Genomic DNA, 71,692 nt, shown 5'->3' on the forward strand with positions numbered 1-71,692 from the left:
CTGCATTTGCTTGTTATTGTGGGATTGGAGTTGAAGATGTCATCATACACTTACTCCAACATATCCACAGTCATCTGGACAAAGCAGGATGTAAGGATCATGTTCTTCGATTTTCCAGTGCATTTAAACCCATCCAGCCAGCATTACTACACAAAACACTCCAGAAGACACAGGTGGATGCCTCAACAATTACCTGGATTACTGACTACCTGATAAACAGAGCACAGTTTCTGAGACTGAATGGTCGAGCATCTGACCAGGTGGTCAGTAGCACAGGAGCGCCAAAGGGGACTGTCATTCCTCTTCACGCTGTACACCTCAGACTTCCAGTTTTGTGGCATGGTGTGGGAACAATCATCTAATGTTGAATGAGGACAAATGAGATGAGAGCCAGTGACTTTAGAAACTGAAAGAGTTGATAAAGAAAGCTGGCTCTGTTCTGGGGACCAATTGTGTGAAGGAGGATACTTCATAAAATGAAGAAGACCATCAACAACCCTAAGCTCTTAACAACACAGTGATTCAAAACAGAGTCTTCAGTCAGGGGGTTCTTCAGATCCGCTGCAACACAGACCGCTACAGGGGATCCTTCCTGCCCACAGCGATGACTCCCTATAACTCTTTTAGGGAGTCATTACTAAATCGCTACTGCTGCAACAATTAATTACCCTTTGGGGATCAATGAGGTACTTTGAATTTAATTTAATTATATAACTCATACTTCACAGAAAATGCTCACAATTTTGCCTCTTAAAAATATATCACACATCCACAAACTAACTGTGGCCAGATTCAACTTTTGTAGTATTTTAAACATTTTTAAACAGATGCATTTGTTAAAATAATCTAGAAGAACAAATCATCGCATTCATTCAATCATGATTATACATGCTTGCTTTAACCACCAGCTATAGAGATAGATTTGAACTAGTATTACTTTATAAAGTTTACACATTCATGATCAGGGATCCACTGACTTTTCCTCAAGTACAAACCATGAGAAACACATTTCAGTCGGACAACTCACGCAGTAAGTTTGAAACACTTTAATTGTCTTTGGCCTTTAGGCTCCATTCAAGCATAGTTTATCAGGCTTACAGACAAATACAGGGGTGTCGGACTAACTCGCCCCCCTTTTGAATCAGAGCAAACAGGAGGAAGCCGGGAGGAGGTGGGATTGACAGGGAACTTAGTAGGTGAGACACCCGAAGGCATCTAAGAAACATACTTCTTGCTCCTTAGATAGGTCAAAGAACAAATTGAGAATTGGAACGAACCATTCAGACGGGTGAATAAGCAACACACTGCAGATTGCCTGCCTGAAATAACTCCCAGCGGTTGTATTATTTGTAGGTGAGGATGGAAAAATAGGCAACCCTTTTAATGAATTGTCATAAAATTTGGTACAAAGATTTGTGTTTCCTTCATGATTCATTTTAAAGTAAACAATCACTCAACCTCTAATATGACCATAAGATTACATTTTTTGGTTTATGACTAAACAGCTGTAAAGTTAAAAAACTTCCCTACTTCCTTAGATGTGGGAAAGTGTGTAATGTTTGCTCATTTGCATCCTGAGTGAATACATCTGCAGTATTAAATTTTAACAATGTTGACCTTCTGCTCTTTAACTTTTATCTTAAAGCAACATTTCCATCGCCTCACCAATAATACATGCCCGGAGATCCTTATTTAACTGAGAAAAAGCTTCTTGATTTTATCATATTTCTTGAGAGTAAAATCTTAAAAGAAATGTGTCAGAGCCACACGTTTAATGTTAGTAATTGTTAATTTTTTTACGACCTTGTTTCTTTGTTTGTGTCTTTGCAAAACAATCACGTTACTTAATAACACATCTTCCAAAGATGAGTAAAGAGCAACTGCAATGAATAAAAAAAAAAGAAAAGTGATACGCTCCTCTTAAGCACTGGATCCACCTGGTGGTTCTGAGCTTGCAAACCTTCATACTTCATAACCAAAACCTGCTTGAATTTAGGGTTTGAGATTAACTCTATGTCCTTTGCATTTACTAAAAAGAAAACCCCCCAAAATACTTGTAGGAAACTTAATAACCTAAACATCACACATCTTTTAAAGAATGAGTTAATTTCTTCCATAATAAATTTCTACTTAACTGCAGTTAGAAAGAGAACAACCCTTTCATATAAAATAGTTACAGATTACACCCACTCCTGTGCTGATAAAATGGATCAATGGAAAGGTGTGATAAGATTTACAGGGGTCAGGAAGTGTTGTTTGTTACTGCTGATAATCAGCAAGAGAACATGTGTTTGAGTACTGATATTTATGGAAGCAAATTTCCATTAGTTACTTCTAATACTGTAATGCTGAGTTCACACTTTCTGGTGTTAGCAGGGGGCTGAAGGTTGATCTGGAGTAAAATGCAAATATGTCATTCCAGGAGAAGAGTCTTGTGATGAATAAAGTAAGAGGATTTGATGCTTGCAGCCTTTCAGCTGCAGCCCTGGTTTTGCTTGATATACAGCAAACACAAATCTAAAAACTAGCTGACTGCACCGTTTCTATCAAAATGATGCCTCAGCTGCATGAGCTTCCTATTTGTATTTTGATTCATGCATTGCACTTAATGGAAATACTGTCCTGCAAAAAGATTTGCTACATTTAAAGCAAAAGTAACGAGCGAACTGCTACAGCTGTCTCAGTTTTGGAGCGTTTCTTCTCCAGACTGCACATTTCAGCTTTTCTTTTCACAGCTGTTCGATAGGATTCAGATCAGGAGTCATAGAAGCTAACCTCAGAATAGTCTAATGTTTAGTTCTTAACTCTTCTTGGATGTTTTTCAGCTGTGTGTTTTTGGTCATTATTTGAGTGGAGGACTGAGGACTGACCTGACACTGGGCATCACATTCGCTCCAAAATGTCTTGATTGCACCCTGCAGAGATTCAATACACCCTGCTCCAGATGCAGCAGATAAGCCGCAAAACATAATCAAAATGCCTCCATTTCTCACAAAAGGTACCATGATTTTCATTTGTCCGTTTTCTGTAATTTTTTTATTTTTAGCTAATTGGACTTCCTTTCTCTCGTTTTGTTTCAAGAAGTCCAGTTGACTTGTTCCAAGCCTTTGAGCGTTACCATGACCTGGATAACCGAGAATCTGCACCAGTATATTGACCATTGTGGGTTTTTTTTTCTATCTTTCATGGAGGGGTACCAACATATTTGTCCATTTGTGTGCAAAAACTGAATTAAAATAAAGAAATAATTTAATTTAGCATGTTTGATGCAGCTCTAACATATTTAAAGGAATACATTTGTTTTAGCCTGATGTGTTGATTTGTATTTCATTAAAGTGTTCACAACTGCAAAGCTGCAAAGCTATAACGCTGCAAAGCTCTGCAGACTGTTTGTGACTCAATCAAGGACATCTCACCTCACTGCACCAGCAGCCAAGTGCTGAAAATAGTCAAATGTTTCTCTTTGTGGACACTGCCACCTCTGGAGAATAAGGATCTAAAAACAGATGCCAATTATTGATTTATGTGTATAAGACACCCATATGATCGTGACCTAGAAAATGACATCATATTATTTACAGTAACTGAGAAAGGAAAAAAACAACAGTAAGTTGGGTGGGAATTATGATCTTTTTTCAAATACACACTGAACATCTGGCAACTTAATTAGGTTTTTTTTATTCCAACAACTAATTAGCATGAATAACAAAAATACTAGGAGGGGCAACTTAAAAGGTAAAACTGTATAATAAGCAAAGAACAACTAAAAGGTGTGCGTCACTGCCATATTTTTATTTTTACTACTGTCTTGGCTCCTTCTTTTTTTCTCCCTTTCTTCTTTTTGGCATTTGAATGTTATCATGCATCCCGAGGCAGCAGCCTGGACATCGGTACTCATCGGTGACTCAGTGTTTGCAGGATGTCAAAGCTAATCTAGAGCCAACTGAGAGTGTGCTAATTGTGTCTATTTGGACGCCAGTGGAGGACGCTGGGAAATGAAACAACACACACCACTTACTGTTACTGGAGAGCTAGAGTATTCTCTAGCTGGCTACACAGGACAGGGTGTCCCAGACCTCCCACTGAGCTACGGATATATACATACTTAAAAAGTTAACGTGTCCCGTGTATTCATTGCTATTACTGTATATTAACCAAACTCAAATCTTTCCTGTGAATGACATTTGTTACAGTTTGCCTGAGATTGTGAATCTCAGGATGAACGTTCAAAAACAAGTAGGAAAATGTTTTATGATAAATTTCCTGGTGACACTCATCCCCTCCAACCCTGTTGACTCAAATAAATCAAGAAAATAATAGCAAACCTAAAAAAACCTGAAACATTGTTCCTCTCTATGCAGCTTAATTTTCAATTACATTTTATAATCCTTTAATCGTTATTGTCTTTGGTTTGCTTTTGAAAATAAGGTGAAAGTTGGAGTCCCCCTGCTGCTTTGTTTGAAACTCAAAAGAGCAATAAAATCATTTTTTTGGCCATCCAGCTCTGTAGGAAATAATGCAAAAGGATTTGGCAGTAGCGGTTATCCTTGCGGTTTGTGTTGCAAGCCCCCATCCTCCTCCTGTCAGAAAGTGTGTGAGTGTGCTCCCTAGTATTGTACATGTAATCATTGTCTTAAGTGCAATAAAATATAGACAAATACATCCAAATCTGTCTTTCATCTTTGACACCAAGCCAAAGGAATTCGACTGGACAACTGATTAACTCTAATTAGCGTGCATCGTCAGCATTAAAATGAAGGCAATCATATCAATATGATGATGACACAGGTGCGCATATTTAGATGGATAACCAGCTAAATGTGTTTTCCGTGAATCATGTTAGTGTTGATGTGCAGGATCACAAAGATGTTCTGCAGGTCACTATTACTTGTTAAATGTGAGAGCTCCCCCTACTGATGAGATCTGAGATCACGGTGGAAGAGCACATCAGATCAGCAGCAGTAATTGAGCATGAATCAACCCACCTGCACTCAGTTAAACAGGGAGAAAGGAATCAGAGACCAATCTCCTACCCAACATGTTTGTAAAACACAATGAACACTACTCTAAATGGCTTGTGATGCGTGTGGTGAGTAAACCAGTGTGCCCTGAGGTTGATGCTGGGGGTGGAAGGGGCAGACAGGGATGATAAAGTCGGGGTTGCCATGGAAACCATTGTATTTCCCTCCCTTGTGATTGGTGCTGCTGGCATGAGCAAGTATCTGCTATTTCTGTCATGATTCAACACCTCAGACACGAGCGTGGTCACAGGACTCACAGACATGAACAAACACAAAGATTCCTCTATGCTCACTTTCCATCTTCAAAAACTGCTTCAGTAGTATTTCTATCATCTAATCATGGGATATTATGTGTTAAAACTATAACTTGTAACACTTGTTTTCCATCTAAAAATCCCATGATTAAGCTGAGCTCTCAGCAGCAGCCTCAGCACCATATCGTAAATGCCAACAAAAGGTACCCTCAGTGTCTAAGACAACGAGAGGCCGTCTCAATAAACTTTTGTAGTATAATCAGGAATGCTGTGATGGGGTCAATATATTATTATGGAGACAAATGAGCAATTGATTTTTCAATAAAAAGAAGCAATAACTCCTGAAGTAATCAGGGTTTACGGAATTCGAGCCTGCTGATGAATGAACCTGCCATCGGCACAATGCATGGAAAAAAAACAACAAATTGCTAAAAGGAAGTCAAGGTTTCTTCATGCGTAAGAAGGACTTTGTTATAAACCATCTCATTCTGCACAATTCTGGGAAAAAAGGGGGAAAAGAAATAGGATCTTTCCAAAGGCCAGATCATAGTTTAGAGGCACGAGCTGGAAAACAGACATGTAAGAAACAGACATTAATCTGTGCTGAATATGGATTTTCATTCTAATCTCCACATCTCTTGTTTATTTAAAGAGTCTGGTTCAGATTTAGCCAGTAGTTACTCAACCTTAGATATTGTTTTAGTCAGTTTACATAACTTTGGATGATAAAAATGGCAGTGTACTGTAAGAAAGGTCAGCGTTAGAGGAATCTGCCTCCACTTTCTCGGTCAGTAAACCTTTTAAGTCATATGTGCAAATGTGTTCCGTAATTAAAACTACATTTAAAGCTATCCCACCGTGCATGAAATAAAGTGCATCAGAAGTGAGACAAGCCTTCGGAAGATGGTTGAAAAATTCCAATCTGCATATATTTCTATTACATTGCAAAAATGTTTAAACAATTTTTAAATTTAGTACATTATTTTTGTTTGCTCTTTTGTTTTCTCCAAACATACCCAGTGTAAAATTATACTAACCTGCTGTCCTTGTAATCGCCACTGTTGTATTACTTTCACTTTTTTGTCAATTCAGCCTGCATTTGTTATTTGTGATGTAAATCCTCTGTGAATCAACAACAGCTTTGTGAAAAGACTTGGATTGAGAATCGGGAAAAGATCTAAACCAACCAAGCAAAAGGCGATAGAGGATTAGAAAAATGTTTATCCTGAGGGCAAAACTCCTGTGCCTATCAGTGAGACCTAATGTGACCAGTAGTAAGACCACTTGAAGGAAGAAGCAGAGCCATTCTTCCATGTGGAGAAAGCGAGGCACTAAGACCCAGTGGAGAGACGGGGAGGTTCGGTACTGCCTGCCCACTCGTTGCCTGCCTGCTTGCTCTGCACAGCTCTGCAGTTGCTCTGGGCGAGTGCAGGAGTCTGTAGGTGAAAGTGTGCGAGATGGGGGAGTGTGTCCAGTCATTTGTGCATCACAAGCTGGAAGACAGGGCCCCCTTCCTCCTTTAATTTTCTGCTCCATCTCTTCCTCCCCTACCTGGATCCAAGATCCAGCGAGGAGAGAGCAGAGAGGACAGAGATGTGTGCTCTGTGTTTGAAGGGAAGGGGGAAGGCGGGCGGTCAGCGTGATGACGAGATGAAAGGGGCCAGGTGAGGAGGAGACACGGGACTCTCCTTCTCCCCCCCCTCTTCCTCCCTGTCTCCCTCCCTCCCTCCCTGTCTGTGACGTGGTTTGTATGAGTGTTTGCTGTGCGTGTGGGTGAGAAAGCGCGACACAGGTCGGCAGAGCCTCAGCAGACTGTCAACCTGCACTGGAGGAAGGAGAGCTCTCCAGATTAAGGTATGTCACACACTTATCATCACACACACACATCCTTCCAGCCCTACCTGCCCCACTAGCAGAGTGTGTGGGGGTGTGAAGGTGGGACGAATGAGGAATGTGACTCATGAGGCAGTGCTTTTCGTCATATCTTCGTGTTTTCATGTAAAAAGGCAAAAATATCTGATAGATGCCTCCTTTTGCATGCAAAACCCCGCTTGCCGCTTCCTTGTTGCTGCAATGACGTTTAAGTGCTTTGTAGCGAGAGGCACGCTGGAACAACAGGCTAGTTTTCTCCTCACAGTAAACAAGAGTGTCATGTGCATATGATCGGGTCATATGGTTCCAAGTCAGGAGTTGGAGCGCTTCCACACAAACTTTCATTGTAGCTTTGCATGAATTTTCTTTGCAGCCTGTGAGAAGAAATTCGATCTTAAATTACACTGCCGTCATTGATTTTGATTACATTCCCCCCAAGACTGTAATGAGTCCCTCTTTGCTCCCGTCAATGAATAGTTTTGTGCGTGTAGTTTAGACGTGATAAAATAGGTGATTTTTAAACGGCAATGGTTTGTAAGCAGATTTTATTTTTTTCTGGGATAAAAGGCCCTTTGTGAATTTAAATGACTCTTCGGGGGAGTTGCGGTGATAATTTGTTTCCTTAAAACAATCAGTGCTGATTAGACTAACAATCCCCAGAGGGGTCTTCCATGGTTGTAGCGGCATCGTAGTTGTTCAGAGGTTATTTCATCGGGCTGAAGGTGACTGTTACCCTTTGACCCATTTAGAGAAGACTTCCCATTAACTTATGCCCACATCTGTCAGAGGACGATCGCACCTCATCAGCCCTTACATGGGCAGAAAGAAAGAGGAAGAAGAGGCACCGTGCAGGGATAAAAGCTGTCACACCTGTAATGGAAAACTTGCACCTGCAGGTGTGCATCATACGGAAATGTACCAAAGCTTTGTTACTCATTCCTCAACTTTAACAGTGTGTGTGTGTGGGCTAGCACCCAGGTGAGGTTATGACAGTAAACACTGCCTACTCCACTGGCAAACACTGATACTCACTGATAAGGGTGATCCTACAGCAGATACTACATACATTTAACATGAGTATTTTCTCTACGAAAGAGATTATAAAAATCACTCTTCAGAATCCTTATCTCCACAATCTTTCAATGTGTAGTTTTTTTTTTTATAACCAAGAAAATGATGGAGAGCCGCGCCAGGATTGTCCCAAAAGGAAAACTCTTCATCGATCTTCTCCTCCCTTCACTTAAGAGAGCCGGGAGCTCTGCAATGCTGACTTTTGCAGTTTATTTGTGCATCCACATCTTCTTCTTCACTCGCTTAATGGGGACATATGGTCAACCCTTTGCTTTTAGCTTCTCCCTGGGGTGCTGGCCGTCCTCGAAACACACATCTCAGGATGCAGATGTCAAATGTAAAGTAAATTATGAGTCCAGCTGTAAGCAAGTGCAGAGAACATCAAGTCTTATGACTTTAAAGAGACAGCTAAGGGTCACAGCATCACACGGGAGGAAACCTCTCTTCAGATGTGAACTTTGACTGAACATAAAAATATAATGTTTGGGAGTGATTTATTACCTTGACGATTACAAGATTAACAACTCTTTCATACTGTCATATGTCTACAACAACCTCAAACCTATATTTCTGTAAGATGCTGATCATAAAGCTTCAAAGCTTCTATTATTTCATAACTTGGTTATCTACAGACAATGATCTGTTGTAGTACTTCCAAAGCCTGCTTCCAAAAATAATCTCAACAATATTTATGTATGTCCTTATTTAATCCAAAGATACAACGAGAAATACTACAGACTACAAGATGGATAAAAAAGTAAACATCAACATTGACTGAAGGGTCGGCATGAAATGGTATATTAAATGTATCATCAATTTGTGACAGACAATTAGTACTATTTTTGTTATCTTTTGATTTTAGATGGATTAAGCCAAACAAAGGGTCTATTTCAGAACAGAAATATCTCCTTCAGTACATGACTAACAATACTATCCTTTTTCTTTCAGAACTTTCCAGCTGAGTAGCATATTGGAGAGAAGAGGACGCCTCCAGGATAACCTCGTCTTCGAGAGGGTGAAAGCTCGTGTCGTCTACAGAACAAGAAGCTAAAATCTATGGAGGTCAAGGCCTGTAAGCTTTCATGACAGAAATTGCCGTCTAAACTTCCCAGTGACACCCTACGACAGGGGAGGATGGGTGATGGGCCTGTAAAATTCAACTCTCTCTCTCCTCTTAATCCCATCCTCTCATGGAGCGTCCTGTCACACCAATCCCCTCCTGGAACACGTCGCTTTCTGCATTTCCAGCATCCCTGCAGTCCAATATCTCCAATGTGACCGTGCCTTTCACAAGCACCCAAAGCGGAATAGATCTGCATCAATCTCTAGCGCTATGTGCGATGCTGATTATGGACGTCCTGGCAGTGGTGGGGAACTTGGCGGTGATGATTGTCATCACTAAAACACCCCAGCTGCGCAAGTTCGCCTTCGTGTTCCACCTGTGTCTGGTGGACCTGCTGGCGGCGCTGCTGGTGATGCCGGTGGGGATGCTGTCGGACTGGATCCTGGTGGATGAGGCGCTGTGCCGGAGCTACCTCTGCTTAAGTGTGTGTCTAGTGAGTGCTGCCATCCTCACCATTTGTGCCATCAATGTGGAGCGTTACTACTACATTGTTCACCCCATGCGTCACGAGGTGAAGATGACAGTGGGGGTGGTGGTGATGGTTCTGCTGGGAATCTGGATTAAAGCTGTTATCATGTCAATACTGCCTCTGCTGGGATGGCTGCTCCAGGGGACGCCCAGCCTGGGGACAGGTGAAGTCCTCGTCCCCAGTCAGAGGCACTGTTCCCTCCACTGGACAGGAGGCAGGACCACACGCCTGGTTTTCATGGTCTTCTTTACATTCATCTATTTTCTGTGCCCTATGCTGATCATTCTGGTTGTTTACTGCAATATGTTCAAGGTGGCCCGCGTAGCGGCTATGCATCATGGCCCACACCCTACCTGGATGGACACGGCACGACAACGGTCTGAGTCCGTCAGCAGCCACTCCACCATAGCAGCCAGCCTCGGGGGGACTGGTGCTCGTACAACCCCTCAAAGGACCTTCACTGGTGGGAAGGCCGCAGTGGTTCTGGTGGCGGTGGGAGGTCAGTTCCTCTGCTGCTGGCTGCCATATTTCTCCTTCCATCTCTACTCGGCCATTGTGTCTACCTCTCCTGCCTCACTGGCCCAACTGGAGGATGTGGTCACATGGATTGGCTATTTCTGCTTCACCTCTAACCCCATCTTCTACGGCTGCCTGAACCGGCAGATTCGCGAGGAGCTGGGCCGCCACCTGGCTTGCCTTTTCAAAAGGGCCGGCCCCAACGAAGGGGAGCAGCTGCCCAGCCGTGAGGCCTCTATTGAGGAGAACTTCTTGCAGTTCCTTCAGGGCACTGGATGCAATCTGGAGCCCTGCAACTCTCACAGCAGAGCCAGCCCAGAAGAGCCAGAGACTGAGGGCCTTCAGGAATCAGCTGTTGAACAGAACACGCCAGCTGACTTCCATATCCCAGGGCAGATCCTTGAGGAAACCGCAGAGTTCATACAGCAGCAGCAACAGCTGAACAATGAGCTTTTTGTATCAGAAAACTGCTGCAAAACTGTACCAGAGGTGTAGATGCCTCATGTACTGTCTAATAACACAATAAATATGTCTAGTTTTATTCCTATGTTCTAGTATTTCTTGTTTATGCTGCAAAATGCTTTTCAGATAGGACTCTGACCAACTGCAAAATGTTTTATCTTTGAATAATTCAAGTTATATGGCTTTTCGGTGGAAAACACATTTGCATATGTCTTGTGTGCATTATCTCACTGCAGCATCAGGTTTTTGGGAACCATACAGTGTCAGGCTGTTGTGGGCTGTGCCATATCAGCAAACACAAAACCCCTGACGTGTGTGCCACAGTTCAGTTGAAGCGATAGACTTCACAAAAACATAAAGAGGCTGCGAAACTTTGTGTACTTCAGGGAGAACAGCTTTGGTAGATTTTTGAAAACAGTTGCAGCTAACTCAGTAACTGATATGCATTCCTTTATTAATTCACTCCTTCGTCATAAAATTTGGGTTCTCTTTCCCTAATTCAATACAACCGTTATATTATCAACATGATCACAAAAATAATTGGGAAAATGGACATCAAAGCTCACTATTTGTATTACATTAAACATACTGGAGCTGCATCTGTATTTTTGTCCTCCTTAAGTTTAATTCAAACTCACTTATAGACAATCAGCTTCAAGTGACTCATTGATGCAGAATGTTCTCTTTAGTTTGAGCCACCCGATTAGTTAAAAACACAACAAGTACTAAAATATCACAAAGGGTTTGTAGAATTGCTTGTTGGAAGAAATAATTACGACTAACTGTTAACATTGCTGTTAGTTAGTTTAGTGAATGAATGACTTGTTTTTACTCCCCTTTCACATCTAGAATTACCGAGGAATTATCTCAAAAAGAAATTCTCCCTATGAAGGGGAGAGCATCCAGAGCCTTTGAGAAGAAAAATGTCACTTATTTGTTGAGTGACTCATATGTTGAACAGGATTTTTTCACAGCTGCTGCTGCTGCTGTTGGTATTTATAATAAACAGGCCGGCAGAGTATTTTTAACCACTTTCCAGAACGTTATTATCATGTTCATCTGTTCTTAGTCTTGTGATTATCACCTCCTTACCAAAATGGGAGACTCGTGATTTCAGCTCCTTCCACTCAAAGACAAACATTGTGGCTGGTTTAGTTTGTTCGACGGTGGCGTTGTTTAAGAGTTTGAGCCTAGGAAAAGGGAAAAAAACAGCGACTGGTTTAAAACTATGGAATAAAACTTGGTGTGAAAGACGTCGGACAACCAGTCCTCCTCACCCTGTGATGTCTGCGCTGTTTACAGGTAAACACTGGAGCAGTGTGAGTGCTCTTGTGTTTGTGCAACAAACAACCAGGCTTGTTGTGGCTACACACGGCACACAGGTGTGACAATGCTTACATTTGGAAAGCTTTGCCTTTGGCCTCATTCAACAACAAAAGGAAGATACTGGAGACACTTTCTCTGATCTCAGGTGGAATACAAGCAGTTTGCACAAGTCACACGAGCAGTGACAAACGTTCCAAAGATGACTGCAAGGCACAAATCGCAAACAAAACAAACAACAACAAAAAAACAACACATTTTGGGGGTCTCTCTCGATATACTTTGTCTTTCTTGCTGCTTTCGTCTGTCTTGTGCTGCCTAATATGGGATGCCTGGCATGATCACAAGACTCTTGACACAAGGCATACAGGAAGGGTTCATAGCTTGCTGCGAGTCAGAACAAAAAAAGGTCCCTTTGTCAGGTTAATACATAACACTCCTAATTTTACTGCTTTTTTGTAGACTGTTTTAATACAGTGCTGTCATGTCATCTTTTTCTAAAAAAAACATAAAACAAAAAAAATGTTTATTTTGCACTTATGTGGCAGAAATTTAGTGGAAGTCAAGAACAATGTTGAATACTGAGCAGGATGAAATTGCTGCCATACTACTTGGTGTCCCTTAGTATGCATCAGTTTTAATTTATTATTACTATTATTATTATTGTTAGACAATCATTACACATTTCACAACAGATATATCAAATGCCTTGAATTATCTCACCAGCACTCATGAAAGACGGTTTCAATTCCTTTGACAGCAGCGAAACTGCCCCAACCAATCTCATGAAGTGCTTTAAGCTCCGTTCTTGCCACCATCTGTCGATTACAAAGATGGAGAATTAACCTGTTCTAAAGGTGAAAGGTGGATACTACTCTCAGCTTTTCTTGTAATAGTCATGTACACGGTCATCCTATTTTGTGCTCATTGTAAATGAGCACGATGAGTTGATATCTCTTTTTGTACCTAAACTGAAAAGACTGTTTCAATTCTTCCTTTTTTTTCCCTCGTTAAGATTGTCCTGTGTATTCTCCATCATCTTAAATCATTAAAGAGAAGAAATTTGATTAAAGTGTTGTTGCTGTTTTTTCCCCTTCCTTTATGTTCAGATCAATAATGCCAGCAATCACATGAGTAATTCCAGCAATCAGGACTTTTCTCGCCTGCCCTCCAGTGGCCTCCTCTTGCTCTCTGCCTCCGTTTGGCCAACGTGTAAGCGTGTGCGTGCGTGCGTGCGTGCGTGCGTGCGTGCGTGCGTGCGTGCGTGCGTGCGAGCGTGCGAGCGTGCGAGCGTGCGTGCGTGCGTGCGTGCGTGCGTGCGTGCGTGCGTGCGTGCGTGCGTGCGTGCGTGCGTGCGTTTGTGTGGTGAGGGGGTTGCAGAATTACAGAGGTGAAATGAGGCACTAAGAACAGCGTGCAGGGGGCGTCACTTTGAAGAAAATTCAGAAGTCGGTCATTGTAGCACGAAAGGCCAGTGACACAACTGAGTCAGGCCTTTAACATCTCAGCTCAAATGTTCTTTTCACTAAGTGTATTTTTCTGAGATAAATCCTTCTTAATGGGTAATTTGGGAGAAAAAAAACCTGAAAAGTAAGTGGATAGGCCACGGAGAATTTGTTTAAATTTAGCTCCAGAAACATTCTCTTAACATTTAGTGTATTCAGTATTTCTGGGAGTAATAGTTATGGCTGTGGCTCCTCCCCAGTTTTCTGATCATTTCGTTACCGTGTTGTTCCCCATCCAACGGTGAGTCACAGCTTTCATGTTAAGCAGAGCAGGGCGCCTCCTGCAGTGTGCAGCGACACTCCAAATAGCCTGACCTTTATGGCAGGATGCAATACGCTCGGTGAAAGTGCCCAGAGACAGGTGCCAGCATCTCTCGAGCATCTCTGGGTGCACAGTGCACTCAAATGGTGGACAAGTTTGGCTAGATAAAACATTTTTAAGCAGAAAGCTGCAATCATATGAGGGGAAATAAACTGTCTCCCAGCTCCAAGAGCAGCCACCAATGACAAGAAATAATGTGCAGGTCAACTACAATGATTAATCATAAGTCAATCACATGAATTTCTCACTTACTTCTAAATCCTGACTTCTCTGAAATCAGTTGTTGCCCTGGTAACCTGCACAGATGACAGTGGCGAGGACTTTGTTTGGCAGGATGAGGTGGAGGTTGGAGCTATTCAGGAGAACAGCTTGCAGAATTTATGCTGAATTTTAGCACATATAGATACAATCTGTGGACCCTACTTTGTCACTTTTACCAAAACGTTCTATGTAACTTGGAGTTGATTCTCTACATGCGCTGGTGAGAAATTCGAAAACTATTTACCATAAGCCATTAAGAGTTAACTGCATCATAATAAACTATTTTTTAGTATTCCTCCTTACTGGAAAGAAGACTTCGAAGGACTATATAACTTGGAAGACACAGTATGTGCATGAAGAAGTAACTTACCACTATTTAAGACCCTGCATTCGGTGTCCACAGAATTGTGTTAAGATGATTGACAGCTGTCTTCTCTCACAGCAGTTTTTGTTTGTGTTTTTCTGGCTGGTTTATCCTAGAGTGAGAAAGACAATAAATAATAATAATAAAAAACAAACGCTGATTTATATTCAGTAATATTTCAAGGTGATAGAAACATCAATGTGTGTGGAACCTTTAATTAGCACATTTAAATCAGAACATTTTTTGTTCCCTTTTTTAATAGATATATTAAAAAATATAACTCAATTCAGCTAATTTCAAATATGAATGATATTGAAATGTAAACATTTTAAACACATTGTTATTTACATAAACATTTCCCTTGTTGGATTTTCAAAGTTCACGATTGAATAAAATAATTATCAGTTTAGCTAAAGAACAGAAATTATAACTTGATTTTGCATATTAAAAATATCCTCTAAATCTGGTGTCAAGGCTGATAAGCTGGAACACAAAAACAAATGTACAATAAACTACGGTTTTCAGTCAAATAAAACGTTCTTCATACTGCTAATTGTTAGGTTATATGGTAGCATTTAGGTGACACACTTTAAGTACAGTTTGGCACTTACCTACCAGGAAAATTGTTGTATTTTAGGTTGAATTAATAACAGCTCTAGGTAGAACTAGTAAAAACTGTCGGCCCTCTTGACGGCTAATTAATTTTCTTTTTTATATTTTCTTTACTTAATTTTCAACGAGGGGGAAACCCAATTAAAATCGCCAGCTGCAGTTCCGATATTAAACCCTTTGGGGGCGCCCTCACACTACAAAAAGATCCTCTGTTTGCAAATGAAAACTAACTACAGCAAAAACGTGATTTCAACCTGCTTTGAACTTCATTAGACGCAAGTTCACCGGCCTTAGAGTAGTATGTGAACGTCAGTGGGCAAATTTGAACCAATACAAGGAAAATTCACATAGTTGGTGGTTGAAATACGACTACATTTCCCATAAGTCGCGTGGCACCATTCAATTTTCATTTTTTCATAGCAGTTCTTTTGGTTTGCAGCTGATCAGCTGGATGGAGGAAATCCAATATTATTGGAAGAAATTGAAGTTATTGTTTGTTTTTTTTTGTTAGTTTGTTAGTTTTTTTATATATATAAATACAGGGCTTGCTTAGTTGTTGTTTTTTTTTAGACCGATTTCTAGATAAAGTATTTTGTTATTTTACTTTCTACACATTTATGGCACGACCCGTGTCAGGATAACTTGGTTAAATTGGTTAGAATATTTCAAAACCTTTTTTGGGTTTTTTTTTTTCTTCTTCTACTTAAAATCCCACATTAAATAATAATAATCCGGCCGGACTGGGGTGCAGCATCAGATCAGCCTGTGGTTAAAGTCTGAATTATGGTTCTGCGTTAAATCGACGCCGTAGGGTACGGCGTATGCTTCGCGGCGGCGCGCACCGTACTACGCCGTAGGCCCTGCGTTGGTGTAACGCGGAACCATAAATCATCCTTCAGTTGGACAGAGCTGCCAGTGCCAACGCCTTTCCCCCTCTCTCTGCGCTTCTTCCCCGGCTGGGAAACTTCGGCTGACACCGACCCGGGAGCTGCTGGACGGACTTACCCTTTCAACCGATGAGTTGCTGAAACCTTTATCCCCACACTAAGAAGTTGTTCGACAAAATAAAGAAAAAATGGGCTGCACGATCAGCGCCGAGGACAAAGCTGCAGTGGAGAGGAGTAGGATGATTGACAAAAACCTGCGAGACGACAAGGAGAAATCCTCCAGAGAGGTGAAGCTGCTTCTACTCGGTATGAACAACATTTTAACACACACATTTGCTTCTTTTATGACAAGTTTCTGTGGGTACTACTTCATTTTCACTTTTTCACTGCAGGATAGTTTTTAATTTGTGAGGCTCCAGCAGTCCTCTCCCCCTCCTCCCTCGCTGGTGGAGAGCAGCTGGAGCTCATGACAGAACTATTAGAAATGAACCAGATGTTGGTGAGAGCGGCTCTCACAGAGTTTCTGTCAGGGCTGAACTGTTGAGAAGCAAAGAGTACATGCTCAGAAGACAAGTGTTGTCACTTGTCAATGATCACGTAGCTCATGGCAGGTCTGTTTCAGTGAATGGAAATGTTGACCCTGCAGGTCACACTGTTCCAGGTCATCAGAGTTAAGGCCCCTGAGAATGTTTTCATCTGTAATCAGTACTCGAGTTGAGGGGGGATGTCATCCCCCCTGAAATAAAAACGGTAAAAATCATCCCCCCTGTAAAACTGTCATCCCCCCTTTCCATCCCTTATGTCATTTAATCAATTAATGTTGTTTTACTGCTATTTCAACATTTAGTCATCACCAGAAAAATAGCTACAGAGAAATTTGAAAATTTTCAACTTTTTCAGGTAAATTTTCACTTGAAATAAGTAGGAAAATCTGCCAGTGGGACAAGATTTATCTTCTCATTACAAGCAAAAAAATCTTGTTCCACTGGCAGATTTTTCTACTTATTTCAAGTGAAAATCTACTTGAAACAGGTGAAAATTGTTGTTTTTTCCAGTGATGAGTCTTGTTTTAAGTGTAATAAGATTTTCTTTTTACTAAAATGAGACATTTTAACTAGAAATAAGACAAATATTCTTGTTAAGATTTTGAGTTTTTGCAGTGATCCATTTTACTTATCCTCTGAAGGACAGAGTCATATTGATAAGTTCAGAAAACTGTTTTTTATTGTTGTGTTTTGATGTATTAGATGTAAGCCCAGTGGATATTTAAAGCTTACAGAAGGCTGCATTTAACTGCTGCTATGTCATTCCTGCAGTATTTCTGCAGGTGTTTTGGTCAGTGCTATTATTTGTAATATATTATATTATTTGTAATCAGCACAAATTATCTGTCCCCATATGATAAAATCCCCCCTGTTTTTTTTTTTTACAACTCAAATACTGTCTGTAGTCACATTTAATGGGTCATACAGAGATGTAGGAAGTTTTTGACAGAGGGATTTTCTAGGTACATTTTTCCTATAACAAACTTTATTGAGGTTCTCTGTGTAACACTTAGAAAATGTTTTTTGTTAGCAAGTAAAGTTCTCGTCAGTAGTTCTTCCTTCAGACTCTGAAGGTGAGGATGGGGTGTGGTGTTTTGAACTGGTTGCAACACAACACTCACACTTTTTCTGAGTGAGCAGATGCAAGTAGATGCAATAGACACCTGGGCACCTGCCAAAGTGTTTGTGGTGCTTTGATGTACTGGATGATCTCTGGTACTCTGTGGCGTTGGGTATTAACTTTGAGCAGCTCTCGCATCCCCTTAAGCTGAGTATTTTAATATTTCCCCGTCCTCTTCGCTACAAGGGGAAAGAGTCTAAGTGGAATCCAAGTTGGACCACAGTACATGGTGTGCATACTCCATGGATGAGCTAACATAACTGATGAATTCATTTCAGAACCTTGGTGTGCCAGTGTTGGAGCTGCAGCGAAGAGGTGGAAACATACTGGTGTTTTACACTTCAAAGGACACATTATGCTAAGTTTATTTAGTCAGCTTGGAAAATAACATTGTCTTGATTGAGTTCACATATTTGAGCAAAACAAAAACAAAAAATCACTTTCAGTGGGGTTTAAATATCAACCACAGAATGGGGGATTTTTCTGTTTCTTTTAATCAATTGTCAGTCCATTTGGATTCAAACCAAATGTCTGAGGCTTATTGTAATTTTTATTGTTCACTAATGTCCTTAGCATTGTGTTGACATTAAAAACCGAAATCTAATAAGATAAACATATCTTATTGGTGTTCAAAGCATCTCGTTTTATTACACTTCTTTGTACTATTGATTGCCTTAAATTTCATGCAGTACTTTCCACCAAAGTACACTATATTCTTGCCCTTAAATACTGTATATCTGCTTCAGACTTTTTTAACCCCTCCATCCTAAACCTAAAAAGGTTTGCTTTATTTCATTAAGCACTAATTTCTGTACGGAACCAGATAAAGATTAACACAACTTTTCCAGTTAAATAACAATTGCTGATTGGTAAGTGGTTTCTATGGCAACAGGCGTTTTACAACATTCAAGCGCTCAAATTCACTTGTCTTCTTAGTTTGATCTGTGGAGTTAACTGGAACACAACGAATCATCATCTCCATGACAACAGAAATGTTACTGTCAACAGCAGCTGGAAACTGAAAGCTGAATAAAATGTATTGATATTATATTGTGCAACTTTCCAATTGAAGGATATTAAATGATTTAAACAAACAGGAATGAAAGAGAGATTTAATTCCCATTCCCGACTTTCACTAAATAGAAGGCAATAATATGACTTTTATTACAAGCTGCAGCATTCTGTCTCTTCTAGGGATGTGCAGTATGTTGAAACTTACTGTCATTGCAATACCAATATTGCAAAACAACCAAAAAGAATATTGCAAAAATGGGGGTCCATTATTTTCCAAATGGCATGCATTTGTACTCTGAATATGAATACTATATTTGATCAGTCAGAAGCATTTATATATCGCAAGTCTTATAGCCATCACACTTTTCAAATGTGATATTGCATATTTTCCGAATATCGTGTGGCGATAATCTTTGCGATGTGTACTGGTTGTTGGAGAGGGTTGACCTGGCAGAGGAACAATGAAGAGCCTGTCAGCTCGTAAAACGTTGTACACTTTGTGTAATGTTAAGCCAACTTTGTTCGAACAGCTTGGGACCAGAAACTGCTAAACTGCAATGTGTTAAAAAGGTATAGAGCTGCCCTAAATAGGAAAAGTAAGACTAAAAAGGAGTCGACCAGAGCTGGATCAGAATAGCTGGATGTCCGGGTAAGTTTACTAAGTGGACATCTTTGTTATGCAGATAGAATAACCTCTGCGTACTTACAGGCAGACAGACCTCTCACTCTCTGGCTGCCGTGAACATCATCTGCCGTAACGCTTCAGGTCATTTTGGCTGTTAAAAAGGAGACAACGTGCCAAAAATCTAAACTATTTGACAAAGCTTCAAACTGAGTGATGACAAGTCAAAGACAGTCATCACCGCTACTACGGTTTCGTTGCACAGTGTCGCTGTAATTCAAACAGTCACATGAGATACGCTTGAATCTTAACGGTTTAAGAGTAAAAATATACAGAATTTGCTTTTGCAGGCCAAGTTCAACAGGATAAGAGGGAGCCTGCATACTTGAGTTTTTTAAACTCGGTAAAAGTGCTTTTATTTTTACTGAGATAGTTGCTGGGCTGCTTTAACATATGATGGGACTACAGATATGTAAGGGTTATAATAATACATCTTTATACTTTGATGTAGCCTTAACCCATATGTTGGCGGAGTGTGACATAGTATCGTGGTGTCAAAAGGGAATAAAAGAGGAACTCTTTACCTTTTTCAAGAATATGTACAAATACATCACTTTATGCTTTATTAAAGCTTATAAATTAAAAAAAAAAGCATTTTTTCTCAGACTGCAATGTTTTTTTTTCTTTTAATATTTAAGGAAAATTAGCACAGAAAGTCTTATGACCGAGTGTCAGCTGGATTTTTGATCGTCACAGTCAGTGAAGCTGCCACATAGAATACATGCACTTTACTAAACTATTTACTTTAAAGTGTAATACTGACACAAAACCTCCCCTATTTTTTGTCCTCGGTAGAAGAAGATAACATTTTGCACGAGTGTGTGGGGGGGGGGGGGGGGGGCTGCAGTTTGTCTTGACATGTCCTGTCTTGTGTCATGTGATTATGTGGGGGGATTGCAACACTGAAACTAAATTTAGTAATGTTGTCATGTCAACCGAATTGAGCGTCAGACGTTGTTTATAGGTTTCTTAAAAAAATATATTTTCATATCCTCACCATTGACACATACGACCTTCAGACTAAAACTCAAAAAATATAGCAAAAGTTTTAAAAATGTTTTATCTGTTAAAGTAGCTGCCAAACAGGAAATGAGATCATATCTCTGTAACTCACTCATATATTAACACAGAAGATGGTGCATTGATTAAGAAGCGCTTCCTATCACCGACCTTACAAATAATGATTTTGCAGGCAACTTCAAGATTGCAGACGCATTTTCCCAGTTAGAAGAAAATCATGAAGGGTCTAGCTTGAGTTGCAGCAATTTGCTCCGATTGCCACCCTACACCTAGTGACTAATATCACAGGAGCACACCCCAAAGTTATGCAAGACTAGAAATGCAGAACTACATCTGCAGCCTTGAACTTGCTTGTAAAGTCAGTATAGTGGTTGGCATTAGATGTGAGAGGGTGCCATGCCTTAAGTCTTTCCAAAGTTTTTGCAAAATTATATACTGAGTTGTCGATGTAAGGATAAATAAAAAAAAAAAAAAGTGTCATTTCATTGACTTTCAGTTTCTTTGATGGTTGAATAGCCTTTAGCACTCTCAGAAGGTCCTCTTACAAACATGGAGATGAAATCACTGTCCAAGATTTGATTTCCGTATTTGCCTTTGCCCTGCTGTTGACTGTAGCTCTGTAAGTCGGTTTCATAGTTGTTGTTGCATGAATTAATTGCATAATGTATGTTTTTACAAGATATGACAGAGATGGGAGTCCGAAGTTACTCCTGCCAATAGTAGGGATGGGAGTCCATGCTTGTAAAAACTAATCAAATAGTCCTGCAAATGACATTGAAAAGTATATTTTATTGTTTAAAACAAACTCCTTTGTGTTAATTTAAATGTAAATAATTGCTTAATGATCAGAAACTACCTATAAAACATGGCAGGAATTAACACTAAAGTAACCAGAGCATATTAGTGTATTGAACTCTTTCTATAAGCTTTTCAGTTGTCCCTGCAGTTTTTTTTTTGTTTTTTTTTTTCCATGCACTTTCATTAGAACTGGCTTGAAACACGTTTGTTGAGTTTATCAAAGAGCCAAGTATGTTGTTTGGTATATAATGCTAAATGCAGACCTATTACAATACATTTATTCACACAGCTGGAAGTCCTGAACACATTTAATCAAACTGCGTTCTGAATTTTCACATTTCTGAGCAATAAATTTGTTAATTAGCTTCAACCTAATGAGCCGTCGTGGGCTGTCAGAAGAACAGATGAGCTGTCTGTCTGCTGAGTAAGCGGCGTAATCAATTTTAAAGATGGTACCCAATTTGTTTTGGAAAGTTAAGAAGGAGGTTGTGGGTTTTTTTTGCTTATAAATGACTCTTTCACAGACACTTCACTTGACATCAGTAGCTAACGCCAGCGGGGACAGCAGTGTGTGAACGCTCGGCTTGTAGATCAGAACCAAGAGGATGTCCGTGCTTTTGTTTTCCAGCTTTTTTCTGTTATCCTTGTTCTGCATCACATTCCTGACATGGTTCTCATATTGAAAGGCCATGAGCAGGCTGACTATTTTCCCTGATAAGTCCTCTACATCGAGGATATGCAAAAAAAAGCAAATACAGTGTTTCTGATCACTTTGAGCTCCTCCGCATCATGAGAGACAACCAAGCAAGCCATTCTATGCGTTTGAGATTTTACATAAAGTAACGTGTGGTTCCTGAAATATGCAAATCCTAGCAGCAGCACACTGATCTATGATACATAAGGTGGTGCAACGCTACAGTGAAGCATAACATCTCTTTGTATGGAAACATTCATTCTTTAACACTGACCACAGAGGTATTTTCCAGGCAATCACGCTCTGTCTGTGCTGGAACAGGAGAGTTTTAGGGGAAAAAACAAAGAGGAGTTCGGCTGCTGCTCTTTATTCAAAACCACAGGGCTTTAGGAGCCACTGCACTCTTCCAATGAAAATGGTCTCCTGTTTGACCACAAACACAGTTTCATGAGAAAAAAAAAAAATCCAGCATTTGAGATTCTTGTTAAATGAGGCTTGGATTGGAGTCCAACTCCTGCATGGGTCTGGATGACGGTGAACGCCTTTGTGGAGTTGGTTTGTGAATTGGCAGAAGGCCAAGGCTGACAATCAGCCAAGAAATACCATGAAAGAGAGATCTGGTGGCTGACAGAACTGAGGAGAGGGATCAACACGATTTGTCCACTCCTCCGTGTCTGTGTGATGAGCTTAACTCTCTTTTGCTCCTGTTGGCTCAGCAAAAAGAATCTGCAGATTTAATTCTTGTTGGCCAGCGATCCGAACACGATACTCTACTGTATTCCTCCGTGACAAAATTCAGCTGCTAAAGAGTGACAGTGGGAATGTGTTTATCCACCTTCTTCATGGTGAACAATGTTAAGCTAATATTTCTTTTACTTCCCCTTTTTTTCATCATTTATTTCAATCCGGTAAAGAAGCAAACATCCATATTTAAGATTCCAGGACTTGAAAACGCATTCATGCTGTGGTTTATGACGATTACAGTGGTTACATTAAGCGACAGTGCTGCCAGTATAAACTCAGCCCAGATGTTTATGGAAATAAATTCTCACGAGTTGTCTGAGCATGGCATCTAATGTTTAATATATACACAAGCTATTATTGCCTCCTTAACTCAGGACTGGACTAAGAACTGACGCTACGTAAACTATCCATGCGGCTTCTTTTATGCAACACTGTTCTCTTTACTTGTGAAAAACAAACATATGTATTTATATAAGAAACAGGTGTTGATTAACATAAGGCCAGTTTAAAACAAAAGATGATGGTTTATTATTTAAAATGCACATCCATCAGAATTTGAAGTAGAGGTTTGGTGAAGGTTTTCAACTTAAATTAATCTGGAAGCAGTTTACGAAGTTTTTATTTGAAAAATGTTGGGTTTTAAAGTTTTTATTGAAAATTTTAAGTCTAACCTGATTTACAAAACTATAGTGATTCAAATTCAGTTCAAATTAAAAAATAATGTATTAATCTCTAAAGGGACATCAATTGTTGCAGTCGTCGTGATTTATGTCTCTTTAGAGATCCAGTCAGAGTCAGATGAGTTGATTTTACAGTGAATCAGTTGATTGAAGTGCTGACCAACAGCAAAAACCTGGGTTCAGATTCCAGGACTGAACGTGACCTTAGCGTGGCCCTAGTGTAGCCAGCCATTGTGACATTTTTCAAATGGTGGCAACTTCCTCTTGTGAAATTTCTCTCCTATTCAGAGCCATTTCGACAGAACGTACCAAACCAACCGCAACTGCGCGAGTGCGGGCTTTATGCCACTCTCACAGCATCCGAGAGCCACCGTTCAGACCAACCACGGTGGCTGCAGAATTGCCAATATCACTTTAGGTTGGATATCTTGTTGATACCAACCTGGTGTCCATTGGTACCGCCGCCTCCAAATAAAAGTGTAATCCACAGGAACCAGAATTATTTTTTGTACTGAAGACAAAAAGAATAAGAACTAGATCCAGCATTTCAGCCAGTCATCCAGATCCAGTCATCAACCATTTTACCAGTTTTTCCTCACAGATGAGCAATGGTACGAGTCGTTTTGTCCTAAAACACCTCAGATTTACTTGAACTGGTGCTTTCTGATGTGTCATTCTCAAAATCAGATAGCCACCTCAGTGTAGGTGGAATTCCTTTTGTTCATTATAGTGTCAGGTTCTTATCAGTTTTTCCTGACATTGTGGTTATAGATAGATTTGATAGAACCACTTCAATTAAGTTGCTCTGTCCATTTCTAACTGGATCCTTTCGTCAACGTGCAGTCAGTGGGACGTCTGATTGATGGCTTTGCTTGCAGGCTGGCTTCTCTCAACATTGCTCAGAGGAATAAAACTCATAGTGGTTGCTGCCGTTGGTGTTATAGTCATGACATTCAGTGTTGCAAGTATGACGAGTCAAGCCACAGGTCTCTAACGTAATCGACTGATTATATGACAATATTCAAATGTTCTCTTCCTATTTGTTACAAACATTTGTAAATATCTGGTATTAGCCTGCAACCTCATATCAACTACCTCTCCCTGTTTGTTATTGGCATCTGCTTTTTCATTTGCCATAAAACTCATTTGCAATTAAATCCATGACATTAATGCTAATAGCAAATGATCATTGATTTTAAGTTGGGCTTCAAAATAAACGGTTGGTACCAGAAAAACTATGCAGTGATGGTAATTGGATATGATACTCTTGTTAGTTTAACTTATCTAATTTTGTACAGGTAAATAGAAATTATTCTGTGATGGCGGTTATGTAAATGACACATGAGGTCTTTCAGCAGGTGGATTCCCTTTGTACCAGTCCTGACCCGAGACCTACTATCTCTGCCTGCTTTTCTTTTTTCTCTATAATATTGAATTGACGCCACTACAATTCTCAAAAAAATGTTTAAAAATAAATACACAAAACTGACCACATTCAGTTTTTAATGGTGACAGGCCTGGCCTTACCCCTGCTGTCTGTATAAGTAGTTATTTTGAAAAAAGAAGTTTGATTGCTGTTTCTGATAGCTGGATGACTTTATAAAAAAAAACTACTTTTAATTACATCCAGTCAAATAGTGGCGTTCGTCCAGCTGTATACTTTATGATATATAAGAGTATACTTTCTATATTTAATGGCCCAAGAAATGGGCTATTTTTTATTATTATTATTATTATTATTATTATTATTATTATTATTATTATTATTATTATTATTATTATTATTATTATTATTATTATTATTATTATTATTATTATTAATATGCTGTCATTTAACCTCTGGTACTTTTCTTCAGTAATTCAGATGTTAAATCAGAACCATAATGTAATAAATGTTAAGAGCCAGATCAACCATCCACAGAGGCAGAAGTGCTTGCTGGTTCGAAGCAGAAAACAACAATTGTGCTGTTGAGATTCTTGGTGAAGCAGAGAGGTCGCACACGTCTAAATGCCTTGCAGATCATAGGATGAAGGACTTAGAAGTGGATAAAGTGAAAAGTTGCTCCATATACACACTTAATATATAATAACTTGCACTGACTGCACCACCACCTCCACTTTGTGCCTCAAGTTAATCACTATGTTGTATGATTGTTTTCAATTGACACCCATATATTTGGCCAAATTAATTGTTTCTGATCTCTATGTTAATTTCATGCATGATATTACAAATATGACTGTATTTCCTGGCTGGTGCTTTTGTCTTTCTTTAAAGTCCAAGAAAGGCTTAGATAAGCACTTGAAGCATGACATGAAAAAAGATCAAATAAAATTACGATTTTAGCCGTTCATATAATCATCCGGGAATAAAAAAAAAACAAAATCAATCATCTTACTCCTGTAACTTTGATTCTTTATGTAGGCATGTGACCTCCCCCCTAGTCAAGTGTGGTTTTGGCTCTTTAAAAAACAAATCCATGATGTGTAACTTAGTAGCGTACATAAGTGCTGATACATCTTCAAGATAGCTGTAATATGGGATTTGACCTTTGACTTAGTTGTTTGAGTTGTCATGAAGCCCTTTTAACAATTCAGAGTACGTGTTTCTTTGCTCATCACAAACGTAATGGAAGCCCCCCTCATCTGAATATCCCCCTATAATATAAACTGGCAGCCCAAATTCTCCAAAAATGCATCTAAAGGTAGATGCATTTCCGTGATCACGGCTGAGCACAGCTCCCAGAATAAGAACACTTCCTTAAACGTCTTAACTTTTCCTTGATATTTATAGAGCATCTCCAGAGGTATTTAAAAAGAGTATTTGTATTATCTCACTGTAAAGCCTGTGCCATAGATCCAGGCCAAACTATGCAAACTAAAAACAAGAGATAACAAAACAAACAAACTGAAGCCATTCTTACGTTGACTTTGAGCTCTCCTCTTATAACATACAGCACATTCAAACTGCATTTCAGGCCTGAAACTAGAATTTGATCAGAAATACTTGCAGATACTGCCACTAATAGGGCATCTAATCCGACATCTTTCGAGACTCACTACGGCCTTGGAAATCCTGGTTTTGGGTTGTGTGAAGCAGCAGCACATGAGTTGTTAGACTGAACTAGCTACCTAGCATTACCATTATGTTTACAATATCACGTTATTTTAGGCTGGAAAATCCTAAAATACTGGAAATCTGTGTAAGGCTGCAGTTTCTTGACTGAAAATTGACGGACAAAACCGCAGAATTCTTTGCTCACGATGATCAGCTCCTGTTGGGTGTAGAACAAGTTGTATTTCACTGCATAACTGAACAGCTGGAGCCGCAGGACAGTTGCTCAGGTCAGAAATCCAACTCTGAATGCTTCTTGGTGAATAGACATGTAATAGATTTATCTGGTGTTAGTCAGAAACAAAATTCTTATTCAAAGAAAATAAAAACTAAAAATAACCCAAGTATCAGAACACTAGTGAGCTGATACCTAAAGCCCAGGTATCGGAATCGATGTTTGAAAGAAAGAAATGGCTATCGGAGCATCTCTATCTGCAACACATGGATAAATGGAGGTTTGCAACCACTTTGTAACGTCGCTTTTCCTTTTTTGAAACGTTTTACAGAAAAATGCACGGGCGTATGTATGGCAGGAAATGCTGCTCTGTAGTTTCTAAAGTTATCTTTTTGTATTTGTGAATGTAACATGTTGTCGTGTCTTACAAAGCTTTCTCATAGCAATCTCTTGCCAGTGCGGTTTCATCAACACGTGATGAAAGTGGGTCATTGATTGATGCGGTGTCGTATGAGGGACCAGAGCCCACACATGTCAAGCTTCTTTTGCAGTTTACGCACCGAAACTTCTTTGAATCATTTTAAGATAATATTTAAGTAGAGAAAGAAATCTCTAAATCCATTTCAGTCAGTCTTTTTGGTATGTTGTCTACAGCCTTTTTTTACTGTCAGCTTTTTCTAATCTGAGCTTTTTTTGATTGATCAGGCCGTTGACACTGTCCAGATTCAGACTCTTATTTTCTTTGCTGTTTTTCAAAGGCATTTAACATTTTCAGAGCTTCAGTGTTAATTGAGACGCTGACATAAAAATGGATCGGACGTGACTACGGGATTCCGGTAAACTCAGTGGGCAGTTTTCCAAACGTCATGAAGCCAAAGGGCAGTGAACTGAAGTACAATGAATCCGTCCCGTTACATGTATTATTTGTTCATCGCGATACTTCTTACTTCCTGTTAATTGTCTCGCAGTTGAAATTTTAGAGGAACAGTGCTGAACATTAAAAAAAAAAAAAAAGAGATGGAACAACTTCTATTTTCCTGCACAGTTGGATTTGTATCAGAAAAGAGCTTGGTGTTTGTTATTGCTGACAGGCTTTTGTGTGGTGTTTTTATGGCCCCTCTGCTCTCTGACGCCCAGAACAACACGATATCTGGGAGAGTCTCTACAGTGGAAAAACACCGCCACAGCCAGAAGCATGACTGCAACTTCCTGTTTGACTGATTGTTGAAATACAGTAGCAGCTGCTGATGTAACATCCTTTTCACTTCATTATTTTTATAATTAATATCACAAAATCACTTTTTGTTACATCAGTTAATCATCCGTCACAGATGCTTCATGTTTAATTAATTAAATGTCAGTTACCGCTTATGTTATTTGTTCTTCCACAACTTTCAACACTCTTAAGTCGACCATGTACCCATTTAGTTTCATAATAAGAATGTAGCATCCGAGTCCTCCACTACTGGCTGAAGATCCAGTGCAGTTACACAGAACAAATGGCTGACTGGTGCGTCAGATGGTTTGAATGACTCGTAACCGCTTTCCCAGGCTTCGCTTGTATCTTTGCTACTGAAGTTCATCGGGAGACATCTGTTTCTTGGGAACTGTGATGGAGCCTCCTGTGCTCTGTAGGAAATATTATTAAATGGCATCAGACTAGCTCCGGCTGTTATACAAAGCTGGATTGATCCATCATTCCAGTGTCAGGGGTCAAAACTGTGATATATTATTACGCAACCGCCTCCTACTTAGTAATATTCTCAATAACTCTCTCTTTTCCAGGTGCCGGGGAATCTGGGAAAAGCACAATTGTCAAGCAGATGAAGTAAGTCACAACTGTCTGGATCACAGAGCTCATGACACATTAGACTTTCTGTAAGAAACCTTTGTGCTATTTTTTGCACAACACTGATGAAAGACAGGCTCACTCCCTATGAGGTGCAACACTATTGTGGCTCATTTTTTTGTGGAAATGCTATACAAGCCAAGTAAAAGGCTCATTTTGTCCCGCTCAAGCATAGAACGAAGCCCCCTTTTTTGCATAGCACACTAAACAATGGCCACAGAGGCGGGGTTTTGCCTGGCAGGACCTGAATAGAGTCCCCCAGTTCCCACATTAGCCATGCCGTATACTCACTGAAGCTCAAACTGCAAAACTAATGACTGTGCGGCATAAAGTTTTCTAAAGGTGTCATTTGTCCCACATTTGTGGAAGCATGTGTTGGAGCCTTCATATATCTACATCAGCTCTCTGAAACTGTTTTTGAACGCTGTCCCTGTCAGAATCATCCATGAAGACGGCTACTCAGAAGACGAGTGCAAGCAGTACAAAGTGGTGGTGTACAGCAACACCATTCAGTCCATCATGGCCATCATCAAGGCGATGGGCCAGCTGAAGATAGAGTTCGTGGATGCTGGACGGGCGGTAAGATAACAGCTCATTCAGGATTCCAGTCACAGCTGAAGCAGTGTTTGCAGTTATTGATCTTGTCTTGTAGGATGATGCCCGACAGCTGTTCGCCCTGGCAAGCACAGCAGAGGAAGGGGTGATATCCGCTGAGCTGACCGCCGTGATCCGAAGGTTGTGGAGCGACAGTGGAGTTCAAGCCTGCTTCGATCGATCACGGGAATATCAGCTCAATGACTCTGCTGCATAGTGAGGACTTCACACAGAGCACCACCCACTAAGCAGCTAATGACCGCAAATTAATGACATGAGATGATTCACAGATTACTGAGGCCTAGGTACACTTTGTTTGAGGGAGCTGTGTTGTTTTCCTGCGCTGACGTCTGTAACGTACATTTTAACAGGAGCGCAAAGCAAGGCGTGATGCGTCTTGTCCTCCGTGGTCCTGTGTGAGCTTGTTGCACACCTAATTGCATTCCTGAAACAGCAGTGAGAAACTTGTAAATGTGGCCTCATCTGAGCCTTTTATGTCGCTTCTCTGTAGAAAAACTGGTTTGAGTTTCTTAAACTCGTAAAGTTCAGTGAAACAATGCAAACAAGGGGCTGAAAAAATACTGTAGCTCCATGTCGTGGCACCGATCAGACGTGGATGGAGCTCAAGGTCTTCTTATTTCTCTCTTCTGTTTCTCTTCATATCACACTCGTCCTGTGAAAAACAGTCGTTTAGTCTGAAGGACGAGGTCTTTGTTGTGGAAACAGCCAGGCTGTCATGACTGTGTGCACAGAGTCCACATTGCAACAAGAGAAACCAGTGGAGTTGGTGGGTTTTATTACGACTCGACCCATAAGGAGCCACTGTTTATCATCCCTGAAAATATGAGCCCATATTTAGTATCATTCTTTGGCGTTCCTCACACGTGTGCACGCAGAGCAATCCCTCCACATGAGCAGACACTGGAGAATCTGGCTGCTCATTTAATTTCAACTTTTCAAAGGCCCTGAATAACTTCATTTAATTACGTGATGTTAAAACAATAAGAAAGCAGAAGAACCTGCAGCGCATGGATAAAAGTAGTTGGGCGTTTAATCATCACAGCAAAAGGGACTTTCCTAACATTCGGAGTTAAATGTTTATATTTCAATATGAAGTTGGTCCTCCTTTGGAAGCTTCGAACATCTTTCTCGCTTCATGGAAGGCTTTCCACAGTATTTGGGAGTTTTTTCCGTGGTATTTGTGTCCATTCACTCTGTAAAGCAGTTGTGAGGTCTGGGCTGGCTTGCCGTCTCCAATCCAGTTCATCCCAAAGTCGTTGGAAGGGTGCGATGGTCAGGGCTCTATGAAAGTCAGTCAAGTTCTTCCACACCAAACTCCTCAAGATCGAGGCAAAGCATTTTCCAAAATGTCTTGATAGGCTGAAGATAGGCTGAAAAATAGTCCCATATCATTATTGTTATTGTCATAATACCTCATCCATCTGACTGCAAACAGAGAAGAATGATTTGCAGGACTCATCTCCACTGTAGTGTCGTGTAATTTTCACCAGTCCATTCGATCTCGTTATTGGACATGGGGACATGAGGCTTGCGTGCCTTTGCTCAGCCATGGAAACCCCGTCCATGAAGCTCCCGCTGCACAGTTCTCGTGCTGATTTTAATGCTGGGGGAAGTTCTGAACCCTTCAGCTTTGGAACGAGCAAAGCGTTGGCGATATTTACACACCATGCACATTATCAGTCATTGTCCCCTCAGAGTTTAACTTAGTCTTCTGCATTGTGACTGAGTTGATGTAGTTCCTAATTTTCTAATAAAATCACTTGCAGTTGATTGAGGAATATCCAGCGGGGATAAAATATCCCAGACTGTTGAATTGCAAAGGTGATGTCCAATCCCAGTTCCACATTTTAAGTCCCTGAGCTCCTCAGAACAACGCGTTTAGTATTACAAATGTTTGAAAATGGAGACTGCTTGGTTATATGCTTGATTTTATACACCTGTGGTTATAGATCTTATTGAAACACCTGATTTTTTTTAATTTAACAGATGTGGCCAAGTACTTTTATCCTTATATTGTGTTTGAATGTGCTGTAGATTCCAATGTAAGCTGTCATAAATGTATAATGAACAACAATGAGTTAATTTGCAGTGGGTCATGTCTTTTTCTTATTTATTTTTCTGCCCTTCAGCTACCTGAACGACTTGGACAGGATTAGCAAGGCGAGCTACGTGCCGACCCAGCAGGACGTGTTACGTACACGTGTGAAGACCACGGGGATCGTGGAAACTCACTTCACCTTCAAAGATCTCTACTTCAAGTTAGTACGGCTGCATCTGCTCATGAAGGACATAAGCTCAGGCGGGATAAACATGGCATGTGATGCTGCACATACGGTCCATACAGCTGTAGCTGCTCTGCCGTCATTTCACGTGGACCTTGTCATTACATAAAGGACTGTCTCAGAAAATTAGAATATTGGGATTTTCTGTAATGCAATTACAAAAATAAAAAATGTCATACATTCTGGATTCATTACAAATCAACTGAAATATTGCAAGCCTTTTATTATTTTAATATTGCTGATCATGGCTTACAGCTTAAGAAAACTCAAATATCCTATCTAAAAAAATTTGAATATTCTGGGAATCTTAATCTTAAACTGTAAGCCATAATCAGTAATATTAAAATATTAAAAGGCTTGCAATATTTCAGTTGATTTGTAATGAATCCGGAATGTATGACATTTTTGTTTTTTTAATTGCATTACAGAAAATAAAGAACTTTATCACAATATTCTAATTTTCTGAGACAGTCCTGTAGAGTTTACATGGTGACGTGTTTCGGTTTTGTCTAAGCAGGATATGCTAAGATGCACATTTTCTTTAACTTGACTCACACCCAGATTGACTGTACTTCAAGCTGATAGGGCATTTTGAATGTGCTCGTCATAAAACATCAAAATATTTTCCTCGTATAAAATGTAACAATTTGACGTTTGTTTGCCCGGTGGTTTAGTTTGAATACGTCAGTTTGACATTCTGCAAATGCAAATTGAGGTTTATGTTCTTCTTTTATAAACACTGATGGTAGTGTAATACAATGTGGTCTTTGTTATGACATTGATTCACTCCTCTTTGCATTATTATAGCTGGCTCCAGCTCCTGCTAAAGCCTCCGTGCCTTCTTTTCTACCCCCTTATAAAACGGCTCAGGACCTGTAAATGTGTAATCGCTGAATTGGTGTTGCAGCGCGCAGCAGCAGTCTTTCATTTCATTTCTGTGTCAGCTTAGTAGAGATGCCGTTTGCTTCTGAGTGCTTCAGGTGGAGGCAGAAGCAGCACACACAAACAGGAGATTACAAAGTGAGGTCACAGCATAATGCCCTTGGAGTGTGTGTGTCTGTTTGTGTCCATGTGTGTGTGTGCTTGTGTCCTGGTTTTAAAATCCTTGCAAGCCACTGATATTAAAAGGACGTTAAAACTGGCATGATGACACTCCCTTTTAATTCACTGATGCATGTTTGTGTGTGTCCTCAGGATGTTTGATGTTGGAGGTCAGCGCTCGGAGAGAAAGAAGTGGATCCATTGTTTTGAAGGAGTCACAGCGATCATTTTCTGTGTAGCGCTCAGTGACTACGACCTTGTCCTGGCTGAGGATGAGGAGATGGTAAGTGATGGATGCACTGCGATCGGAGAGGCCTTCAGTTAGTAATGCACGGCTGGAGGATCAATAACTCATAGCCTTGGTCAATCAGGTGTGGGGGTGTGTAAACTAAATTGCGACTCCACTTTTAATAATCCTTGGAATCCATGGAGTCGGTTGTTTACTGACATCACAGTGAGATCTGGAGTATTATTAGAGAGCATGGACAAATTTGATTTGAAATCATTTTGTTTTTGTCTGGTGATTAATTTTAACATCCTGTAATCCCTTTTGCCCATGCACAGTCATCATTAGAAAAAGATGCCTAATGACGCTGTATTCAGCTGTAATTCAATCCGCTGCTGCGCCTGGTACTTCGTGTACGTGGGCCTTCAAAGCAAAATGTTTCACACGTTTCTTACTCTATCTTCTGCATCTTCCTCTGTCACACCAGCCAGCTGCGTGTCCTCTTTCACCACATCCCTTTTCCTGCCTGGCAGCTCCATCTCCAGCTCTGCTGTTGTGTGCACTATACCTCCTCTTTATGCGTCTAAACCATCTCTATCTAGCCTTTTTTATCGCCAAGAAGTCCTCTGTTGTTCTCATTTGTGAACACTATTTAAACTCCTGTAACTTCTCCTCTCCTCCTTGCATTCTCATTGTTCCGCCTGCTTCCCTTTCATTTACACGCATGTCTCATCTCTCCAGTGCTCATCTCCACCACTCCAGGTTGTACTTGAAGTACAGTTTTGAAACATCCGCATTTTTTCTGTGTGTGTCTTGGTGGTTTTGAAATTAATGATGGAAGACGGCAGAAACTGTTCCTGCTCACGGTGCAGCGACTTGTAGCAACACGTGTCAAGTGCACCCTGCTTCATCTACAGTCTGAATCACAACATAATTTAAAAACACAGATTTAATCCTATTATGAAAGCAACTTTAAACTAGCAATTCTTTAGATGAACGTTTAAAATAAATGTGAACAAGTATTTGAAATCAATCAGGTAATAAATAGATGGCTAATACACGGTAAAACGTCAGGAAGTCTGTTGCTCTCTAACCTTCTCCTTCTCCTGAAACCTACATCCTGACATTGTGTAGGTTCCACTCTTGCCACTAAAACAGGTCTAGCCCATCGGGTTGGTGTTGAATCTGGTGCTAGGACGTCCGGTCAAAGCTTTGAGTCCTTTGTTGTGTTTATTTTAGCCTGATGTGGATGGGAGTGAGGTTGCCATGAGGATGAGAGAACATCTACATAAATGTCTATTGCAACTACGTCATCAGTTTGAATGTTGTAGGTTAATGGTTTATGATGTATATGTTTATCTGCATATGTCCAGATATTTTGCAGTTCTCTGATGGCGTTTTATCATACAGTATATTAAAGCCAAAGCCTTGGAATAACAGTAATCCATCCCATTCCTACACCTCATTAACTTGTGACCATGATTTATTGATCTTTATCACAAATCGCAACCTATTCTTCTCAACAAGTTGACTCGTAGAGTTGATATTGGATGTTTTAACAAGCTGTAGCGGGATCACATCAAATTAATGATGCCGCTGCGCTGTATGATTTTTGAACTTAAGCTTTAGTGTACAACTCATCACTGCTGGTGAAGAACAGGGACAAGAAAGTTGTATAAAATGTTATTTTATTCACTCTGACTTACTGACTCAACCCTGTTGGCTCTGAACGGGAGGAAGAAGGTTTAGAGGATGGATCTATCTTCTTATGGTCATATATTCACATTAAGTAGCATTTAATTGTCAGTGTTGTGACATGTGAGGAAGTTGTCTCCTAGAAAAGCCATCAGGAGTAAAGTTCAACACCTGTTGTTTTCCTTCAGAACCGAATGCACGAGAGCATGAAGCTTTTTGACTCCATCTGCAACAATAAGTGGTTCACGCTCACCTCCATCATCCTCTTCCTCAACAAGAAGGACTTGTTTGAAGAGAAGATCAGCAGGAGTCCACTCACAATCTGCTACCCCGAGTACTCTGGTGAGAGAAGCTTGTGCATTTGAAGTTTAGTTTAACATCTCATTTGAAACTCTCTGCCTTTGTTTAATTTGTTGGAACAGTTTTTGCCCATGTGAAATTCATCCTCACAGATAAAGTGTTTATGATGATTTTCTTATGCAATGTAAATGAGATACAGCCTAATTTTCCACGAACACATGTACCACATCATTTACATTTTGTCTCGGCAGTTTGGTGAAAGCAGACTTATTTGCATGACAGTTACATCTATTATTAAAGCTGAAGTACAATAGTCCGGATTCCCTTTTTAAAAGAAAGGATCGGTGAATGTTGTCACGCTCGGAGGTTAAAAGCATTTCACAGGAAACCGATCTAAAAACAAAAATGACCACTGGCTATGTTTGTATTTTAGATGTTTTGATTTAAAAGAGAGAGGAAAAAAAGAGCTCCGTAATGGAAACACAGGCCTACATCAACAAAGAAAAACACGAAAGGCCTGCAGCCCGTAATAAAAAAAAAAGCCTTCCTGATCACAGATGAGCCGTCTTTTTCTCTTGTTTTTTTTCTTCTTTTCACTGTAGGTGGGAACTCGTATGACGACACAGCGACTTACATCCAGTGCAAGTTCGAAGACTTGAACAAGCGAAAGGACACCAAGGAGATCTACACCCACTTTACTTGTGCCACAGACACCAAGAATGTGCAGTTTGTGTTTGATGCGGTCACTGACGTCATCATCAAGATCAACCTGAGGGAGATCGGGCTCTACTGAAGCCCTGGCATCCTTCCAGGTCAGACAACGAGGTTCAGATACACTGCTTTACAACACTGAGGAAACTTTGCAGCATGAAGTCAAACTAGAGCCAACAGTGTCAAATGTTAGAGTCCGGTAACAGCATCACCCACTTTCAGTACCACTATTTGTACCAGTTTGAGGGGGATTTTGCCTCAACATGATGCAGTGATATAGTGATGTTGCAGGGCAATTAAACAAACCCAGACGAAGATTAAATACATAAAATGCTGCCTTACAATGAATTAGTATTCAGCCTTTTCTCTTTTTTTTTTTTTTACATCTTAGATGCAGATACATTTTTAAATTGTTGAGATACCGGTGTATACCTTTGCACAGAAGAGCGTGTACATACGATTTATGGGTCATTGCATTTGTTGTGTTCATCTTGCACTGCAGTGGTGCATATTAATGCTCATTTTTGCTTTGCTTGCAGGGTTTTTAGAAGAATTGTGACTTCTGGGATGTCTTTTCTACGAAGGGTGAATTGCAACATTGGACTAAGCACGTCTCTGTGATGAATGCAGAACCCAAACTGCATTAAATTTGGGTCCGACTATTGATCACTTTTTTTCTCCATGGATTTTAAGCCGGGGAGTGTTCTGGGAGAACGTAATTTTTGGATCACTGTGCAGCTTGTCATATTTAAGATCTTTGCATCCCCTAGGCAGGTGAATCCACCGACGTCTCTGATATGTTCGTGGTTTGTCTGCCCTCTGCACAAGGACACAAACGGACTTGTTTATGAGATCCATCCCAACGTTTCACAGTAGTCTCATGGCTTTAAACGTCATTTCTGTTCACCTGACTGTTGTTGCATTTTGTCTTAGCTGTATGTCTATATCAGATCTGCATTTGCTCTGTATTTTCATATTTAGTTGATGGCATATAGTATTCCCATCTTTGGATACCTGAATTCCATATCTTACATACTGAACAATGTTTATGTGGGCAGTTTTATGTAGTTTAATGTATCTGTTTGGGTCTAGAATTAGTTAGCTAGAGTCTAATGACCTCAGTGGCACCACCGATGTAAGTCTTTGTTTTAATTTAAACTAGACCACATTGTAATGAACCATATGTTTATTTTTAAGACGTTGCAAATCAGTCTGTGAAGGGATGAAGGGATTTCTTTAATTTTTATTGTGCTTGTTTTTTTTGTGTTTTTAAATATTTCCAATAATCTTCAAACATTAGACACCTATGGAGAATCTGTTTTTTCTCGCAATGTAAATTTTAAATACTGCAGATTTCTTTTCACTTATGTGAAGAAATATGAAGACAAAAGCATAAAAAGTGTGATCACAGTTCATAAACCTAGTGTTTGTGCTGTTTGCACTGAGGAATATATTCCTAAAAAGGAAATAATCTGTCACTTCTTCCACAGAGAAATGTATTTAAATGTATAAAACTGTATGCACATTTGAAACAACAACAATGATGATGATAATGGATGCCTTGTGTGGGATTTACTGGTTGCTCTGGATTAATTTGCCATAAAACGTGGTCAGATCTCAAACACGACATTAGGTGAACAGAATGCACTTGTGCTGATAATATGCAACAACTATAATTTCTCCCGTCTTTATTGAATGCACTCATTTAACAGTCACAGTGCTGGAAGAAAAAGTAAGTGAACCCAAGGAAGTCAGTAGTTTACACACTTCCAGCTGATTAAATGGCTGTGGAGGTCTAGTGTCGAGCTGTGATTTATAAAAGACGTGCAAACATTTTGGTTTCACTGTTCAAAAGAAGCATCTGCTGAAGTAGACCATGCCTTTCAAAGAGAAGATCAGTGAAGACGTGCAATCAAGAGTAGAGCCACAAAGGACACCCAAAATGTCCAGGAATCCATCAGTCCGCCGTCCAATCTGGCTACTCGTCTAAGAGCTGGGTACCCAGCCAAGTTGACTGAAAGCACAGCACCAAGTCCTCAATGAGGTGTAAAAAAAACACAACAGCTAAAGACTTGAAGATATCATTGGAACTGGCAAACATCCGTCAAGTGAGTCAGAGTACTGACCTTTAACTTAACAGAGATGCTGTGGCATGACCTCAAAAGAGCTGCCAATAGCAGAAGCAGCTCTGTAGAGACATTGGACATTGCGCAGGTCTGATCAAAGTCATTGCTGCCAAAAGAGGCTTGACTAGCTATTACCTCCAAGGGTTTGCTCACTTTTTCCACCAGGGCCGTGGGTGTTTAAAGGGTGTGTTGTACAACGACACAAGTAATTACGATTATTTGTGTGTTCTCAGCTGAAGTTCGTCTGTTAATAAAACGTAGAAAAAGATCAGGTCACATTTTGTGGCAGATTTAATGGAGAAAACCATCTAATTACCAAAAGTGCACATACTTCTTCTTGGGTTATATTAAAATCATTGAATGATGGCACGAAGCTCTTAAAACATGATTCTTCTAGCGGGATGTGTTCATCAGACATGAGGACGTGTTTGGGTCTGGGAAGGAGGTCATTCACATTCATATTTTTAGATTTCAGTGGCACATCTGTAGGCCTGAGCAGAGGGCCAGTGTGTTCCAGCGGCTGCACAGACCCACATCCTGTAAATGGTACTATTATAAAGTAAGTTTGAACTGTTATAAGTCTGTGAGTCAATGAGATTTTTTTTAAATTTAAATAAAAACAGTTTAGGAATTTGTTTGAAAAGAGTGTAGACTAAATCATTTGGTTTTGTGGCATTTGTCATCAGTATGGGAAATACTGAATTTTGCAGATTATCCTAACATGTTAATAGCTGTTTAAAAACAAGTGGGACTTTGGTTCTTCAACAGGACACTTCCATACCTACCTGCAGAGGTAATCCTGCATTATCTTTACAGCTGGTCATTTTGCAAATGTTAATGGTTTGCATAGAGGACTATACATACTTCGGTAGAAAGCAGAAGAAAAAAAATCCTCTTTTCAACTCTGCGCTTATTTTTTTTTATATTTCTTAGTTGCCCTCAAACCCTGTTAATCCTTTCCTCCACAATTTTACATTAATTGGTGGCGTGCTGATGAATTACTTTTGTAATTTCGTATGCTTCCTCAATAATAAACTGCCATACACCACCATTTTCCCTCCTAACAGACACAGAAATTATGCAACAGTGGCATTTCCTTGCTAAACTGCAGTTTTAGGCGTGCTTCCCTAATTCGACATCAACTGTTCAGTAGATGGCGGTGTGATTCTGCAGCAAAAGACAGACACACAGGTAAAGTTAATGCATTTTTATTTCATGCCTCTACATTTCATAAGAAAGAACAAACCGCAGTTTTCATTCTCCTTTCATAACAAAGCATCAACTCTCTAATGGTTCCCTCTCTCGCATATTTCCTTCATAATGCATCTTTCAAAATATAATGAATTTCCCTACTCTTATGTACAAAGTTGCTCAACTATACTTGACGTTGCGAAATTTATTCATCACATTAAAATGTTTAGTGAATGGAATACATTAACGCTATTTAGATTAGATACATGTACAATTGGGTTTGTAATCTGGATATACTGCAAGCACTGGGTATATCTGAGACTCTTGCTCAGCAACTTTACCAGTTTAATTATCAAGACCACAGAGACTACTGTACTCAAAAAAAACAAAAATCAGGTTGCAATGTCTCTATTCAGAATGTTTATACTTTCCCCAGATTGCTTCGGTAACTTTTCAGAGGTTGGCTTTAGCAGGAAATATAACTGACAACACAGTAGTCAAAAGGATGCACTGAGGATCGAAGGAGCAGCTACTTCATCTTGATACCTTCATACCTTCGGGTGAGAGACAAATACTGTATCTTGCAGAAAGGTGTAAGTCCACAATGATGATGTGATGACTTTATTGTTGTTTCAACCCAGCGGGACATGCAGTGTTTTGCGGAGATGTACTGTCGGAGATGTGGAAGAGTATTGAAGGACCAGGACTTGGCATGGAGGTGATGGCATAAATACAACAGTCTGAGGATCCTCTGTGCTCCATCAGTACACTTCTTAGTCGATGCCAATATGTAAGGGGTTAAGGTTGGAAAGGATGTTCTGCAAAGTGGAGAAGGTGAAACATGAGTGAAACGGGAAATAATCTTCAGAAAGTTTCAGTGTTTTTCCCAATTAAAAGTGCAGCTGTTTTGCATGTTTGCGAGTAACTTGGTTTATTCTTCATTTTTCATTCTTCTTGTTATCTCTGTCCCAAATGAACAAAACTGTGTAAACTTGTATTCGCTCTTTTTATGGCCAAATGTTGTTGCTTGGCAACACATTTCTTGGCCAGAAATGAGTTGCTGTGGGAGAGTTAAATTGAATTGGTGGGGGTCTGCTTCATCTGGGCCCTATTACTCTGTATCAACACAGTCCCTGGAAGTGTGGTGTGGTGTGGTGTGGTGTGGTGTGGTCACCGCGCACCTCTCTTCACTCTGGAGCCGCTTAGAAAAGACCGCAATCCTTAAGATTTTCTTTGATGATGATGTCTGTCACGGCGTTGAACACAATCTCAACGTTCTTTGTGTCTGTGGCACAAGTCAAGTGGGAGTAGATTTCTTTCTGGCCCTTCTTCATGTTCAGATCCTCAAACTGCGCCTTGATGTAGTTGCTGGCATCGTCATACGTGTTGGGGCCTGAAAGAAATGGAGCAGGTGAAGAAGTAACCATGTGACAAACCCTCAGTGATACTCTCAAGATTCTTCATCCGAGTCATTTATATCAAACTGTACTTTTCTCTGGTTATTTTTGGTCACAAATAAATGTCGGTCACGTCATCTTCTCACCATCATAGTCTGGGAAACAGATACTCAGATGGACTTTCTTGATCTTCTCTTCAAACAGATCCTTCTTGTTGAGGAAAAGCACGATGGAAGTCAGTGCAAAGAATCTGTGGTTGCAGATACTGTTGAATAGATGGAGGGACTCGTGCATGCGGTTCTGAAAAAGTCAGAGACGAAGTCAGAGACGAACACAAACTTATTACCAAGTGGTACGTTTTGATTGTTTCATAATCAGGTAGCGGGGTTTCCCAACTCACCACTTCGTCATCCTCTACGAGCACCATGTCGTATGCACTGAGAGCTCCGCAGAAGATGATGCAGGTCACACCCTCGAAACAGTGGATCCACTTCTTTCTCTCTGACCTCTGGCCGCCCACATCGAACATCCTGTTCAGTGTCGAAAAAGACAGGAGAAACTCAGTAGGTGTCTAGATATGTCAGTTCTTCAATATTCATCAGTTCCCCTGTGACCCACCTGAAGTGCAACTCTTTGCAGGAGAACTGTTCTTCAATGATACCAGTTGTTTTGACTCGAGATCGCAGCACGTCCTGCTCAGTTGGGAGGTAGTCTGACTTGCAGATTCTGCTCATTTCACCGAGGTAGCTGAAGATGTCAGATGTCACATGTGAGTTCTCTATTTGTGAACTGGCAGTGATCTGCCTCTATTTATTTTTCTTTTCTTCATATGAACCCGGTACTGTATCAGTTAAAGTGGAGGACAAGGACTCACTAGCCAGCAGAGTCGTTGAGCTGGAACTCAGCAGCTCTCTCGAAGGCAGCCTCCACACCAGGGTCTTTCCAAAGCTTCATGATGACGTCAGCCAGCTCAGCGGGCATGGTGCCTTCTTCAATGGAATCGGACAGGTTCTGCAGCTTCTGTGCATCCTCCTGTGGTTTCACGCACACAAAACACAGAACCATTGGCGCCTCCATAATAACATTTATAGTGGAGTTGAGGGTCAGTGAGAATGAACTCAAAATGTCTGGTGCAGTGTGAGACCTGTCCAGAGGACGCGCCGAAAGATATGTCGAGCATCTCCATGCCTCTGATGATAGCCAGAGCGGACTGAAGGATGTTGCCATAGATGATTGCTCTAAACTCCAGTTGTTCCTCTTTTGTGTAACCGCCTTGATGAAGAATCCTGTGTGAAAATAGAAAAAGGGAGGAAAGAGGAAGAAGAGGAAAGGAAGCTTTGAAAAACCTTTCTACCTTGATTGAGGATGTGCTCTAGATTTACATTTTACTATCTAAACATTTCCATTTGGGGTTAAATTGCATCGTATAAGTTACATGTGCCTTGATTGAAATAGAACAAAACCTATGTGCCTAGTTCGGTTGCTCTGTGACGCATATACAGGACTGTCTCAGAAAATTAGAATATTGTGATAAAGTTCTTTATTTTCTGTAATGTAGTTAAAAAAACAAAAATGTCATACGTTCTGGATTCATTACAAATCAACTGAAATATTGCAAGCCTTTTATTATTTTAATATTGCTGATTATGGTTTACAGTTTAAGATTAAGATTCCCAGAATATTCTAATTTTTTGAGATAGGATATTTGAGTTTTCTTAAGCTGTAAGCCATGATCAGCAATATTAAAATAATAAAAGGCTTGCAATATTTCAGTTGATTTGTAATGAATCCAGAATGTATGACATTTTTGTTTTTGTAATTGCATTACAGAAAATCACAATATTCTAATTTTCTGAGACAGTCCTGTATGTAGTAGAGCTAGAGCTCACAGTGCCACCTTGTGGACAATTTCTGATCCCATTCTCAATGCCAGAGTTTAATAACCGTGCGAATCAAAAGCTGACGATTAAAGCAACTGATGTAATCTGACTGTTAAGATCACGATGACGCCTTCCACCTGTGATTTGAATACTTACTTCATTTGTTTAACAATGGTGCTTTTCCCCGATTCTCCAGCACCTGGAAGAAAATACAAAAGGTTTGTAATCACACGTGTGCGCTTTTCCCCTCAACATGCCACTGAGCACACACTCTGATGATGCACACACTTAACAGGCGAAGCCTGGGCAAATAGATAAGGGCGTTTTTTCATTTAGATTCTGCTTATCAATGTGGACATAATGAAATGTCTGCCTTTATCCCAGTCAGTCGGTTCTGATTTGATCTATTTAGCACTCTAAATGTTGCTCAAAGACTTTCATAAAGAGTTACAGTATCTATGAACATTGTGTAGCACTTGCAAGAAAACATTTGGAGAATACAGCGTGAAACAGTTGCTTGCCCAAGGCAGTAAGCTAAACATAAATGATGAATGTAGGAATATAACAAGAAGAAAAAATACAGCAGAAGACTGAAAGCTAAATAATGTAGAAATGTGTGTGTGGATTTCAGTGTGTCCACCAATAGGATTATGTGATCTGTGAAACCGTGGCAATCATAAAGTAATCTGGTTCTGTTTCAAGTGCAGCCTTGTGGGGCTTTAGCTGAGGACCCTAATGAGCTGCTACCTGCAGCAGCATAATCTCCTTACAGAATAACAACAAAGCAGGACATTTATCTCGCTGCTGAACTATAAATATTCCTTATTTGGCTCTCCTTTATTTTTTGTTCACAACATCTTTAAGCACTGGGTTTAATTATTCATGGCAACATGGTATTTATGATATTCATGTTACCATGAAGTCACAGTTTAAAGGCAGACACGTGTGCAGCCAAAAATGATGAATTCCACTCAACCTATCTACAATCTCTATACAGAAACCTATTTGGCATTTGAATAGTGTGACCATCCCGCATGCATGCATAATGTTGGCTGAGCGTACTGTATACATTTTTGGTGACAGGAGGCTGGAGAAATGCTTCCGGGCAGGTCAAGCTCTCTGCAGCAACTCAGGGCTAAGTTGGGTCAGAAGGAGTTAATCGTGTCACAGAGCAGTCAAAGCTGACTGCTTTGTTCTCACTGAGGACGCATTAAGCTGCAGCCACCGACCGTCTGCTGAGCCTTTAAACACTTCATCCAACCCTCCTAAGGAGATCCTCCCGAGGGATAAGAAATCTGGACTTTGATGCATATGTTAATAGAGTGGATAATGTTAAAGATGCATGATTTTAAATGAGAAACTAAGAGGTTGTTCCAAAAATGTCTTTAAATTTCAGAAGAGGGAATTTTGTTTTAATGTTCAAAAAGATCCATTGCCAAAATGCTAAATCATTTAAAAAACATTTTCTAAAATTGTTATTATTAACAGTTTATTTGTTCAAATTTTAAGAATAACCCTCTCCATTTAACAGTTGTGAGGCTCCTTTTAAATTTCTGCACTGTAGGCCCTTTTTCTTAATTCAAACGTATGCAAAATAAGCGTTTATATATTTTGTAGACATGCAGGGAGATCTGAAACATTAATACAGGGTGATTTGGGAGTTTAAACAATTGCACAGAAAGACTGCTCCTGCTTTAGTTGAGTTTTAAGGCCTCTACAACTCTTTCCTGACGTCACTGAGACTGAGACTGAGTCATCTTTACCTTCAACTGGATAGATGCTACTGTCTAATCTGGGATCTGGGGGCTGCAGGATAAGCGGCTCCTCTGAAAATGTCATGGATATTCTCTGAGTAGTGAAAAAACAACAGTAGTATCTGACGAGTTCCACGACCATGTTTGTGAGATAAAATGATCAGCGGAGTTAGTTTTTCACCATTGTAAAAGCAATGCCGCTTTATTATTAAGGCTAAAGGAATGCTTATTTTTTTCATCAAGTGTGAGCTGATGGTCAACAAAGACCTCACAAAGTGGATCCCCACTAAACCATTTAGCTAATCGGATTGACATATCACTGCTGGGCTGTGATTCATTTAGAATAAAGGCAATGATCTCTTAAGAACCAACGTCCTTCCATCAGAACTGAAAAGTCAGCAACCAATGAGCAACGGCTTGTCTAACTATATTTCATAACAAATTACTATGGTTAAAAAAAAAGAAAAAAAGACTAACAACAACTTCTGTCTGCACAAACCCAGACTGTGGAGGTTTTATTTTGTTTTATTGTGTATAAGTACTAAATATGAAGACTTATTGAAGTTAATTTTCAAAAAATTGTTCTATGATGTAAATCTGCTCCGATCTGTGGATTCAATTCATCACCGCCAAACTAAACACTCCTGTCTCTCCTTGCCCTCGTCTTCTCACTAAAGGATAAGCCTAAATAGTCCTGATAGCTGTCAAATCAACTAATGCAGGCTTTCTTCTGGGAACAGTCCATCGGCACAGCCTGTAAATTCAGTGGATATACAGTACAGACCAAACATTTGGACACACCTCATTCAAACAAACGTGTCCAAACTTTCGGTCTGTGCTGTAAATTTATCTGACGTCTTTTTAAGTTGTTAACTGATGTATTGAGCACTTTAACGTCAGCTCAGTTGTCAGAGCTAAGATATGTGACTACAGAGAAAACAAGTCAGCAGTGTAAATTCATTACATTTAGACTCTTTAAAAGTACCATGTTAATAATTCAATATAACTTGTGCCCTCGATTCTCAAATTTAGTGCTAGTTGTCACACCTGTCTCGTGTGTTACATCAAGACGTCTGATCTTCTCTGCATCCTCAACAGATCTTGTTTTAAGACAGAATGAGTTACAAAAAAGCTAAAAAATTTGTAAATGTTTAGTTTTTGGAAACCAAAGACTAGAATTTCTCTTATTTTCCATTACCTGTAGCCTGAGACAAAAAAAGGGAGACTTGGTGCAACAAGACTACTCACAAGAACACTTACCAAGCAGTAATAACTTGACTGTTTTAGCCTCCTTATCTGCATCCTCCTGGAGTTGTTTTTCCAACTCCTTTGACTTTTTGTCCTCAGCACTGGCTCCTGCACCCATGATTTCTTCCTCTGCAAACTCAAGGTCCTCGAGTATGGAAATTTTGACGGTTCGTTGTGAGCACCTGCAGAGAATCCAAGCACAGCACTAATCGTGCTGAAAGGCGATTTCTGAGCGGAAAGGGATTGGGAGGGAAGGAGGGGCCTGAGCCTTCCTCACAGGTTTGATTAGCGGCTGTGCCTTTGGAGATCAAATGAATTCAACAGTTCTTACCAGCAGAGATCCACCCTTTAATTCCTTGTCCTTAAACCCTGATTTAGGAGGTGCCTCTTCCTGATTGGCCAGCCAATCCATTTAGTCTAACGAAGGAAGTAGTGAATGATGTAAAGAAAGGAGAACACTCTCACATACTTAGGTGCAGTGAAAGCCAGCGATATTGGGCGGTTTTTCAGTCTTGAATAAACCGATGTAACTTGGTGTGGATATGCACATATACACAGTGTATAGGCCCAGAAGATACTCCACATGATATAGTATATACTTATACTCAACCATTTCCTATCAGTTTAGAGCTGCAGAATGTCTTTAAATTGTTTTCAGATCCTAGAGGAATTAAAACATTGTTTATTAATATAAATGTGCATTTTTTTACAAGTCAGTGTGCAGATGGCACTGACGTCGCTGCCCTTTTGGACTCTTGACTTCAGTGTCTGTCACATGTACGAAGCAGGAGGGAGGCATTAAGGTCTGATAAACTTCTTACAGTTAAGACGTTTAAGTCCCAGGTGGTGCGGTATCTGCTAAATAAAGCAACTGTCACTGCACTGTGCTGTTTAACGGGGGTCTCAGCATTAAAATGACCTCAGTGTGTGTCTCACATTACATAATCTGCATCAGTTTGAGAAGGATCTCACAACCTTTAAGTTGATATTTTGAGGAGGAGATGAGGTTTTGGGCACAGTCCATGTGTTTTTGTGGCACTGGACTACGAGGTGTGCCTTGTAGTGTTGCAAGGTAGAGGTGTTTTGAAGTATCCAAGGTCAGTCCTACAACATACTAAATGCCATTGATAGAAAGGAGTCTGACCCAGAAATAAAGATCAGGAGGGGTTCACCAGTCTGCAGGATACGTTTTGGCTGCTATCTTAATATTCTAAATATAGTGCAAAATATGAATGAATAGACTAAGACATTCTGAAGAAACCGCTGTATGTTTGGGACTTGGCAGAAAAAAAAAAAAGATTGACGTGAGATCCACAAAAGCACCTCTGCTGTACGGTGACATTTTACAGCGTCCTGGAGCTACCTTTTAGGAAAGGGGGTTGTACGTTTAATCTCCGAAGACCTGTGATGTCCATAAATCTGGACAGGTTGTCTATACCAGTGATTCTCAACTGAAGGGTCGGGACCTGTTTTTAGTGGGTCACGGCCTTTTGCCTCAGGTAAAAGCTAAACCTACATATATTTGAGCCTTTTTGGAACTACTTCTCAGTTGTTGCACTTTTTAATGTCATGTTTGTGAATTAAATTACTGTTAAAACTGTGCAATCTGAGGTTTAACTGTGCCACCTTTTCATTCAATAAATATGAGAACTTTTGGGTCATTGTTTGTCATTAAGGGGAAATGGTGGGTCCCTAAGATGGTCCAGTTGAGAAAAAATGAATGTGAATTAAAAAAAATGTAATGAGTATCTCTGCGCAACAGAGCCCACAGTCCAAGCCAGAGGAGACGCCGGCCTCACAGCGCTCCCAGAAATCCTCCAGGAGGGGTTGAGTTTCCAAATCAGGTGCTTCAGGTGCCTCGCTGACTGTCCAGGCTCTTATTGTTTCTAAACTGGATGATGGATCACCTGAATTGGAGCCAGAGCCACCCACGCTAGGGGTGACCACGCTGGCTCCCTACCAACTTTCTTGTCACAGCTCTCAAAAGTCATAAAATGTCATACATATCTAGTGATAAAAAGAAAACTAGAAAAAAACAAAGGCGCCTCTTAGTTTTAGGATGGCTAAATTTTAAAATTTGTAGAAGGTTATACATATTTTTTTAAATGAACACATTTCTGTTAAAAAGACTTACTCATAAATTAGAGTTCAATTCCTTATATCCTTGATATGGACAAAGGACAAATCCACCCATAGGTAATCAACAATAAATCATTATATAGAGGCAACACATGCAAATGATCAATAGGTAACGTAGGATCCCCCCATGGGAAACAGAAATCACAACATGACTCTATCGATCATCTGCAGGGTAACCAGGAATCCCCTTATGTAGGTGGAAACCCCAAAAATAATGCATACAAATTACTGGAAAAACAGTGTGTGGTCTCCTCTCTTATTTTTCTTGTTTTTCCTTGTCACAGCTCTCAACAATGTCTACCAGAGATGGATGCAGCATAAGCCTGCCCTGTCTGTTCAAGTCCACATGATCTGTGGAGGCTCTTTCTAAGGAAGGATCCCATTGTCCATGTTGTCCCTCTACAAATGTCCCCAGCCTCAGGTTTCTCCCCAAAGTAGTGTTGCCACTTTGCCTGCCTGGCCTGCCTGGTAAGCCTCCTTATCAGCTAGCACACTTTTCTTCTCACTTTCCAGGGGTTCCTCACCAGTCTGTCGTCACACCAGTCTCCTCTAAGACCCTGCCTGAGGGAATATTTCCCACAGCACATCTTGGATGCTTCAACATTCAGTTTATAAATCATATCACCACACCATGAAGTCATTTCATCAACAGTGCATGGATCTATTATTAAAACCACAAGGGTCACATGGAGATCAGAGTGCTTACATATAGATATTAGCTTTTATTAAAGTTTTGCTATATCTTTCCGTGCGTTGCATTGCTAGGATCTTTGTTGTGTTCACCTTCAAGAGTTTGTCAGATATGTGCATTCATCAGGCTTCAGCCTTAGAGCCACGCCCAGGCATCGTCATCACCCGATAATAATTGGAATAATTGGATTTGTGGTTTGGGTCAACTTCGTAGTCTATTTGTACAAACAAACTGCCTTCTCTTCGGGGGTTATTGTAGGTGAAGCAGGTTAAGTAGAACTTGGTTCCTTCATCCAGTTTGAGATCTAGTTTAGTGACGTCAGGATCAAATAGGCTCAGCAGTCAGAGGATTGACAGACGGGAGCTTGAGGAAGAGAACGTGGACTATATGAAAATAAATAACAAGCAGCACTTCTTCTTTTCTATGAATATAAAAATGTGAAATACTGAGTGTTGTACTAGTGCCACTATGCTCTCGTCATGTAACACTAATTCCATGGGACCCGGTGCTTTCACCCTAATTCCCTGAACGTTTCCAAGGAGGCTAATCATTGTAACATATGAAGTAATGTCAGCCAAACCCATTAGGCCATGGTTGGTGTAGGCCTGCTTGGTGCTCAGCTCTTGCGTCTCTGATCTGTTGACAAGATTACTTACAGAGCCTGAGATCAACCCGAGTAGCAGGGATGTTACATCATGGTGCATAAGGATGAGGAAAATACAGCTTTGACGCTCATCAATTTGTCCAAGTAGGTCAGGATGGAGGATTACTGATGGGTTTTCAATAACATAATTGTTGCATCTTCTTTTTTTTCTAACTTTCTAAGTCACTATATTGTATTTAAGACACATAAGCCATCCTTGAAAGATACCTAATCAAAGAGACAGTTCTGAGCTCCTGTCAGCTCAATAAATCCCAGTCACTGTGCTGACAGGAGCACATGAGCCTCTCATATGTCTTTGATAGTTACAGAAAACTATAAAATCCTCCCTAGGGTCCATTTCACTCAAACTCACTAATGTATGCTTAGTCAACACAACAATGTAAAAAAAACAACAAAAAAATTATAATTCTCTACATGATAAATACTTTTAAAATACTAAACAAAAACCTTGTTTAGTATATAAAGGTTCAACTTTTCATGCACATTGACATCAAAATATATGTGAACAGTTTGGAATTATCTGATTTCCTGTATTAATTTACCATGAAAGATTCAAGATTCAGGAATTTTAATTGTAGTCTTGGTCAGAAAGCTAAAAAACTAGTAGGCATAAAAATAGGCATGAACAAAAATATAAATATAATAAAAACATTTGATCTTATCATCCTCTACTACAGCTCAATAAATGAACAAAAACAATGTGCTAATGCTCATTGCATACGTACTATTATAATTGATTGCATCTTTATTGACCTAATTAGGTCAATGAAATCAATATATGCAGTCAATATTTTTCACACCTGGAGTTTAGGCATTCATCAGTCTGCAATTAGACCGATAATCTCTAAATGAAGACAGTTTAGTACAGTGGCTTCTTTTCCAAGAGTTTGGCACCCAGCCAAAGTGATCCACAGTGAGGTAAAGAAGGACCTACAGGTAGCTTAGGACTTGAAAACATCACCAGAGCTGCCAAAAACCTTTGTTTAAAAGTCTTCCAAGCAGAAGCAATTGAGGAGACATTATGTCCAAAGAAGAAAAACATGAAAGAAGCTACTGCTTTAAGTTTGCTGGAGAACAAAGCATTAGCTCGTGGACAGATGAAACAAAAGTTGAATGGTTTGAGAGTACACCAAAACATCATTACCATGCTGAGGTATGGTAGAGGGAGCATCAGGATTTGGGATTGTTTTGGTACCTCTGAGCCTGGACCTCTTGCCATGATTGTGAGGAAAATTAAGTTTATCAAAATAATTCAAATGTCAGGGCAGATGCCTGCAAACTCAAGGTTAAAAGAACTTAATAATAATAATAATAATAATAATAATAATAATAATAATAATAATAATAATAATAATAATAATAATAATAATAATAATAATAATAATAATAATAATTATTATTATTATTATTTGGGGGGGTAGCCTAGCCTAGCCACCCCCCCAAAAAATGTATATATATATATATATATATATATATATATATATATATATATATATATATAGAATATATATATATATAGAATATATATTAACAAAATAAATATATATAAATATATGTGACATATTTGAAAAATATATCATATATATTTTATATCAAAAAGGTATATATGTATATGCTTTAGGTAATTACCAGCATGGTATTTGGTATTAACCATTAATATATATGCAGACAAGGTAAAAAAAAAAAAAGAAATAGAATCTACCTGCTTTCAGTCCATACTACGGAAAGCACCTGCTTGAAATCATTGTTGCAAAGGAGGTTTAACCAGTTATTACAGTAACTGCAAGGATTTGCTTACTTTTCTACAACATAAAAATAAGAGGAAACATAAGCAATAGTTATTGTTTGCTCATTATAATCTTAAACACATTGTGTCACTGTATTCTTGTGAATTACATGAAGATCTGATCACATGTTATTGGTAATTCAGTGTAGAAAACAAATACATTCCATATTTTTTGCCACAGTTACAACAATCTTCTGCTGCATCAAGTAAAAATGAACATATCAATGATTGAACTCTGCCCTCAGATTTATAGTTTGTGAATTATAAAACTGTTTGCATTGTATATAAAACTGAGGGAAGAGATGATGGATGGGGCATCACAGCTTTCAAGACGGCTCTGGGAAGAAAAAAGAGCTGCAAGAAGGTATATACTGTAGGAAAGACCTCTGATAACTGCATAATGCATGAAAAAGGAAGGGTTTGAAACCACCAGCACCTTAGAGCTGGGTGGATGACTAAGCCACGTAGATATTGACCACAGAAGCAATGCAAATAATGCTATATTTAGTGTTATTTGCATCATGAGAGCTTCCCACAGGCAACCCTATCGGGTTTACACAAATGTGACTTGTCAACAGAGAGTAGAGCTCTGAGCGGTTAATAACAAACAGGTCACAACTCAATACCCATCCTTTCTGCTCCATTGGAGAGTAACAAAATTATGTTGTGGGACTTTGTTCTCATCAGAAGAGTCCGGGTATTTGGTTGGGAATTAAAGGAAAATGAATGCAAATAAGTATATCTAAGTACTTGATGCAAACTTAGAGACTTCCATCAAATGTATGAAGCTGCAGAGTTGGATCACCTTCCTGCACGATATTGACCCTATAAAAAACAACCTTCAGAAACCAGGTCAGGGACTTAACTTTAATCCAGCTGAACATCTTTAGATGTGTCCACTTTTCTTCAGTTATATCACATTGAAAACTGCACATAATTTCCTAACTAGAGGTGCACACCTGCACTCTAGGTATAAACAAACAAGTTGAAGTCACAATCTAGGGAATCAATCATGTTTCAAATCTTGATTATTCTAGTTGTATTTTCAGAGTTTCTATCTGTGTTCCTCAGAGAATGTTGTACATTTATTTTTGTTTTTGTAAGACATACAAGCATCTACTTCAAAGGGTCAAGATGAATTTGTTAGTGGCCTCAGTCATAGCTTCTTTTTACCACTCGAGGGCGCTAGCTCCACACTTCTGCAGTGCTTCTTACTCCGCTTCTCTTTTTACTTACAGGTTTAAGCACTTTAAAGTCCTGAGTGTTGAGTGTTGTTTTATTTCATTTTAGTTTTTTTTACCAGAATAGAAACGGGGGTGCATCTAATGTGACTTCTCTGCTCATTTCAAATAACAGTCAGGGAAACATGGACATTTTCCACATGCTTAAATTTGAATGAGCCCCCACGAAGTGGCCTTGTTCCTCTGTCTTTGAAATGTTTAAACAAAGTATGACTTAAAAAATGTACTTACACCATAGCTAATAATAATAAATAAGAAGATAAAAGATAAAAGGGATTGTGAGCATGTATGCTGGACAAATACTTGCCCTCCCTGTGAGAAACAATTTCTCTGCCCTTTTTCTTTTTTTTCGAAAAATATCAGACTCACCACCGTGTTCTGTATTCAAAAAAACATTTAACCAAAACACTCCACAATCCTTTGAGAGAATAAAGAGGTTAATTACATTTTTGTTAGCCTGTATAGAATTGTAAGGATTTATTAATATTGCATATTTCAATATTTCAAAATAATACAGTGTCTAGAACCTTAAGTCCAAAAAAGTTACCAAAGGTATTTCAAAAAGAAAAAAAACTGCAATGTTCAATGTGAGCACAAGATATTCCATATTTACATTTATGCCTTATCAACTTCATCATTTCCCAGATAGCAAAGAATGTTTGGCCCAAACTTGGCCCGACTCTGCAGTTTTCTTTTGTTTTGACTGATAGCATTGACTCAAAGCTGTGTGACTGAGTCACATGTGCCAAAAGTAGCTTAGGTTACTCCCACGTGTCTGATATCTGAGGTAATTTGTTAAAATACATACATTCCAGATGCAATTGTAATTGTTAGTTGATTACAAAAGCGGTATCCATGGAGGTTATTTGAGAAATAAAGATGGACTGAGGATGTCCAGTTTCTCAACAAATTTGTGACTAAATTATCCAAATATTGAAAAATAATGTTCCCCAATAGATTAATTAGGAAGAGTTTGCATATTTCTCCTTCCTCTGTGCTTAATATCATTACGTAATGTATTAAATCAGGAGCAAGTTCAGTATTTAAAGGGAAAGAGTGTCAACCTAAGCTGATATATCAGTGAACAAGAAACAACTTTGGGAAGTCTTTGTAAAGCACTATAATATAAATTTACTTTGACAAATGCCTGTTGAAATTCTACTGTGTAAAGAAGTAAGACTAATGCTAACCGTGGCCAGAGGCGTCATAACCACACGGTCTTTTACATAGTGTCTGGCTCGCTTAGTGTCTTCTATTCATCTCTACGTTCTTGCAGCCAGGATAGATGTTTTTTTTCTTTTTGCAGTAATTAATTTACAGTCCTCTGCAGGCTGCTGCTGTCCTCTCTAATCATTCTGTTTCATAGGCATAAATCAAATTAAGACGGTACATTTGGTAATGGCGTTTGTATATTTCACACAAGAGTGGTGACTCAGGATGAAGGCTTTTATTGTACTGTCAACAATTAGAGCTGAAATGAAAATTCCATAAAATTATTAAGAGGCTGACGTTAATCATCCTTAATGAGTTTGATTATCTTTACAGTCCAAAAACACAATTTGTTTGCAATGTGCAGGAATCTGAGTGGAGCAGGTTCTTTGCCCTTCAGACCAACTTTTATCTGCATCACTTTCGATCTTATATGTTGCCGTGAAAGCCCCCGGCCAGTCGTAGCCCTCCTCTGGGGAGGTTGCAGGTTTTTCTTATCAGTTGTGATTGTTCATAAGCATGCACAGTTGTCTCTTTGTGCAAGCGCTGTGATGGACTCATGACATGTCCAGGAAGTACCTTATGTCATCTGAGAAAGGCTGTAACTCACTAAAAAAATACTGTGAGGCTGATATAGAAGTCGCTGATGGATGAGTTCAAGGCACAGAAAAAGTGAAGCTTGTTCCAAACCATGACACAGCCACCACCATGCTTTGTTATTATTTTGATGCCTCTTAATGTGGAGTTGGCATGTTTCCCTCGTCTGGCTGGCCATCCTTAATCTTAGAGAAAAATTCATGAAGTGAATGTTGTTGATGTTTTCTCCAGGTTATTCAACCTTTCAATCACACCTGTAAGTGTGTAACGTTGTCCGTCTCATATGCTCCTGTCCAGGCATATGTCTGTCTGTTTCCTAACTGCTGGATCTTTCAGGTTCACTTTTTTTGTTGTTGTTGTTTTTGAGGATACTTAAACTTGCACAAAGATTTGAACAGGTTATTGAGATTTTTTACAATTGGCTAACTGTTATCCATCGTTCTTTATCACGTTTTCTTCAGGTGTGCGTTTCCCAGCTTTGTGTAGCTCTATATATCATCCAAGGTCTTTTTACTTTTATGGTTTAGAGTAAGCATCAGTTCTTTAAAAGAGCAGACATTTCTCAGCAGCTTTCATTTCAGACCATCCCTGTAAGCAACACTCACTGAAGCAACCAGTTCCAAGAATCTCCCTCCATGCTTTTTATATGTATTCAATGCCAAATCAACAATGTCAAGAAAGAGTACCTTTATTCATGGACATGGTGACAAATGTGGAGCATCAACAACATTATACAATGAGATATCTGAAGACAATGGACATTGATATCATCCCATAGCGTGTCTGTGAGGAACAGAGTTGCAGAAATGCAATCATTTTATCAGTTATGGGCTTTTAATCTGTAAGCTGTAATGTTTTTGTGCTGTGAACCAATCCTATTACGTTTTCTGAAATTAAATTGGATTTGGATTGCAGTAGTCATCTTTACAATAAATCCGTGGATTTGTAGTCTGTCTTACTCTGTAACAGGATGTTCCTAATTTTAAGAATTCCGCAATTAAGTCTCAATTGCATATAAGGTAAAGAATAAAATTGAAAAAAGCGTGTAGCTATACCATAAGTGTAAAGCATGCACTAAAATCTCTTCTGTAGAATAATCCGACAGTTTAATTACACATATTTGTACAACTTTCTCCCCTCCAGTTGGGTTTCAAATGGATTTGTAGTTGTCATGGCAACAGCAGATCTGCGCGCCGCGGATGTGTGCTTTGTATTCTCTGTGCTCGTGCGTGTAAATGTGTATTTTTGCACATAGCAGGGGGAAAAGCGAGCCCCTCTATCACCTCCCCCAGCCTCCATCAGTGCTGCAGCTCAGGGAGAAGAGTCCTTTCAGAGGAGGCGGGGTCTGTTTCGCTGCAGAGGGGATGCACACGCAGGACCAATCACTCTGGAAATCCCAGTTCACAGGCACAAAGCATACACTCACAAGCACGTTCACGCTGACTGCAGTCTGACTCCCTCAAGCTTCCAGCAGCAGCTCTACATATCTCGTCCCTTCTCCCGCTTGTCCTCTACCATCTCTATTTCCCTTCCTTACTCCCCTCCTCTCTTGTTGTGTAGCTCTTCAACCCTCCGTCCTCCACAGCTCTGACTCATTCAGCTTTCCTTCTTTCGTCCGAGCCAAGCTGAATCAGACGACCTGGAAACATGTCCTCCAACGTGCCCTCTGGTGCCACAGCTGGGGGCACCGGGGCCAAAAGCCAGCCCCTCTCACCCTACAAGAAGAGGGGAAGCCTGCAGTACACGGCCGGCACAGGTGGGTGCAGGGAGTCCGGGGATGGAGAGGGATGACAGGAAGAGAAATCTCACATGAACTGAGCCATGGCATGTTTAACTCAAGGATGCACACTTCTATGTGTTGTGTTTTTTTAATACTATTTTTGTGGATTTGCACCAAAACTCGTACAGAAAAAAGTGTTTAAGCTCATAACTTTCTCCTGCAGTAGTTAGTGAAATGCAAACCTGTTGATTGTTGAAAGGAAACGGAGGATGCTCTCTGCAGAGGATGTTGGAAATTATATCTTGCAATGTCTTGGCACTGTGTCAGCCTCCTCTAATCCCTTTATCCATCCTATATTTAAAAATGAGTTCTTTTTGCTGCACGATCAGCTGTAACTGAATGAAACATTTTAACGTTGTGTATTTTGTTTCATCGGGTGAACACAGTTTCATAGTAGTTGTCTTTAAAGTATACTGGCCCGCATGCGACTTAGAAATCCTTTAGCTGTGAAGGTCTTGCAAAGAGTATTACATGCAGAGAAAGAATTCAAACTTTTTGTTTTATTCAGTATTTTTCCATGAAGGCAGCAGTACGTTACCTATAAAACTGTGATCCCACTGTTTTTCTCTCAGCCTGAGAGAAGCATGTGGCGTGAAGAGAATGTGTATGTTGGTACCTCAGGACCTGATCCCCCACTGAAAGGGAGGATTAGCCTCCACTCAGATGTATGCACATGTTGGTCAGCCTTTCATCCAAACTACAAAGAGTCGGCGTCATCTCCTACTCCAGCAGCTTTTTCTCTGAAATGCAAAACCTGTTTAGTTTTGTCATGTTTGGAGTAATATCATGCAGATCAGGTGTTCTGACAGAGCTGCATGAAACCACTGATATCCTCACATCCCCATATTCTATCCCCCCTACCAGGGCTGTCTTTTTAATCACGGAAAATGCAAATACTGTGAGATAACTTCTGCACCTCTGCTGTTTTATTTTGATATCAATATCAAAACTGAGGGAAATTAGTTAAGGCCATACCCTCTCCCTATTGGCAGATTTCTTAAATATTTGAATGGCATGATTCTTGTGTAACATTTTCTTAAAAAAAAGAAAACATGCTCCATCTTTGAAACGCTCCCCCACATAGGTCAGATCACCAGCGGGGACCGGCAGTGACAGGCTATGACATTACAGCGATCCCCAGGGGTGTCAGAGATTGATTTCTCATCACCAACAATAAACGGAATAGTGGGAAGTCGGTTCACCAGCTCTCTAATCAAGATGTTATCACAAAGTGCCCACATTCACAGCTCACGGCTGAGTGCGCCTTTACAAAAATTGCTATTCGAATGGAGAAATAATTGCTACTGAATTGGCAAGCAGAGATTTATTTATCTATTTGTTTCTCAGAGCAAGTGCAGGCTCTGCAGTAATTTCGTTCTGAAGCCTTTGGGGTTTGATTTAGATGGTCTTTGCGGAGGGAGATAAAGATATAATGCACATTTGATGTTGTTAAAGCTCCCTGGAACCATTTGAGCATTGCAGAATGGACATTTCGGTGACTCATCTTGTTATTTTTACGATTTTTGTTTTCTTTTATTTGCAAGGGTGCTGGTCATGTTGGGTGAACCTGTTGATAAAAACAAATGTTAATCTCTTCAACTGAGCAGTGAATCTTTAAAGATATTGTTTCTGCTGCATCTGCTAGTCGATCGTGTGACACATTTCTATCGCAAGTCTCCCTGATCATTGTATAAATTGATGTGTAAATATTGGCTTGTTAGTATCCTTTAATAGCAACCAGCTGCAGGACAAAGGAAAATAGATATGAAAAGCAGCAGCAAGATAAAATTTGTACAAAATGAGTTTGAATCCCTGCACCCTCATCATTGCACAACCCGGCATGTGCAAGATAGTGCTTTTCTCTCTTTACACAGTCTCCTGTGCAAAGACTTTAGGCACAGTGTTGTCTGTATTTATCAGATTATTACAGGTTTTGTGGAGTGAAGCTCAGCAAAGAGCAGCAGTGGATGAATCACTTATCTGGCTGTGGAAAAGGGTAGGGACTCCCACTCATTGGGCTGCCCACTCTGTTTCAAATGTTGCTTTTTCTTGTAAAAATGTAATGTTAATGTAAATGACAATGCTTTAAATGTAGCAAGGTGTAATTTGTGAACGGACTGGTCATTGGAAAGTAGCTATTTTGTCGTGTATAACAGCTATCTGAAATAAAGTGTAGTATTCAGAAAGAAGAAAAAAAGAGCAATACTACATCATCATCACTGAAGAAATACTGAAATTCTGTTTACTGATGGAAATAATCAGTCAGGGAGTAACAAATGCTCATGAAGCACCTTTGAACAGATTGCACTTCACCCACATAGTTAACACCTCTCGCTTGTGTCACACGTTGTCATTATTACATGCACACACATGTCACAGCCTGTGTCATGCACAAATACAGTCATGACCAGATACAGGTCTGTAACAGGAACCTAATCAGTAGAAATTGCACAACTTTCATTTAATGATCAACTGAGACAGGGGGCCGCCCTAAGTCACACCTTTTGCTGCTCTTGCACCTGGTGGTCTCATGGACTTGTTCCCCAAGAGACGGGGCCGCCTCTTTGTTGCATCGTGTGATGCAACAGACTGACCTGACAGAGCCAGTCTTGTCTGAGAGGAACGGTGAGTGCATTTGTCTTAGTCAGTGGCAGGAGGTAACAACACGTGTTTACTTTGAATTGCTAAATTATTTGCGGGTTTTCTCTGAAAACAATCAAACATTTGCTGATGTAAGCCTTTAAAATCGGTGTGTCATGTTTCAGGAATATCCCTTGATAGTAAAGCGGTTATCTTTGGATCTGATATACCAATCCAATAAAGTGACATTTGAAGATGCTGCTGACGCTTTATAAAATATTCAGAGGACCAATCTTATGGAGGTAGATTTGTGTCTTAATTATTCATTAGAAAATCAAAAAAAAAGATTGCTTCAATCAAAAAATATATATTTAATTAAAAAAAAATTCACTTCAATCAAAAAAAAATTTTTCAATCAAAGAAAAAAAGTGTTTAAATGCAAAAAAAATATTTGAGACTTTGAGAAGTTTTTTTTTGTTTGAAGCAACTTTTTTGATTGAAGTAGTGTTTTTTTGTGTTTGGGCCATATTATGGGTAGGACATTTGTGTCTTTATCATTTAATCAAAAAAGAAGTTGCTTCAAAAAGAAAAAAATATTTTCAATGAAAAAAAAAATCACTTCAATAAAAAAAACTTTTTCAATCAAAGAAAAAAAGTGTTTGAATGCAAAAAAATATTTGAAACCCCAAATTTTTTTTGATTAAATGATGAAGACACAAATGTCCTACCCATAATAGGGCCCCAACACAAAAAACACTACTTCAATCAAAAAAAACTTCTATCAAAGAAAAAATTTCCAATCAAAGAAAAACAGTGTTCAAATGCATTTTTTTAGTCTCTAATATTTTTTTGCATTCAAACACTTTTTTTCTTTGATTGAAATCATTTTTTAGATTGAAGTGATTTTTTTTTATTTTAAATATATTTTTTGATTGAATAATTAAGACACAAATCTACCTCCATACAATCTCAGAGGAAAACACTGACACTTTACTGTGCTACAGTTATTCAGTAGTAACTTCTGTCCTTAAATGTTCCTTTAGATTTGAAAGATAAGATCTGCAATGGAGAGATATGAAGAGAGAGATAAAGAGATATTAATCTGCTCCTAAATGTTTGCTCAGTCTTTCACTCACATTTTCAGTTGATCCCCAAATGTCCAAAATGTCCAAAATTGTATATTAGGAACCGCTTTCACTGTCATACGCACAAACTTCAAAATAAAAATCAAATCATCATAAGATTAGCAACAACTTTTTTTCAAATAAGTAATCTTGAAAGAAAATATGATTGTTCCCTAAGATTTAATTTAGATCAGAAAGGGATGACTATTGTTTACATAATGTAACTCAACTGGCTCAAACTATGACCTGGATTATTTGTCTGTTAACTGAGTTCATTCCACTTTGAAGAATAAATGACAAAAAGGAAGTAGTTTAATTTATATTTTGAATATAATTTGACTTAAATGAAGGGTTTTCAGGTCTTGATTGGATGCCGTGTTGGATTTGGACTTACTCTGTTTGACCATCAGAGGGTGCCGGGTCCGAGTACTCGTATCTGCTGCTGCTGAGATGGTTCGGTTTCCTCACAGAGCCTGTGAAGATAGACAGATATGAAAGCTGAATTAGTGTAACTGTGTACGCCTTAAAAAGGAAAAAAAACGTAAGATTGAGTGGAAATATGTTTGACTGGATATGGACTGGATGTAGTCAGGTTGTTCTGAAGATTTCTACTTGGGTTTTGTCAGCATTTTTGATTCTGCCGCATAGAAAACACATAAGTGTGTGTTTCCTTTGACTTACATCATCCTATGACAATCCAGATGGTTCATAGTATTTTTATTTTGGTCAAGGTCACAGACCGGGGCGGGAACTTTGGAGAATGTGCACATCTCGTAGGCCGATTGCAGTCCTGTTGAACATTTACACGCAGGGATTGGCTCAGCTTCATCACGTTCTCTTTGTATCTTAGTCCGACCACGAGAAGTTCAGAGTAGCTCCATTTCGGTCTGAGTAAAGTTTATACGCATGTTTAAACTGTGATTTAAGCGGGACAACGATTTTTTTGTGATGTCATATAAACATTTGAAATAATTTGAGATATATTTCTTCATCTGCATCTCAGGGCCCCATTTTTTTATTACTACTCCTACTCTTACTACTGTCATTTAGCAGACGCTTTTATCCAAAGCGACTTACATCTTAGAGAATAACACAAACAAGAAATCAAGTTGGAGAGTCCAGCATGGATAAGTGCTGGTCAAACTGCTGTGAGTCCAGTAGGACAAAGATGTTAATGTTAGAGGATTTTTTTTACATTTTTGTTCTCAAAAACAAAAAAAAATTATACGCAAATGTCTCATCGAACAGGTTGCTTATCCTTTGTTGAAGCAACATTTACTGAAATCAGTGTGTCACATGTTTGATTTCATTAAATTTGATAATAATATAGCAGAATATCATCTTCAAAAATTATTTTTTTTAAAGCACACAGGCAAGTTGACACTTAGATACAGATCATTCAAGGTGGGATATTTATGCTGATTATCAGCAACAAGATAAAAAAAAGATAAGGATTTAATTCTGCTTGGAGTTACATGTTAAGAAAAAGGTGAGTCAGATTCCTCATAGTAGGCAAAAGCAGATAAGATAGTGTAAGAGTGTTAAGACTCATCATACTAAGTGATTTTGGTTAAGCTCTTTTAAGCTCTTTTTGTTGTTTTTTTAACACTCATGAAGAGTTTACCTCAGTGACAGAGGTTTTGGGGCATGTTGTGAACTGTAGCTTGATTAAAGATCAGAAGCCTTTCTTTGTTAATGTCCTGTAATCATCTGTGTCCCTCCAACACAAATCAGAGAGAGATTAAAGTCCTGTAAATGCCTGAAAGACTGGAGGGGCTGGACTCAAAATCAGACTCAGAAGTTTGGAGGTGAATATTTACAAAATCTGACATGTAAGAAGGAGCTGAAACAAAGGATGGCTCCGAATTAGGTTGAAAAATGCCAGTGAGAAGTGGCAGAGCAGTACATAAGAGTGACAGCAAGTGGCAGAAGGAAGAACAGCAAACACTTTATGACATGTAGTCTTGTTCTGAGTGTTACCTGACAAACATCAACACCATGATGTGAGTATTGAGGACAGCAGGGTAGATATACTAAGCAGTGATGAGTTGTAGTTGTCAGTAAAATCTCCCTACCATAATTCAGACATTCACATTTGCTTTATATTTTCCAATGTCAAATCCTGTCTTTGTCACCATCCCGAATAATTTACCAGCATTACACAAGTATAACGGGAGTTTAGATATGGACGAGGACAAAAGTTGTACCCGAAACGAACAATGAAGAATTTCACAAACATTTCTAAGTGTGAAATCAGGTCACAGGAGTTGTGCTGTTTCAGCTGAGGCACGCACAGTTCTGTGTTTAAAGCATTAAAATGCATGTTCTAGAAATTACTGCAGCAACTGTAATTGGGACAAGGTGCTGGCCCTTTAACTCTGTTCATGTGAGAGAAGATGGAGGCATGGTCTCTTATGTGACAGTCTTCTTCCTCCGCCTGCTAATATTCTGCAGACTAAAAAGAAAAAAATAACAGCGAGCATGACATGTCAACCCTTGCTGCTGAGACAGCACTGTTTTGTTGTTTCTCTCTCTCTCTCACACACACACACAAACACACACACACACACACACACACACACACACACACACACTGTGACGACACAAACATCCTGAACACATGGTCCCTTTAGCAAAACACAGAACCGACAAAAAAGGAGAGAAAAAGGGGGGAGTGCGGCTCGAGAAATTCATTGTGGGACCATCCACATCCTCTGGTGATGCATGCTGTCTTGCCCCTGCCTCCCTGCCTCCCTGCCTGCCTGTGGTACAGTCCAGATAGATGTCAGAGGCATTTAAATGAGGAGGATCAGCTCCAGAGGCAGCAAGTGCAGCGACAGCTGGCCTGAACCAGGAGGCAGACAGAGCAGAGGGAGGATGTGAAGGGGAGTTCATGGATCTGCTGGACCAGCTCTGTGTATGTATGGCAGAGGGCAGAATAAGCATTACAGAGGAGATGACTGTGTGAGCTTGAGTACTGATGTGCAACCATGTGTGTGAGTGTGTTTTACCAGTTTTGACATGTGAGTGCTTGAAGTGTTTCTTTCTTGTTTCTCTCCTCCCCCTCCTCCTCTCCATCATGTTTAACCCCTATTGAGAAGACGGCAGTCACAATCCTGAGCCAATTGCTGCGCGGCATGCTCCATCCCCCCGCCAGGACAGCGTCTCTGTCCTCCCCTCTCTGTCTGTCCGTCCTCCCTCAGTCCTGCTAGCTGCTGGTTAATGCAGACCCTGAAGAGTCAGGTATGTTCCACCACCCCAACCATTCGCAGAAAGCACTAATTGAAACCTCGCCCCACATCCCCTCAGTCTTTCACAGTCACTACCCATCTCCCAACACCCAGGAAGGCAAAAGTGTTGACTGATTTTTTTTTCCACAAACTTGCTTTCTCATGCAATTTGAGAGTGGTGGAAAGAAGCAACTGTGCACAACGAGGCAGCACGGATCAATAATACATGCTGCAGATGTCAAAGCTAAAGACCATCCTACCTTTTATCGTATTTTTCTTGGAATGTATTTCCTCTGTGTGTTGATGAGAAGGCTGAAAAGTGAAACACAGTGGTATTTCACAAGAATGAGAACATTGTGGGGATTTAAAAAACAAAAAAACAAAAAAAAAACAAACACCTATTGGCACAGAAAGACTTTCATCACAAATCTTAAGAGATGTGAGCTGCTTGAGTCATAGCTTGTGAGACAGCTGGAGGAGAAAACACGGGCAGGTTGTTTGATGCTGCTGCATTTTCACTGCTGACGGTTGTTGTAAATTGGACACAAGAATCGTCGTATGACTGCAAGCGCTCATATTCTGAACTGGTTATGTTGTATTGCTTTCTGATGGAGCGCCGGATACCTGATATAAATGTTTCTGTTCTAGAGATCATCACCGAATCTTAACAATGTTTTAACAGTGACTCAGAAAACTCCTAAGTAAAGGTATCCACCATTCTTTATATATTGGATTTAGTGAATGTTTTTTTTTCTCATGCAAAGTGTTTACAGTCATTGGAAGACACAACCCCACCTGAGCTTTTTCAGATAAACCTCCATAAGTGCATTGTTGGTATTTGTTGTTCCCCTGTGATCCTGCAGTGCTTCCACATTGTAATATGAGACATTTCCCATACAGGTGAACAGTCATAGGCATTTTTATGGGCTGTAAAAGGTGTAGTCAGCTGGAGCAGGTCAACAGTGGTTGGACATGCACGATAGAAGAGAATAATTGAAGAAATGTTAAAATATCAACTGATCAAGGGTGTATTTGTGCTGAATCTTGATCATATATGTTGTGTGTCTTTGTTCTCAGTCATCTGTGGATGAAGCTCCACAGGATGTTTTTCTGACCCATGGCCTCTAGCCCCAGTGCGGCTTGTAGGCTGTATGGCGTCCCAGTCCCACCATCTGGTTTGAGACAGAGTGGAGTTAGATCTCTCCATATTCTGTAGAGCCGCTGAAATATTCATGTGGTGGATATCTCTCTGCAATCTGATACTATTTGACCTTATTTTGAGGCTGAGCGTCAGTATGGAGCCACAAGTCCTGGAAAATGGTGTATTTCTGTTTTATTCAGCATGTTATAGAAGTTGGAGACAGTTTGAAATCAGTCTGAGTGACGTTGCATGAGCCCTTCATGGCGTGCCCACCTTAGATCAACATAACCTTCCACCCTGCAGATTATATCCAGGTGAAAAGTTGATGGCTTTAATTTCTGAGTGGTTTGCTCAGCAACAGGGGGGGGAGTTGTTATGTAACCATGGATGCTACTGGTCCAAATATAGCAGCCATTAGAGGATTAGCTCTGGGTCTGGAAGCCTTGGTTGGGCTCAGCCTTTCTGTGGCCCATCATGGATGTCTTTTGCCAGCGGTCGCCCAGTGTCCACTGACATCGACACTCTTTGATGTGAGCCAAACTGACAGCAGAGACAACATCTTTGTCAGCTGATACGCCGCGCAGACATGCCCTTTTCTATTGACAGAGGAACAGCTCTCTGAGGCCTACAGACTTTGTTACTGAGGCTGGATGACAGTTTATCACCAGTCTTATCTTCTCTATGGGCTCAGTCTTGCTTTGTGTAGAAAGACAAGAAAGATTTCTTTCACAGTTATTCTTTCCTATTTACTATTTCCAAGCCAAGGTTTTCATATAGTTCATAGTTTAAACAAAACTGAGCTTTTTACATTTCCATTTGACAGAGAAAGCAACTATCAGTGATTTGTTTTAATGAAATGTGTCAAAAAAATGTTTATATTTTCTTATACGCCATGAAATCTACATGTAATATACCAGTATTACATCAGCTGCATGGCGAGAAAGTAGAGAAAATAAATTAATCGCTACACAATTATCAAATTAGTTAAGTATTTATATAAGTCAGTTCAGTTACTGGATAAACTATTGTTGCTCTGCTGTTTAAATCAATACTCGTACAACAAATCCATCTTCCTGAAAATGTTGGGATGTTTTCCGAAAAGGCAACAAAAATGTTGATCTTTAATTTGTTGGTATGTTTGATGCTTTATATATGATTAAGGTTTAGGGAAAATTATTTTTCAGTGTGTCCATGGGCTGACTTCTTGTACTGAAAAAAAAACCTGCAACAAACAAACAAATCTATAACTGCATGCTGATTTTTTTTATTAATGAAGTTTATTGATTACAGGTGAGGGTGTCAGGAGTGGAGAAAAAAAGAAAGGCCTTTTATGGTCATCGTTCGAAATGGATATGATGGTATAAATAATTAAACTAAACAAAAGAAAATGACAGAAAAGAAAGTTGGTGGACACACTAAAGTATTTAAAATGGCGTTCATTGTTAATTTCACACATGGGTAAAATTTTAAAAAAGAACTCTACTTTTGTTCAATGGGCCATTTGCCCTGCTATTTTTTATTCCTCCAACTCCTCCAACTGAATTATGCGCAAATAAAACAATCTCCTCTACAGCCACCATGTCTGTTGATGTCACTAGTTGACGTGTCACTGCTGTTGGATTTGTTGCTTAACAACTATACGAGTGCAAATGACCCACGGAGGTATGTAGAGTGGGGACATAAACGACGCTTGGAACGGACAGATGTATGGACATACGATAAAACGGAGCATTCAACAGGCTTTAGTCTATCCTACAAGGATGGGTCATGACTCACTGCTTTATTTCAAATGCCATAAGAGAATCATAAGGACAAAGACAGAAACTACTTTTGGAAAAGCGAGATCTTCAAGCCCTCACGTGACACTGCATGACAAATTGTGACGCCTTCAAAATCATGAGCAGAATCAACAAACACTACCGAGCAAGACCAGTTGAGACACAAGATTTGTAAAACAAGTCTTTTCAAATCTTTTGATGCCCATCGTCGTCTGTCTGGGTCCCTTCTGCAGACAGGAGGTCAGGCAGAGGACAGGTAACACCAGCAGCCTCATGGTTCATGCTTTTATTCAATAAAGGTGTGCATTTTTACAACCTCCTCTTCTTTCAGTGTTCCTCTTTACGGATCGTCACAGCAGAACCTCCATTTTCCTCTTGACCTGTTGCAGGTTTTTTCTTTGTCACACCACCCAACTGCATATCCTCTTTCACCCCACCCAGAAATATCTTTTTGGTCGTCTGCAGAGACTTTGGTCTGACTTCATCTGACAACTTCTCCATCACCGTGGCAAACAAGAAAAGGGCTCAGGGCCGATCCTTGATGCAGTCCCACCTCCACCTGAAACCCATATGTTACTCCCACTGCGCACATCTCTGATGTCATGCTGCCCTCATCCGTGTCCTTAGCCACTCTAACATACGTCTCCACCAGTCCTCATGCATACCACATCTCATCCCATGGCACTCTGTGCTGCACTTTCTAATCTACAAAGCAGAGTGGAAACTCCTTGTGATCCTCCCTCTTCTCCACCAAAGCTATTTTTTTCTTGGAATGGAACAATACTACCGCTCACAATTAGTGGCCACTTTTTTAAAGCTAGCCTTAACTACTCTTACCCAGATCTTCATTGTCAGTTTTATAAAATGTTTGTTGTTACAGCTCTGGATATCACCCTTTGTAGAAAGGTCCCACCCTTCACACTCTTGATCTCGAAAATTGGTGCTAGTAAATGTTTCCTCCATTCCTCTGGCTTTCTTTTATTCTCCAAGATGTGGTTGAACAATCAGGGGGAATACTTCCCTCCCTTCCCGTCTAGACACTTCCACACCTCCAACGGTGCATGGTCTGGTGGCATTCTGTTCTTCAGTGTCTTCAAAGCTGCGTTCACTCCAGTGTCTGTACTGATCCTTGGCACCTTCCAGCCTTCTCTCATTTTCCTCATTCATCCGTTTTCCAAAGCATTCTTTCCATCTTGGCTTCACACTCAATTTTAGTTTCCTGCAAACTAAAATTAACTCTATACAGCCGGATTAAATGCATAAACACAATCTAGGCCTCTAGACATCATTGGAGATAGACAGAGAGATACTGAACATGTGGGCAGCAAGACTAGCCCATGGCTCCACTTGCAAAACATATGCAAAAAAAACCCCCAAAAAAACAACTAAATAAGTAAAAAAAACTGATCATGTTTTCACAGAAAGGTGCAAAAGTCAGAGTCTGTGATGTTTGGAGAGTGTATAGTTGTAGGTGGCTATGTGAAGATAAGTTGGAAGTATACGTGGTTTGACCTTCTTTCAATCCAGATCCATCTGCTGCTGAAAATGTGTGACGCATCATAAATACAAGTATCAAACATCAGCATCCACCGACTGTTGATATGCTGACATTTAACATATTCAACAAGAACAGACAGATTCATCTGGCAAAGGAATCTTTTCCCCAATGATCAAAATGCAAAGGTCATGTAGTATCCCTTTCCTTCAGCTTTTATTGATTTTGTTGCTGGCATCGATGTCCAGAATTGTTTAAAATTTGCAAGCACAATTAAGTAGCTCCGTGTAAATATGGTTTACATATAATTGCTTTTTAACACTAAAACTGCTTTAATTCGTCTGTATCATGAATTTCCTTTATTCTTTTAAATTTTGCTTTTCACAAGATTATAAGCTAGAAAGCACACAGTAGGCCACATGTTTACTTTACATTCATGTGTTGGTAAACTATGTGTTCTCAATCTGTAATAACAAATATTCTCGTGATTTCCTGCAACATTTTTTTTATATTACTACCAGAATAACACATTTAATCTTGATTTATCTGTACATTTTACAAATATGGGTCAATTTTTCTAGATGTGGACGTCATTATTTCTGTAACTTGCTAATATTTAGTAAATAATAACATCTAGTGAGAGGTGATCACATTCATTTTCATTGTTATTTGTTTCATTTTAGTTTAATTAAAATACACAATATTCATGAAGACGTTTTTAATTTCCTTGCTGCTCTCTCAGATACTGTCTATGTTGTCACAATATTGCGTTGTGGCGCAGCCGAACCTCTACAGGGAGTGTTGATTGGTCGGCAGTAGACAAAAGGTGTTGAGACTTTTGAAGTGACAAACAATTTTCCCATCAACTCTTTTCTCTTTTTAATAACCACACTGTTTGCATCACTGTGTGTGTCCTCATTTTAATGAGGACTTTAGTCGAGTTCTTTTTATCCCAGTTACTCGGCCTCTCTCAGTCTGCATCGCCGTCCCCTTTGAGCTCACTCACGCAGACAGACTGTGTTAAATAACTCAGACTCCAGGCATCATGCAGCGTATCCTCTTTGACCTTCTTATGAATACGAGTCTCTAAATCACTGAGGAACTTCAGCTCTATTAGCTCTCGAGGATGCACAGGATGAAATGTTTCACAAGATGATTAATATTTAGAGACAGACACGTAGTTTCAAGGGAAATCTTAATATCGATCAATAAACCCATGATGGATCACATTTGTAGTGAAAGCAAAATCTCCATTCAGTGTCTGTTTCTAATAAACAAATGTTTTATTTAACTCTCTCTTTCTTCATCAGTACTGAAGAACGTTGTTACTAGTTTTATCTGCTTGCAGTGAGGATGGGCTGATATTGATATCGATAAGCAATAATGGTATTGATACTGATATCGGTCATTGTTGTAGAGACTCTTAACGATACTACAGTATCATTTTATCTAAAATATATAAAATACATGTCAAGTAAATGTTTCAGATGTAAGAAATCATTATAAACAGATTCTTTCATTTTCTGTCTAAATGTTTTTTATACAAAAACATGGTAAACAGCTCTAGGGAAGGAGATCATAGTATATTCTTTTAAACGTGTTTGTATAAGCTCAGATGCACTTGCTGCTGCAAGTTCACTTTGTTTTGATTTGTTTTTGATGCCCTAACCTCAGATTTATCGTGACTGTAGGGCTCACTATAATGAGCACTTGTCTGTTTATACAGTAGCAAGAAAAAACATGTAAACCTCTTGGGGTTTACTAGTTTTCTACATTAATTTTCCCTTAAATATCACTTTTCCAAACAGAAGGAACCAAATTTTCCTTGTCATGCATCCAGTCTCTGAGATTGAAGTTGATGCGCTGAAGATGGGCCGCCGTCATCTCTTTGACTGAAAACAACAAATAATACTTTATAATTCTGCCACGTCAACAGGACGGTGAACACTGAGCACAAGAAATATACAAATTGTTAGCAGCATTACGTAATAAATGCAGCATCATTTTGAAACGTTTTCTTAACGTGAGGATTCGTGAGGTGGGCACAGCGCTCTCATTGTGGAGTTTAATCTGGGTCCCTGCTCAGTATCGGGCCATCGAGGAACAAATGTTCCCCATCTTTATCAACTCAAACCTTGCAAATTTCACACCAATTTGAGGGAACATTTTAATCTGGAGTTTTCTTTTGCATCAGCCTGCATAGTTTATTGCAGCTTATACCACGGTCTGTATGAATACTCGATTCTGATTTGCTGGCAGGTGTAGGTTATAAGTGATAACCTACACCTAGAAAACAAGTTCGAATTGCCTGATAACTTATGTTAATGTCAATGATAAATATCATTGCGCTGGATCAACTGCCAGGTGGTAACCACGGCAACGGAGATTCAGAGAAGAAGAGCAGGCTACCGCAGGACGGCGACATAAGTGATTTTGTAATATATTTTAATTTATTTGGTGAATTTAACAATTTTGATGACTGGGATGCAGAAGAGGAGAGAAAAGAAAATAGAAGAGCAGAGCTGAGCGGACTAGAATATCTCCCGTTACTAAGGAAACTGAGTTATGGCTTGTTAAAAAACTTTGTAACTTACCAGGTTACAACGGCTGCAGACAAGAGATTAAATAGTCCGCTCAGCAGCTCAGCTGTGGTTTGTTATAAAACTAATGATTTTCAACTGAAAACACATTAAAGCATGAATAACTGATTTAATATTTATGTTTTTTGGTAAGTGACCGTGGTATAAGCGAGTGTCGGATGTTCACGCCCCTGCGTCGTCCATTTATTTATAATAATGTACACCTCGTCGGGTATTATCCCTTACTTAGGCACTTAACGGTCCAGAACTGGTACCACTTTTGGAAGTGGTTCTTGACATCTGTCCTTTCTGTTATTGTTTGATTTTTTTATTTTATTTTCCAGGGACCACGCCTCATAGTTTGTCCTCTTTCTCTATCCATTACAGATGGGTTTGTGTAGGTTCAGGTTTTGCCAACACAACAATGGAGCCTATTAGCCAGTGTTTTTGCTGATAGGCTCTGCACCTGAATGGTCTATTGTGTCTGAAGGGACAAACAGCAGACAAACAGCAGCTGATTTCTCTTGAGAACCCACTGAGATAGCAACACGCTTGTGCCGTTGATGTCACTGCAAAATTGTGACACGCTGCAGGAATAGAGAAGCATGAATTAGCTATTTCACATTTAGCTGATTATGATGCATTTTCAGTTGATTTGTTGTCAAGGTGCTCACTTTTTTAGAGCGTTTGTATTTTTTAATCAAAGATGAACATCTCAGGGAATAGGGTATAGCTAGTAAAACTGATTAGGTCTTTTTTTAAACAGATATTACTGCTGAACAACGGTCAGTGAAAGATTTTGAAGCCTTGTGTATGGGTACGGAAATGTATTGTACAAAAGTAGCAATTATTCTGCTTTAAAATAGCTTTTAACCAGTAATAAAATGAATGTACCAAAGAGGACAGGATGAGAGCTCAACATATATGTATTTATAATCTGACCAGTGACTGATTCACTTAATGATACTGCAACAAATAATTCCTTAAGTAGTTGTTATATTAGCTTCAACACTATTTCCTGTCAGTCATTTTAACTGTCAATACTTTCTTTGATGCCCCACTCTCTTCCTCTTTATATCTGCAGTTGATCTCCGTGGTCCTCGCCGCCTCCTCACTTCCCAGCATTCTTTGCCTGGGATCCCAGTGGCCTTGAAACAGTCCATTGACCTGCGCACTTCCATGGATGGGAAATACAAAGAGATTGCCGAGGTCAGGAGGACTCTGTCATTGAGATCCACTGTTAACTTTAATAGATTCTTTTTACATGTACTTGAGGCTGTTTGTGTTCCTGTGAGCAGGAGTTATTCTCCCGCAGTCTGGCGGAGAGTGAGATGCGGAGTGCACCTTACGAGTTTCCCGAAGACAGCCCCATTGAACAGCTGGAGGAGAAGCGTCACCGCCTTGAGCGACAGATCAGCCAGGATGTCAAGTAAGTGACAGAAATGAAGATTGCAACGGCAGCACAGGCAATAATGTTTGCAGTCCGATTTTGTCATGATGCCACCAAAGTAAGTTCAGTCTGTCCGTCCCCAGGTTTGAGCCTGACATCCTTCTGCGAGCCAAGCAGGAGTTCATGAAGACTGACAGTGCCACAGATCTTGAGTGAGTCTACACAGGTCGCATTTTCTATAAAGTATGAACTTAATAGTCATTCATGTTGTGTTTATTGATGCATTCTTAGGTTCATGAAGGAGCAGAGCCAGTCTCCTGAGCAGCAGGAGAGAGAGCTGACGGGAGAGAGGGAGTACCAGCGAGTCACTATTTCTGGAGAGGAAAAATGTGGGGTAAGGCCGAGTACTCACCGTGCAAAAAAGAAGCTTTAAGAAAAAAAGAACAGAAGAAAAGAAGGTTTTTATTGTCGTGTATCTCACTGTTAAAAAGTGTAATACCACGTTTCTTGTGATATCATTTTGGCTGTTGGTTCCAGGTTCCCTTCACAGATCTATTGGATGCTGCCAAATGTGTGGTGAAGGCTCTGTTCATCAGGCAAAAGTACATGGGTCTGTCACTGCAGACCTTTTGCAGGACCACGGCTCGTTACCTGCAGGAGCTGAGCGAGAGACCTTTGGACTTGGATATTTATGAGGAAGAAATCACAGAGACAACAGTCACTGCGGGTAAGTATTTGTTGGCAGCGCCCCTCATCTGCTGGCACTGATCAGTGCCAGCAATAAGAACTGGCAGGTAAAGCGACGAGCAGTGATAATTCTGTTACATTTCAATGTTCTGCTGGCAAAGCTCCAGTCCAGGCATTCATGCGGACATTTCTTTGGCATCTCACAAAAACTGCTCCAGATTTGAGGAACATATTGAAGAGCCTAAAGTATCATAATTCAAGCCATACTGAAAGATGTCATATCAAAGTTTTTTAGGGTGTCTCCCATTGCTGGGCCGTGTTATAGCTTCTTTGTGAGAGAGTTTGCAAGTCCTGCTAGGAACATTAGCACACAACTCTGTCTTCACATAGGAAGTAGCTGTTTGTTGCATTTAAACTTAAAATTACAAAGGCTCTAAAATTAAAGAGGTGGAAGCGTTAAAGACACATTTCAGACAGATGTGCTGCAGTATGAAGACTCACGTGTAGTCTTCTCTTCCCTGGCAGACCCACACACTTCACCATCCACAGTCTGTTACACATCCCTGAACATGCTGGCAGAACATGTCGGCCTTTAAAGTCAGACTGTAGCTCTTTGGGTG

At 39.7% G+C, this 71,692-nt stretch overlaps 4 protein-coding genes across 6 annotated transcripts in view; 3 read left to right on the forward strand and 1 right to left on the reverse strand.

Annotated features, from left to right (window-relative positions):
* The first annotated feature begins 6,750 nt into the window (after positions 1-6,750).
* On the forward strand, positions 6,751-13,165 carry gpr61 (G protein-coupled receptor 61). The gene is made up of 2 exons (XM_061736301.1): positions 6,751-7,129; positions 9,167-13,165. The coding sequence occupies exon 2, from the start codon at positions 9,409-9,411 to the stop codon at positions 10,819-10,821; it is 1,413 nt and encodes a 470-aa protein (XP_061592285.1). The 5' UTR covers positions 6,751-7,129; positions 9,167-9,408; the 3' UTR covers positions 10,822-13,165.
* A 2,767-nt stretch (positions 13,166-15,932) lies between these two features.
* gnai3 (guanine nucleotide binding protein (G protein), alpha inhibiting activity polypeptide 3) lies at positions 15,933-38,252 on the forward strand. The gene is made up of 9 exons (XM_061736302.1): positions 15,933-16,368; positions 28,432-28,474; positions 28,933-29,074; positions 29,148-29,305; positions 31,240-31,368; positions 32,587-32,716; positions 34,543-34,696; positions 35,257-35,466; positions 35,905-38,252. The coding sequence occupies exons 1-8, from the start codon at positions 16,251-16,253 to the stop codon at positions 35,445-35,447; spliced, it is 1,065 nt and encodes a 354-aa protein (XP_061592286.1). The 5' UTR covers positions 15,933-16,250; the 3' UTR covers positions 35,448-35,466; positions 35,905-38,252.
* A 431-nt stretch (positions 38,253-38,683) lies between these two features.
* Positions 38,684-45,291, reverse strand: gnat2 (guanine nucleotide binding protein (G protein), alpha transducing activity polypeptide 2). The gene is made up of 9 exons (XM_061736303.1): positions 44,974-45,291; positions 42,116-42,158; positions 41,224-41,365; positions 40,954-41,111; positions 40,698-40,826; positions 40,480-40,609; positions 40,226-40,379; positions 39,864-40,075; positions 38,684-39,500 (listed from the first exon to the last, which is right to left on the reverse strand). Exons 1-8 carry the CDS (start codon positions 45,077-45,079, stop codon positions 39,885-39,887), a joined length of 1,053 nt encoding a protein of 350 aa, XP_061592287.1. The 5' UTR covers positions 45,080-45,291; the 3' UTR covers positions 38,684-39,500; positions 39,864-39,884.
* Positions 45,292-54,693: 9,402 nt separating this feature from the next.
* The window catches only part of ampd2b (adenosine monophosphate deaminase 2b), a 24,427-nt gene continuing 7,428 nt past the window's right edge, over positions 54,694-71,692 (forward strand). Inside the window, exons 1-7 of one of the 3 annotated variants that reach the window (XM_061736306.1) lie at positions 61,602-61,689; positions 61,874-62,015; positions 70,080-70,204; positions 70,294-70,424; positions 70,529-70,597; positions 70,677-70,779; positions 70,923-71,112. In XM_061736306.1, the coding sequence (XP_061592290.1) occupies positions 70,175-70,204; positions 70,294-70,424; positions 70,529-70,597; positions 70,677-70,779; positions 70,923-71,112 (523 nt within the window). In that variant the 5' untranslated portion in view covers positions 61,602-61,689; positions 61,874-62,015; positions 70,080-70,174. Of the gene's footprint in view, positions 55,045-61,580; positions 61,690-61,873; positions 62,016-70,079; positions 70,205-70,293; positions 70,425-70,528; positions 70,598-70,676; positions 70,780-70,922; positions 71,113-71,692 lie in introns of those variants that run through there. The other 2 variants (XM_061736305.1, XM_061736307.1) reach the window with 2 other exon arrangements.

Source organism: Cololabis saira, chromosome 12, assembly GCF_033807715.1.
Source record: "Cololabis saira isolate AMF1-May2022 chromosome 12, fColSai1.1, whole genome shotgun sequence".
NCBI classification, from domain to species: Eukaryota; Metazoa; Chordata; class Actinopteri; order Beloniformes; family Belonidae; genus Cololabis; species Cololabis saira.

What these genes read in the sequence shown, in the direction of transcription:
- gpr61 (XM_061736301.1), top strand. Translation starts at nt 9,409, where the DNA reads ATGGAGCGTCCTGTCACACCAATCCCCTCCTGGAACACGTCGCTTTCT.
- gnai3 (XM_061736302.1), top strand. Translation starts at nt 16,251, where the DNA reads ATGGGCTGCACGATCAGCGCCGAGGACAAAGCTGCAGTGGAGAGGAGT. An exon ending in GGTGAAGCTGCTTCTACTCG is followed by an intron (nt 16,369 to 28,431) that starts GTATGAACAACA and finishes TCTCTTTTCCAG; the next exon opens with GTGCCGGGGAATCTGGGAAA. An exon ending in CTGCTACCCCGAGTACTCTG is followed by an intron (nt 34,697 to 35,256) that starts GTGAGAGAAGCT and finishes TTTTCACTGTAG; the next exon opens with GTGGGAACTCGTATGACGAC.
- gnat2 (XM_061736303.1), bottom strand. Translation starts at nt 45,079, where the DNA reads ATGGGTGCAGGAGCCAGTGCTGAGGACAAAAAGTCAAAGGAGTTGGAA. An exon ending in TCGGCGCGTCCTCTGGACAG is followed by an intron (nt 41,112 to 41,223) that starts GTCTCACACTGC and finishes GTGAAACCACAG; the next exon opens with GAGGATGCACAGAAGCTGCA. An exon ending in CTGTTTCCCAGACTATGATG is followed by an intron (nt 40,076 to 40,225) that starts GTGAGAAGATGA and finishes CATTTCTTTCAG; the next exon opens with GCCCCAACACGTATGACGAT.